The sequence below is a fragment of the Megalobrama amblycephala genome, linkage group LG9 (genome assembly GCF_018812025.1).
Source record: "Megalobrama amblycephala isolate DHTTF-2021 linkage group LG9, ASM1881202v1, whole genome shotgun sequence".
Taxonomy (NCBI): domain Eukaryota; kingdom Metazoa; phylum Chordata; class Actinopteri; order Cypriniformes; family Xenocyprididae; genus Megalobrama; species Megalobrama amblycephala.
In genome coordinates, this window is record NC_063052.1 from 31,962,142 (window position 1) to 32,033,173 (window position 71,032).

The following is a 71,032-nucleotide window of genomic DNA, read 5'->3' on the forward strand; positions in this document are numbered from 1 at the left end:
TGCAGGCTCACTCCTGCTCGAATCCAAGGTAAACCATCAACACTATCATCTCTTAAAGGTGGTACAGAGGATGTTTTGTTTTATACATTTTTGCAATATTACTTGAAACTGTCTTTACTAACTGATAAAAGACTATTTATTAGGTGCACTGAAAGTAATAATATTAATATACATCATCTGTGCACGAGGTAGGGCCTTAAAAACATCAGCCAATCGTTTACGCAATCATCGCGTAAACGATTGGCCCTCTGGCTTGTCAATCACTGCCATGACGTTCCTTGTGAGAGACGGTGCGGCTGCGCGCTCTAGTAACTTTCCACACTCCGCATGCAATGTTTTTGTCAGGAGACAGGAGTAACAACTGCAGATTATGAGTTCACCTGCGGTGAGTCCGACATAATGAATCCACTAAGTGTGTGCGCGGCTTAATGATTGTAAGGCCGATTATGAATGTAAATTGATACTTATGACTGATCGCGCTCAAACGCGTCCAGTCAGAGCCAGTTGCGTTCAGTCTGCGATTACAGTCGGTGTTCAAATTCCATGTGAAAGAATATAAATCTGCTTCAGGAGCAGGAAACAATCGCTGTATGTTGAGCATAGTCAGAATGTTTTAGCTAGTCGTTAAATGTGTGCCGGCTTAATAACACAGCGAATGCCCGTGGTAAACAAACACTCGTGCACGAGTTTTGGGAGGCGTTCACTTGAAAAAACTCAGTCGACGAAAACATCCCCTGTACCACCTTTAAGGCAGGAACACACCAAGCCAACGCCGATGAACTAGGCGATGAAAGCAGACAGCGGGGTTTGCTCATGTCAGCAGCGTCTGGGTCCAAAGTTGCCCTGACACACCAAACCGATGCTCGACAGTCGACGGCCAAGTAGCGCATCCGTTCTACGTCTGCGCAAGATGAAATACCTTTCCGTACCAGTAGGTGGCAGTAGATAAACAGCCAATCAGAATGATCAGATGGCCCGACGGACCGAATTGGCCCCAAAAAAAAAAGCCGAAGAGGACCAACTTCAGCAGACGGTGCGGAACACACTGAGAAAACTTAGTCGGCCGACGAACAAAAACTGCCCGGCGGCCAACCGTCAGCTTGGTGTGTGGTGTGTTGGTGTTTACATGTGTTATATTAAAGTAAACACATTATAATCGGCGAAAACGTATGCGCAGGTTATTTTACTTCCTGAACAAGTGTGCACTCGAGTCCATGTTGCTTTCATATTCACGCAAACTGCACCACAGTTCGAGTGCAACCGAACTCAGACCACCTCCTTCAAGTAGTCTCAGGTTTTGTACCCCGGGTTCGCACGACAGCTTTCACATTAGCGATTTTTCATCCAAACAGTGCCCTGTTTCGAACTAAACTGCCAGTGTGAAAGCCCTTAAATGTGACAGAGAGAATCGGCACTACCAGCATCATTGGATTTTAAACACGAGACTCCAAACCCACTAGATTTAAATAGTCAGTAACAGCCAGTATCATTTGTTTGCAAATGAATGGGATTTTTACTTCCAGAAGCTGACTGTTGCACTTTATAGTGGCAAAAGGGGTTGAGTATTGTATACTTTAAAAAAGCTGCTAACTGAAAATAGTCAGCTTAAGGCCTTTTTTGTGACACCGCAAAGCAAGTCTAAAGAAAGACAACTCAAAGAGTTAATTAGCTCCTCCTTCATCTCTCCTTTTCTCCTCCATCTGCTATCCTCCCCTCCCTTCATCCTGACAGCCTGTATTTGGAAATCCTCCTCTGTCCCAAGGCAGTGTTTTTATTTCCTTCCCAACTCATGGTCCATTTCTCCTCACCCCACCTCCTCGCTCTCATTCTCCTCGAGTTCCTCTACGAGTTCATGTGCTCCACTTGGATGGCAGAGGTGGAGACGGTGAGGCAGAGGTCTTTGTGGGCCGTCAGGTCGGCCACGCTGACCGGCTTGTACTGGATCTCTCCAGCCGACACGGTCTTGTACTGATGCAGGTCGAAAGGGCAGGGTATTCCCTCTGTAACAGAGTAACTGGTTGGCGGGGTGGGATTGGGCTGGTTTTGCGCTTGCGCCACTGTTCCTGCCCTGGCTGCAGCAGCCCCGCCGCCCCTGCCTCGCCCGCGACCCCTGCCGCTTCCTCCGCCCGAGGGCTGAGCCGGGTTCTGGCCCTGCTGGGCTTGCTGGGCAGCCACTGCGGCCGCTACCGTCAGAGGGTCTGGGTTGTGTTTTCGCATGTGTTTCATCAGGTACGTCTCCTAGAAAAGTAACAAAAATAGAAAAATGAGTCAACGTCATATCTAACATTTCTGACAAACTCCCATCTATAATTGTAGGAGATTAAAACTGAAGAATGACAAGATAGCTGATGAAGGATTCAGGTATTGTGGGTGTGATCTTACAGATGTGTATGCGCGGTTGCAGAGGCCACAGGAGTAGAGTTTCGCGTGTTTCACCGTATGTGTAGACAAGTGAACCTCCAAACTGGTCGCATCTGTGTAACCGCGGTTACAATTGTGACATTTGTATGGCTTGTCCTTGTTGTGCTGTCTTCGATGAGACTGGAAAAAAAGAAAGAAAGAAAAAACAGTCTGAATTAATAAACAACACTTACAAATGTGTATTCATGAGAAAATGATTTATGTCACTTTAGTGTCAGGTAGGGATGGGAATGACAAGGAGTGCAATGCAAATGTAATGCATTTACTGCCCTCTGTTGCCAAAGTAGGAGAATTTCTAACTACATTATGGTTCAAAAGTTTGGGGTCAGTAAGTTTGTTTTTCTTTGAAAGAAATGAATTTTTTTATTGAGCAAACAATGTATCAAAAGTGACAGTAAAGACTTTTATTATCAAAGTTTAATGTTACAAAAGATTTCTATTTCAGAGAAAAGCTATGAATTTTCTGTATCACAGTTTCCACAAAATATTTTCAGCATTGATAATAATCAGAAATCTTTGTTAAGCACCAAATCAGCATACTAGAATGACTTCATGTGACACTGAAGACTGGAGTAATGATGCTGAAAATTCAGCTTTGCCATCACACAAACAGAAAAATGCGTATTTACACATCAAATGACCAAACAGTTACTAATCTGAGTCTCAAGTGACAAAATAGAAATAAAAGTTGATTTATGTTTCAGTAAATGAGTCCCGTTTTTCGTGTTTTTTTGAAGCTTTGTTTGTGTTTATAGTGTGCAATATAACATGTGTTCATGTTTCGCGTGTAAAAAAACACAGTATTTTTCACATAATTTACTTATCTGTATACCGCTGTTTCCACTGTCATAAAAACGGGCTGATGACTTCCTTGTTCTATGAAGTCCCTCCTTCAGAAATACGTAACGAGTTCTGATTGTGCCAGCGGTTCCTGTGTTGTGATTCGACAGCAGCTTAGCGCTCCTTGCCCGGAAAGGTCACGCCTCTTACCATAACATGGAGATGCACGCGCTCAGTGTTATTGTAAACATGTCTTTAATTTTACCCTATCAATTTGAGCCGGAATCAGACCCGGTGATTGGACTGCGGGATGAAAATAACAGCGTTTCGACGACATGGCGACAAACACACTACAAACGCAACTCTTGTGTATTCCTGTGGGCGGAGGTTAGTCGAAAAACTGTTTTAGTGACGTCATTAAAGAAGGAAGTCGAGGGATGTAGTCCAAACTGGCCGTTCGATGTAGGCAACTTCTGTTAAATAAAATATCTCGCTTGGCATTGAACTTTGAGCTTTAAAATTTTACAGATTTTATTTATACTCTAACAACAACATTACACACTAACTAAAGTTTGAAACATGGGATCACGAAGAATGGGACCTTTAAGTATAGTGTTCAGTCAACAGTGGAACCAAAGCTCATGAAAAATCACGTTGTGCAGTATTATTACAAACAAACTTGGTTTACAACCACAAACAAGTTTCTTGAACCACAGGGATCAGGAAATGTGTGAAAGCATCTATAAATCAGCTGAAGAAGGTTACCTGGAGGTTTGATAGTTGGGTGAAAGCTTTCTCACAGCCGGGATGGACACACTTGTACGGCCGATCACCAGTGTGAATCCTTCAAAACAAAACAGAAGCATTTAATTAGAAGTCTAGGATATAATTTTCAAGATCACATGAAAACATTCGGCAGTGTATAAAATGCCACAGAAGTTTCCAGGAAGTCTACATAATCCTCACAACTACAGCATGACAGATGACAGACAACAGAGGAGGAAGGAAAGAGGAAAAATATGCAAGGAGCTGTATATGGTCCAGTACTGATTCTGTCTCTCCCTGTCTGTTACCTGTTATGCTGCTGTAAGTGACTGAGCTGCCTGAAGGTTTTCTGGCAGTAGGAGCAGGTGTAGGGTTTGGCCCCGCTGTGGATGCGGATGTGCTGGGACAGGTAGCTGGAGTTGGCAAACGATTTGGAGCAGTGAGGACACTTGTGCGGTTTGCCCTCTGTGTGGTTTCTAACAAGGGATGAAGGGAAGGGGATGAAAAGAGAGAAAAAAACAGAGAGAGATTCACCAATAAATCAATAAACGACCCTTATGTGGATCAAATCATGATTGTATCATAAAATATGCTGTAGGTTTCATGCTTTTAGAAATGTGACGGTGCTCTTTGTGGTGTCTGGGTTATGAAACGCAGCACACAAAAACACAAGGCACTTCATCTTATCCTCTCTCTCTCTCATTCTCTCTCTCACCAGCATCCTTTTCCCCTCCCTAACTATAGGCTTATATGAAACCATCCAAGAGCCTTTAAACCACAGCAGAATGAAGCAGATGAAACAGATTTGATGGAGATAAAGTGAGATGGACTTAAATTAAAGGAATAGTTTACTCAAAAATTTAAATTATCCCATGATTTACTCAACCTCAAGCCATCCTAGGTGTATATGACTTTCTTCTTTCAAACAAACACAATCAGAGTTATATTATAAAATATCCTGGCTCTTCCATGCGTTATAATGGTTGTGAATGAAGTCGAAAAAAGTACATCCATCCATCATAAAAGTAATCCATAGTGAGTTATTAAAGGCCTTCTGAAGGGTAGTGATGGGTTTTTGTAAGAAAAATGTCCATATTTAATCTTTATAAACTAAAACATCTAGCTTCTGGCAGACAGCCTACGCAAATCGACTTACGGCGAGAGAGTGAACTCTGACGCAATGCATGACGTATGCGGAAGTGCAGAGGATAGAGCAAAACAAAACACCGGTCACGAATTAGAAGTCTACAATGAGAATTAAAGAGAAATGTAAGAGGATATCGATATAAGAAGAAGAGGAGCTTGAGTTTGTTGCACAGCCCTATTTGTTTGAACTGCGAGAGGCGTCTAAACTTGCGCTACTGCTACATCCTACATCATTTGTTGCGTCAGATATTCACTCTTTTGCTGTAGATATTCAACTTGCGTAGGCCATTGTACCAGAAGCTAGTTTTTAAGTTTGTAAGTACAGAAACCCATTACTTCGCTTCAAAGGCCTTTATTAACCCAACCGTATGGATTACAGTTATGATGGATGGATGCACTTTTTTGGGCTTCAAAATCTCACGCCCCATTCACTACCATTATAAAGCATGAAAGAGCCAGGATATTTTTTAATATATATATGTGTTTGTCTAAAAGAAGATAGTCATATACACCTAGAATGGCTTGAGGATGACTAAATCATGGGATAATTTTTGTTTTTGGGTGAACTATCCCTATAAAGACTCATTCTTGTCCAAATTAATAGCATAAAAATGACATGGTAATGAGAGGAAAAGGACATGACACAAGCCAAATAATGTAGAGAAGAAACACACAAGCAAACAAAGACAAAATGACATGCTTTTAAGCCTTCAGGCCAGCTAGGCTTCCATTTAAGTAAATTTACACTCTACATGGTTCTCGTTAGTTTTTAAAAACAAAAAGGGCTAAAGTAAAAAATTATTAGGACTGCCCCCAATAGTTGACTAAATGTTAGTCAATGAGAAGAGGCTTGGTCGATTAAATTTTAATTAGTCATGAAAAAACTTCACAGGAATTGGCGGAGTCATGCAGTGAAAGATCATAAATACAGCTGGTCCATGCGGTAATATGTCGGGCAGAATATCTAAAGTGTGGGAATATTCGAGATGTTAAAGAATGACCACAAAAAGGTGATGTGCGACCTCAATCATGACTTATTTAAAACAAAATGTTAGCCACTCGCTTTAATGTTAACATTGACCTAGATAAATGTACACTTATATTAGGCTCATTTTCAAGTTTTCATGCAGAGTTTGGAAGATAAATTACTACGCTTGCTGCATGACGTTTAACTTAACTTCAACATCCTCGCCATCGGAGTGCATCTTCTCAAAAGTTGGCTTCATTATAATTCTCTGTTTCCATCCAAAATTGCGAATTTAACTTATGTGTAAAATTGGAATATCACATAAAACATTTTGTGAATAAAGCACCGTTTCCATCCCATATAATAAAATCGAGAATAAAATCGTCACTTTCTGGTAAATTGGCACAAAATATCTGTAATAAAATTGGAAGTTGCTGCAACTGGAAAAGCCACTGTTGCTCTTTTTTTCTTCATCATTAATGACTCTAGGTGCGTCCTAATTCGCGTACTTATGCACTATTCTATGATGTTTTTAAGTGTAAATAGTGCGAGTAGTGCGTTCACACTGAAAATTCCAAAAAGAAAAAGTACACTTTAAATACCCGGATGATGCACTAAATTAACGGAAAAAACGAAGTGTGGAATGTTGGACACTGTGGAGGGGAAGGGAGGATCTGACTCCGTTGTTAAATGACAAAATAACCTTATATAATTCACGCACTACATGGATGAGTGCATAGTGCACACGTACATAGTGTATAAGTGCATAGTGTATAGTGCGTCATTTGGGACGCAACTTCTGTCTCTCAAAGCGCATGGGCGAAAAGCAATTAACACTTCTGAGAAGTAATTATTCCAAATCATTCTGATAACAAATTTTGGCTCGGCATTTCAGAATGACCAAAACAAAATTTAAGATGCTGTGCAAGGAAACTGAACTGCTGGTTAGTCTAGTTATCTAATCACAGCCTTTGCTCAGGCAAACTCACTTGAGTTTAAAACATTTAAAAAAAAAAAAAAACTTTGTGAAAGTGCATAATGAAGAATACAATGTCAACATAAACGGAAACAGGACACTGACAAACCTAAAGGGTACCAAATGAAGAGAATGAACAAAAGAAAGTTAGTCATTGTGGTGTGAAATAAGACAAGCAGATCAGTGATGAGATTAGCATGAGTCAAAAAAGACCTTCTTCTGTCTTTAGGAATATACTGTTCTGTTTAAATTGAATGGCGTATCACTAGAAGTGTGTGCAAGCTCAAATGTCACAGCATCAGGGTAGGAAAGGGCAGGGAGGTATAAAGAGAAAGATAAACATGCTCATCCTAATCAAAAGCACAACTAAGCCAACTAAACAATGCCCTGTGGCAAGATGTGTCTCTATCCTTTTAGCAAGTTACACACATACGTACCGTGTATGCTGCTGTAGGTGGCTGAGCTGTCTGAAGGTTTTCTGGCAGTAGGAGCAGGTGTAGGGTTTGGCGCCGCTGTGGATGCGGATGTGCTGCGCCAGATAGCTGGAGTTGGCGAAGGATTTGGAGCAGTGAGGACACTTGTGCGGCTTCGCCTCCGTGTGGGACTTGGCATGAATCTGCATGTCTGATTTGCTGAAGAACGTCACCGCACACATCCGGCACCTACAGAGAGAAATCAGCAGGGCATTTGCATTAGAAATCTACACAAAAACATCATTTTATAAACACTAAAATAGTCTGTGATGGAAATGCTTTATTTAATGGCCTCAGAAGGGGTCAAAAGGGTATTTCAACATGGAATGTGCAGACTAAGAATGCTCAGATCAAAGACCATGTACATCTACATACATCAAATGATCAAAGAATCTAGACTTACCCAAAAAGTTCTTAACACAGTAGAACTAACAGTGATATGATTAGCTTAGATCATTACAAACCAATCACCAGATCAGCATAACCAATCACAGTGAAGAAGATCTGAGTGACATTGATTTTTAGGCTGTAATACTCTCAGTTAGTATTAATGATCCTGTGTTGGACAAACGTACACCTGAGAAGGACAGTGAGAGGGTACAGATGATATAGGCCTGGTGCTCATGGGTGGTTTGAGGTAGTGATAGTAGTGTCTTGACGGGACACCATCATCATACTTCAGGAGGGGAATTACCTTGAAGTATTGGATTGTATTGTATGTATTCAGGAAGGGAATTACCCTGAAATACTGTAGTGTTACATTGTATTATATTGGGGATGGGAATTACCCCAAGGTACTGTAGTATTATATTGCTACTGTAGTATTGTATTGACAACGGAGGCTGTCTGAATTGTCCGTGGTGAAGTCAGATTAGTTTTGTATTAAGTAGGATGCATTCGTATTGATAATTTCCATGACAACACTCTTTTTGCATTACATTTATCATCTTTATAGATGCTTTCTTACTGAAAATAATGCACATTTTTTGCAGAAAATGTCACGTAATTAAACTTATCAGATGAAAGTTCAAATAAAAGCACTAATAGACTGTTGCAGTGAACTGTAAAACAAAATTCTGAAAAAAAAAAAAAACTGAATTATTAACAGTATTTTACTGTAAAATTACATAAAATGTCCTGTTAGATTTATTAGTTTTTCACCGTATAAACTTCATGTCAAACAATTAACAGGTTTTACAGAAGCATTTTACACTCTTTTACTATTAAAATTACCATTTTTTTAATAGTCTGCTAAAGACACACTAAAATCAATCACGTCAGATAAAAGAGTATTAAATTAAAACCACAAAATAATTTGTTTTCAATTTGTTGGCTATATATTTCAATAATTCCCAGTTTTAATTAATATTAATAGGTACCTGTAGGACTTGTTTCCATCTTTGCTTTGATGATCATCCTCATCGTTGGAGAGGTCATACGGGTCACTTGTGTTGTGCTGTAAGAGAGCAGTGAGCAGCTTAAAGGTGCCCTAGATTCAAAATTTGAATTTACCTCGGCATAGTTGAATAACAAGAGTTCAGTACATGGAAAAGACATACATTGAGTTTCAAACTCCATTGCTTTCTCTTTCTTATGTAAATCTCATTTGTTTAAAAGACTTCCGGAAATCACGCGGATCTCAACATAACACCGACTGTTACGTAACAGTCGGGGTGTACGACCCAATATTTGCATATGCCAGCCCATGTTCCCAACATTATGAAAGGCATTAGACAAGGGCAGCCAGTAACGTCTGGATCTGCACACAGCCGAATCATCAGACTAGGTAAGAAAGAACAACAGCGAAAATGACAGATGGAGCAATAATAACTGACATGATTCATGATAACATGATATTTTATTGATATTTGTAAATTGTCTTTCTAAATGTTTCGTTAACATGTTGCTAATGTACTGTTAAATGTGGTTAAAGTTACCATCGTTTCTTACTGTATTCACGGAGACAAGAGCCGTCGTTATTTTCATTATTAAACACAGTCTGTATAATTCATAAACACAACTTCATTCTTTATAAATCTCTCTAACAGTGTAGCATTAGCCGTTAGCCACGGAGCACAGCCTCAAACTCATAGAGAATCAAATATAAACATCAAAATAAATACTTTAATCACATAATTCGAAGCATGCATACAGCATGCATGACGAACATCTTGTAAAGATCCATTTGAGGGTTATATTAGCTGTGTGAACTTTGTAAATGTGCTGTAATATAATCGAGAGCTCGTGTGGCAGGGAGCACGCGAATTAAAGGGGCGGCGCGCTGAAAAAATCAGTGCATAGTTAATGATGCCCCAAAATAGGCAGTTAAAAAAATTAATTTAAAAAAATCTATGGGGTATTTTGAGCTGAAACTTCACAGACACATTCAGGGGACACGTTAGACTTATATTACATCTTGTGAAAAAGCATTCTTGGGCACCTTTAAAGGTGCAGTATGTAATGTTGACAGCTAGTGGTTGAACTGGGTACTGCAGTCCAAATTCAAAATATTAGAGAGAGTTGTTTTTCCCCGCTCCTCTTCCGCTGACTTGATGCTCACGTGGGTTGCCAGATTGAGAACACGCAACAGGAACGAGCGTGGTTGACAATGCCAAGATCAAAGTTGATCAGATAATGTATCTGCGTTTTAATGTGCCTCAGTTCATAGAGCTATTTAGATGGATGCTGAGGCACAGACGTACCGGCACAGAACGCACATTTCAAAGTAGAATAACTGGCTGTAGCGTTGTTTTTTGGTGAAACAAATATGTGAACTTAGCATGTTTCCTAAATATCTGCAAACATATGGTATTTTTATGCTTTACATACAGCACCTTAAAGTGAATTTTTACTTATCAGTCAACACTGATAAGTAGGTACTTTTTTATATGAAGGTAAAATTATGACACATCAGCAACATCTCACCTGTCCCCCAGCGGCCAGGTGCGCAAGAATCAGCGCATCACTTCCTGTGGCGAGTGCATGGGCTGAAACAGGACCTGCCCTTTGCATCATGGACTTCTTCTTTCTCCCCCGCTTTGCGGGAACTGGCATGACTACAGCGGGTGGGATACTGCCATCCTCTTTCTTGTCTGTTCATGTCAGGAGGGCAAAAAACAAAAGAGTAATATAATACTGACTAAAATATAATGTGCATAATTTCTTCCTGCAACTGCATTCAGAAGATAAAGGCAATGAGGAGTTGTAAACTTGTCACAGAAGCTCTTTACTGAGCTTTTCAATGAAATGTCTGAAATTTCATGACCTACAAACTGACATTAAGGCGATTATTTAATAAGCCTTTCAGATAAATTTCATAAAACTGGCCTAAATGTGTGCTAAAACCTTATGCAATGTTGTAATGCCCCAATTATGCCTGTGTACAAAGATTTCTGACTTTTAAAGCTAAATGACTGTAATACATGACATAATTTTGCTAATCCATGTATTAAAACAACTAAAGGAACACAAGGGGTAACTAAACTGTCATTTCATTGCAATAACTGCTTTAGTAATGTGAGTGTCATTGACTGCAGGTTTCTGGTAGAGATGTACATGTGCTATTATACTTACAGTGGCTGTGGAGATAGAGGGAAGGGGGCCGGACAGCCTCTGACAGGAAAAAGCAAAACATACTCAACATATAGAGCTCGCTGTCCCTCCCTCTCTCCATCCATCATCCATCCCTTCTCACTACCTCCCACAGTCACTCTCACTTTCACTTCCTACTGCTTCTTTGGCTCTGAGAATGGCTGCGTAAGCAAGCATATGTGCGTGTGTCTGCTGTTTTAGACAGTGAAAGTGAAATTAAAAAAATATATAGGGCATCTGCAGGTATCAGCACTTCCAATTTAATACTGTTTAATATTTTTAAGACCTTTTCAAAAAAAAATGTAAAACCTGCACATCACTTCCATTGACTTCTATGCAAACACACAAAATCGCCCCGCCCAATAGAGATATACAAGATAAAAAAATTATGACTTTATTCAACAAATATATCAAATATAATGACTGACACACATTTGATTTTCTCCCTACTGTTTATGTTCACTTAAGACATAATCGACTGTGTTTATGTTAAAGGGTTAGTTCACCCAAAAATTAAAATTCTGTCATTAATTACTCACCCTCATGCCGTTCCACACCCGTAAGACCTTCGTTAATCTTCGGAACACAAATTAAGATATTTTAGTTGAAATCCGATGGCTCCGTGAGGCCTCCATAGGAAGCAATGTCACTTCCTCTCTCAAGATCCATAAAGGTACTAAATCAGTCATCACTAAATAAGTCATTATTTTGTTTTTTTGGCGCTCCAAAAATATTCTCGTCGCTTTATAATATTAATATTGAACCACTGTACTCACATGAACTGATTTAAATATGTTTTTAGTACCTTTATGGATCTTGAGAGAGAAAGTGACATTGCTTCCTATGGAGGCCTCACGGAGCCATCGGATGTCAACAAAAATATCTTAATTTGTGTTCCAAAGATTAACGAAGGTCTTATGGGTGTGGAACGGCATGAGGGCAAGTAATAAATGACAGAATTTTCATTTTTGGGTGAACTAAGCCTTTAATACTCATCAAGTCGGGCATTTTGACACACAAGTGTGTGTATTTGATCGGTAAAACGCAGGAGAACTGAATTGGGTGCTCAAGCGTTGACAGACGGCTTTCTGTGCGTGCATGTTTGTGTGCACAGAGGGCTGCCAGAGCGTGCGAGTAATGAATTCAGTTCTCAGGGTTGATTGCGCTGTTAATTATGACTTAGTAAAAATGACTTACAAACACGTTTTGCCTTTTATTTTCTCATTCACTTTTGTTTCTTTATCGCTTTAGTGCATCAATAACTTCAAGCAGTCCTGACGCAACGCATTGACGCGGTTTTAAGATTTCAGAAAGCAAATGAAAATAAAATTGCTTTTTAAAACCTTTGAAACTTGGATTTAAAATTTTTTAATGCTAATTAAAGGTGCTAAAGAGGATGTTTTGTTTTATACATTTTTGAAATATTACTTGAAACTGTCTTTACTAACTGATAAAAGACTATTTATTAGGTGCACTGAAAGGAATAATATTAATATACATCATCTGTGCACGAGGTAGGGCCTTAAAAACATCAGCCAATTGTTTACGCGATCATTGTGTAAACGATTGGCCCTCTGGCTTGTCAATCACTGCCATGACGTTCCTTGTGAGAGACGAGCGTGGCTGTGCGGTCCAGTAACTTTCCACACTCTACAGGCGCCGCATGCAATGTTTTTGTCCGGAGACAGGAGTAACAACTGCAGATTATGAGTTACCTGCGGTGAGTCCGACATAATGAATCCACTAACACGACACAGCGAATGCCGGTGGTAATTCAAGGGAGGCGTTCCCTTGAAATGAGCAGTGAAGTAGGGGGGTTGTTCTTACACATGCGCTCATTTAAAAAATTCAGTAACTGTCTTTGGTTTCTCAGTTGACGAAAAGATCCTATTTAGCACCTTTAAGGCCTTATTTTTACATTAACAAATGTAATAAATAGTAAGGATCCATGGACACCCTGTATGAGCATAATAAGTATTCTGTAATGTGTGGCCTATTATCTGTTGGTATATAAGAGGGAATGTTCAAAATCAAACACATGCTCTAAATATTACGAAATATTTAATATTAAGAAATGCCTACATAACTGTTACTATTTACTGCACAAAAAATGGGCCCTATGCATTTTGCATAATAACAGGAACATTGATCACAACAGATGATTTGAAGTCCATTAGTAATTATCCTTAAAATGCTGGAAAATCTGAAATTTTTATAAAGCTTCTTCTTTTCTTTCTTTCTTTCTTTCTTTCTTTCTTTCTTTCTTTCTTTCTTTTTTTTTTGCTATAGGGACATTATATTTTTATTCAAAATGATGCATTAATTTGATCAAAAATTACAGTAAATACATTTAATATTACAAAAGATTTCTATTTGACTGAAAATTTAGCTTTGACATCACAGGAATAAATTACATTTTAAAATGTATTCAAATTGAAAACAGTTATTTTAAAATGTAATAATATTTCACAATATTACAGTTTTTACTGTATTTTGATCAAATAAATAAGAGACTAATATGTAAATATACATGTGTATGTGTATAAATGTACAAAAAAAAACATTATGTTACAATGAATAAATGCACATTTAATGTTACTTATTGAAGTTCTATACATTATAACATTCTTATTTCTAATACTCTACTTTTGGTTTTACCACCCTGAATTTTTATTTAAAGGTGGATATGATGGAAGGGTGTGAACGGTCAGTTAAATTGTTTACCTGTGTTTGTTGGGTGCAGAGCGGACACAATCATGGTCGTTGTTGGCGGACCAGAAACAAAAGACTGAGAGGAAGCAGGAGGAGTGACCAATGTGCCCTGAGGAGTCGTGATCACTAACCCCGCTGAGAGACAGAAGGGAAATATTTAATAAACGATTTTGACCATAATTGAAGATCTCATTGACATTTGATTTCTGTAACTTTTAGTTAATATCTCTTCACTTCGAGATAACTTTGAACACCCACCTGCCGTCATGATGCCAGTAGATGGTACGGGCACCACTGTGATGTTCTGGGACGTGTGAGGTGGGTGCAGGTGTGCTCCCACGGTGGTCATTTGCGCCCCTGCTGTCCCGCCCCCTCCTCCTCCACCACCACCCTCTTGCTTCGGCACCCTCCCGATGGTTCCCGTGTCCATGGCGACCGAGCCTGGCACCGTCAGCACCGCTGTAGGGTAGTGCGCCGCAGACGAGTGCGGAAAAGAAGCGCCCTTGTCCGGCCCCAGCTGTTCCTTCATCTTGTTCAGAAACATGGCGTTCTCAATCTAAAATCGCAGGGGGGAATGAATGGGGAAAAAAAACAAGGAAAAAAGGGAAGAAGGAAAGAGAAAAGGAGGATGGATTGAGAGATAAACGCAGATGAAAGATGAAGGGGAAAAAGGAGAGAGCAGCGAGGGAAGGGTTACATTTTCTCAAAGCTTATGCTGGGCTTCCAGTGTGTAACTTTCACATGGATCAGTGCGAGGCTGGTGTTAGCCATCCCAGACTGGTATGCTTGTTTTGTTTTTTTGATTTACTAAATTGTGCTCAATAAGCATGGTGTGTCTGTTAAAGACACAACGGTGTACTGTACAAGAGAGTCCAATAATAAGGTGTCTACCTGTCCTTGCACTGTTGGTACGGGAGACCAAAAGTATGATGAGTTGAAATGGGAATCTTCCATTATTTCTGCAATTGAAAAGCAACATAACTTGTAAAACACCCACTCTGCCTTTGGCAACAGTTGTGAAATGACACCTCGCCCTTATGTTTCTCGTGTGGCCTGAAGATTTTTTTTCGCTCACTTGGATAAGGCGTATTCATTTTGGCACTCAAGTGCCTTGCATAACATTTATTTTCTTAATTTCTTTGAAACATTTGTTAAATGTCATGCATTTTAATTCTCTTGACTTTATTTATCTGTAGGCAAAGGACAAAGAAGCATCTTTCTGTTGGATGACACAGTGCTTGGCAAAGTGGCGTGTTGGGTTAGGAATCACGATGCATGCACAACCCAATGTGTAAAACATAACTGACATGGATAAAATAAAAATACATGCATGCCCTCTCAGCCTGCATATTACCCTCCAGCAGGAAAAACAGCTTAAATCAGGCAAACAGCCTAAGATGGTTTGCTGGTCTCAGTCTAGGCAAGCTGGTGTTCAGCTGGTTTAAAGTCGACATTAAATGGAATTTGTGCTAGTCTTTTCTTTTGTAACGTATATCCGAGTGAAACGGCTTCTCAAACAAGAAAAAATGTAGGACAGGACTTGATTTAATAAATGGGGAATTTATTGGATGTTTGTGGTTTGCTATTGCTTTGATGCCATATGAGTGACAGGTTGTCCCGTCCCCACACCAAAACACATATCATCAGAGAAGAGGGCTGTGTTTGAAATTGCACAATTAATTGAATTTCTAATCGTGATTACAATTACGGATGCCACATTTGCGTAATCATTCAAAGGCGCTAACGTTTTCAAAAGTACTGACTTCAATACCAAGTCGATACTGAAATTTTAAAAATGTGACGCTTTGAGCGCTGTTGAGCGGATTCGTAAACACCTCTGATTGGCCATTATGTTCACGTGCTCAACAGATATATCTGTGATTGACTACAATGATCAACACACGGGAGTGTTTGAAAGCATGCGGAAATGTTTAAATTTGAAAATGTTTTGTAAGCGGGAGCGTTTGAAAGCAGGCGTCTATCAGAGTTTTTCAGGAAGAGTGTTTTCAGCTGGTTTATTTTCTTATTAAAATATGGCATGCAGTTGGTTCAAACAATGGTATAAAGCTATTCAAAACATCATTCAATGTAAATAGTAATAATCGCAATTACAATTTCAAGGGAATAATCAACAATTATGATTTTTGTCATAATCGTGCAGCCCTACTCTCTTAAATAGATACTTCTGAATAAGTAATTACTTTGTGATGCTAAAAAAGTATGTTCTATATAGTATAAATGTGTGTTTCATGAATGTAATCTGGATGTACTATATTCACCATGTTGTCATTATCATATGACCTTTACTGCCATTCACAAATCCTCTCCTGTGGGCTCATGGGATAGTAAAGTGTCAATCATATGCACACTTCAGAATCTCGCCGGGAGTAGTAGGTCAACCGGATACTTTCTGCCTACTCTTTTATGAGTTCCGTGAATTCGGACATACTTCTTTTGTCACATACTGTTTTTCACCTACTATATAGTAGGGAAGTGATTTAAGATAACGAGGGCACGTGAATTAAAAAAAAAAAAAGATGTGCACAACCAAATCTTTAATAATAAACACTGCAATATTCCATTAAAAAAAATAATTTTTGAATTGATTTCATCGTTTAAAGTGTCGGCCAACTAGTCTACAAGCTAAACCAGGTAAAACCATTCACCTCCATCTTGTGGCATACATCCGAGTGTAACAGATTATCGAAAAAAAAATGTAGGGCGGGATATTTTGAGATGTGGGTGTTGCACTCAAAAGTGGAGGCAGATGAACATGAGCTTACAGGAGCGAAGTTTAAGCAAACTAAATGATTGGAAATGTCCTGCATATGTCACCACAGAAGCCTGTCGTTTTTACTAGAAGGTCCAGTTATTACATTTTTATTAAAAATTACAAGGTCAAAAAATTAAACACATGCACACAATAAAATCTATCACATCATGCATTTAGAAAATAGGGTGAATTTTCATTTCATACTGACTTTAAACCAGCCAACAGATTATAATGACCAAGCTGGGAGACCAGCAAACCAGCTTAAGAGATAGTTCACCCAAAAATTAAAATTTTCATCATTTACGCACCCTCAAGCTGTTCCAAACATGTACGAATGTCTTTCCTCCTCTGAACACAAAAGAAGATATTTGGAGGAATATGCGTAACGGAACAGTTGATGAGCACCATTGACTTCCATAGTATGGAAAAAAATTACTATGGAAGTCAATGGGGCCAATAAACTGTTTGGTTACCAACATTCTTCAAAATATCTTCTTTTGTGTTCAGCAGAAGAAATTCATACAGGTTTAAAACAACTTGAGGGTGAATAAATGATGACACAATTTTCATTTTTGTGTGAACTATCCCTTTAGGCTGGTTTAAACTTTTTTTTTCAGCAAGCTAAATTAGTTAAATTTTTTATAAAAGTTGTAAAACAAAGAGGCAAAAAAAGCACAACACTTAGTTTTTTTTAATAATTGATTTTCTTTACAAACACAATTTGCTGATGTCTGTTGCAACTGCACGGCAAATTGTTTAATTACACGAGAAATGCAGAAATTGCATTGAGAATCGCGCGCGCTATAAATAGGCATCAAAACAAAACCAGCGACCCTGCGCCAAATCTGTCTACAACTGCTGATCGTACGAAAACCCAGATCAAATGTGCAGACCTACAAGTCCGCTTTTGTGCATATCGGACCGTCTTTCATTTCATATGCATGCTAAAATAAGAACCAAGGGTGGCGAACAATGTCGCGTTTTATTCGTTTTTGTAAGGGTTGCATGCGTGTTTTGCTGCAATGACAGCTCATTTTGCATGTTTCTATCTAGTGGGACAAGGATAATGACATATGCATGAACGATCTAAAGGAAATCTAGCTGGAAATGCACAAAACCATCTATTAATGATATCAGGGCTTCCTCAACCAGCCTCCATTAAAATGTCAGCTTTTGTTATGCACGCAAAGAAAGAAGCACTATCCAAAAGCTATGCAACATGTAAACTTCCGCCTGCAAACAATAATGCCCCTATGCCTCCATCCCTCTCTCGGTTAGTCTCACTGAGAAAATAAAAAAGAAAAAAAAAACTCGAGGATAAAAAAAAACCAAGAGAGAAAAAAAACGTCGACGCCAATGCGAGAGAGACGCAGCTTCATGCAGACTTCCGGCTGGCGAGACAGGGGGAGAAGCGCCCGCGTGAGTTGCTCAAATTTGGAGAAATAATTCACAATTGACTCATAACTCTGTGTTAATTACCGGTGCTGGCGATTCCCTTTCAACCCCCAGGGCTCCTCCGGGCCGGGACAGTTCGGAAACTTCGTCCAAATCCGCCCGAACCCCTTGGATTCACCGATTTTTTTCCCTCAATTTTTTTTCTATTTTTTTCTCTCGCGAAGGGCTGTCCGACTCCGCTCGACTACACTTCCTGTGAATGAGGTCAAAATTACAACAAGCGTACCGCCAAACTCACTTCCGCCATGTGAGGTCATGTATTATCGCAAAAATATTAAAAATATGTATAAAAAAAAAAAAAAAATGTATTTGCATATCATGCATCTTAATAAGTATGATTATGTGAAGAAATGAGAACATGTGCCACCTTCTCCATGAATTTATGATTAATATATGTTAAATATGAAATATGAATGCTTGTACATGTATTGTGCATTAACATTGTACATATATATATATATATATATATATATATATATATATATATATATATATATATATATATATATATATATATATATATATATATATTTGTATTACAGCCTGTTCTCTTACGTAAGTACTTATTCTTTATTTAATATATTTATTTATTCATTCTTGTATGATAAGATGTTTACTTATATTTAATTGTCAACAAGTACTGCTATCTTTTTGCACATTTGACAAATAAACATTTAAAAATTAAACTGCAAAAACAAAGCTCTCAATGCATTTACAAAAATAATTTGTGCCCCTCAAAAGTCTAAAAACTGTTTATGGGTGGGACCGAAGCCGCCCACGTGGGCGCGGTTACTGAATGCTTTGTGTTGATTGGTTCTGATTCAACCAATGACGGATCAGCGGGAAAAGCGACTACACACACGCAATTTCAATTTGAAATCCAAACGGCTACGAGAGATTATTTAGCTGAGCTGTGTCTGCGATTGTAATTCTCAGTTCGCGATATAAAAGGTTTGTGGTTTTTATTTATGTTCCTCAACTGTAAGTATGGTAATTTATGCATTTTATGGTAATTTGAAAATAAAGTTTATTGTATAAATATGAGGGTTTTTTGGTAAACTCGCGCGAATGACGTCGGCTAGACTGCGATGTTTTTAGCCACTGATTGTTTTCGTTAATTCACATTAAACCTGTTTATAAGTCATTTGCAGTTAGTTGATTTTAATCTGCTTTTGATGGACAAATTGAACTTGCCGACTAACGTTAACTAACCTTTCTAATGTTTTGGGCTTTGTATTTATTTTGGGCTTGACTTCAAGAAGAACTGAAGATCCATGAACAAAGAGGTGAGGTTATAAACATTACTGAAGTGCATTGGGAGAAACGGGCTCAACAAGTTAAAATCAACTTGCATGCGTACGGAGCCCAAGTAAACTGTCATTGCTGTTAATTTAAAGATACAGTACATTCTTAAACTACAACTCCTTTGTTTTGGATTTAATATCTCCGAACTGCCTCTGCGGTCACGTGTAGCTTTGATGGTCTGTTCATGTGATTGTCTTGTTTTTTTGCAGAATACAACATCTCGTCTCCCTGTTATGTCTGGGAAACGGGCTCTCACTAACAGCACAGATGGGGAGCAGCAACAGCCTGCGCAGGTGTGTTTTTAGTTCATTCAGATCCTCACTCATTTTTGTACCTTTAGTGTTTGAAGTGTCGCAACACAAATTCTCAATATATTTAATGAAAACATCCTCATTTTTCTGCAGAAGAAGATGCGGAAGGTGGATGTCGAGCCGTCTCAGCGGTTCAGACCTGCAGCTAGTGTTGCGCCCCCGAGACGGCCTGTGGCAGTCAAAGCTCCTGGTAAGTTATATTAAAATTAAATATTTTAGTTTTAACTTTTTGGGGCCATTTGGCTATAATAGCAGATGGGGTCTTCATGTTGTCTATCTTCTTTCAGCCAAACCTCTTCGTCCAACTGGAGCAGCAACAGTCGCCGTTGCCCCCTCAAGAGGTATTGCAAAACATGTAGCTTTTTTGGGGCATGCTTTCATGATGTGTGTCATTCATGTGTCCTTCTAATCTTTAGTTAAAATGACTTACGACTTACCCTTTCTCTTGCAATGACATCTTTTCTGATGTTGTGTTTACTGGCGTAAGACAAAATCAAGTCCTGCCCTACATTTTTTTTTTCTTGTTCGAGAAGCTATTTTACTTGGATCTACAAAACAATGGGGAAGATGTCAACTTTAACTGGTCATAAACATGAAAACACACACACACACACACACACACACACAAAAACACCAGTTCATTAGCACAAAAATATGGGTCAAAATATTTGTCTGCATTTATTTTGATATATATATATATATATATCTTTGATATTATACTCGTAAATTATCAGAAGTTGGAATATGTCAACTTAACAACATTGTCTTTCCATCAAGGTGACCAGAGAAGACCAGTTGCAGCAGTTGCTAAAGGTAAAACAAAATATGCATGTATATGAGTTGAAACATTTTCCCAAGTTTCAATTTGTAAATATGTTGTAATTTACAAAACTTTAACATAATACAGTAGACTACTAATGGTTAATTTATCCACTCTCAGCACCTGCAGGATCAAGTATGTCACGAAGGCCAGGATGGGACCTGAAGGGTAAAGTCAGTGATATGGAGGCTAAAGTCCAGAACTACCAGAGCAAAGTCAAATCTGTAAATCAGGAAAATGAGTCTCTCAAAGAGTCCATAACCAAAGCCCAAAGGCGTAAAGTTGAAATTGAAGAGGAGAATAATAGTCTAAAAAAGCGTCTCGGGTAAGTGTGTTAAAAATAACTCCATACCAAACCAGAACCTGCTGGTCCTTCATTTATTTTCTGATAATATTCCTGATTCTGTTTTAGGGATTGTGAAGAGGAGCTGGTAAAGCTTGCTTCTGTGAAAGATGATCTGGCGCAAGCTTCTAAAGAGAGAGATGGACTTAAGAAAGACCTCAACAAGCTAACCGAGGAGCATAAGGTTTTGGAAGGACTCAGGGATCATTTGGAGTCTGAGCTCCGCAATGTACAGGTACACATATACCCCATTCACACCTAATATAAATATCTGTGTGAAGAAGGGATCTGATTCTATTAAACTGTAATGTCCTTTTTTTTTTTTCCTCAGACTCAGCTCGCCATTCAGACCTCTGCACTGGGCCGGTGTCAGGACAGTCTGAAGGAGAGCCAAGAGCTCGTCAGGAACCTTGAGGAAACAGTGGCCCATCAACGAGAAGAGCTTCACCTTGGAGAAATGGAGCGAAGGAAACTCCACAACACCATTCAAGAGCTCAAAGTAAGCTGTGATGAAGACCTATGTGGATATTTTTTTTAGTTTTTTGGAAAACAAAATATAACTGTATTGTTAATTTGTATGAATTTGTAATCGATCATAGCCATATGTGACTGAAATGCATTTTATTTTTTGCTTGGTTTCCATTTGACACATTTGCTGTCTCTAAACTTGTGTACTCTCTAAGTAGGTATTGCTTTTGAATAAGTAATTTACTATGTTGTCATTGTCATGTGACCTAACAGTGTCAGTTGTCACTTCACTGCCATGCACAAATCCTTTTCCATGGCCTCATAGGGTAGTAAAGTGTCCATCGTATGCGCACTTAAGAATCTCGCCAGAAGTAGTAGGTCTTTGGTTTTGCCTACTCCCATTTTGAATACTGTGAATTCAGAAAAAATGCTTGTCACATACTTTTTTTTTTTTTTTTACCATACCGTATAATAGGGAAGTATTTGATTTCGGATACAGCCATTGTGCTGGGTAGATTTGCACAAAGTCAGATGTTGTTGGTCCAAAATCCTGTATGCTTAAAAATACAGAATCCATGTTTATGTATTAATTGATAATTTTTTTTTTTTTTTTTTCTTCTTCTTCTTTTTTAGGGCAACATCCGAGTCTTTTGTAGGGTCCGCCCACTGCTGACTGGCAATCAGTCTGATATTCTGCACATCCAGCTGCCGGCCCACGACAACAAGGCTCTTACGCTTGCCAAAATGGAAGAGGTAAATGCTTCCCATCATGCTTCTGGTTTTATGGATGTTTCTTCTTGGTATAACCTTAAGCAGGGTTTAGCTCCAACCTTAATCAAACACTCCTGAACAAGATAATCAAGGTCTTCAGTAGGGCTGCACGACTTAATCGCATGAGATTGTCATGCGTGTCTCATCAGTAAAGCCGGTTCTGTGATTAGCGGTAAATGTCCATCACCTGCTTTCAAATGGAGTGGCACTTAATATACAGAGCCGTAGTTTGCGGACAAGCTACGCAACATCGCGTTCATAATCGCAGATGAATCGCCTTCGATTATGAACGCGATATTGCATAGCTTGTCCGCGAACTACGGCTCTGTATATTAAGTGCCACTCCATTTGAAAGCAGGTGATGGACATTTACCGCTAATCACAGAACCGGCTTTACTGATGAGACACGCATGACAATCGCATGCGATTAATCGTGCAGCCCTAGTCTTCAGGATTACTAGGAAGTTACAAGTAGGTGAGTTTGGTCAAGGATGGAGCAAAACTGCAGGAAAATGGACCTTAAGGATCAGAGTTGAGAATACCTGAATCAAAGTATGTGACAGAACCTCTCCAATTTCCACTTCTCTTCCCCAGTCTCACACAGGTCGCACGGCTGATACACAGAAGAGCTATAACTTCAGCTTCGACCGTGTGTTTGGGCCACGTGCCTCTCAGCGTGAGGTTTTCGAAGAGATTTCCCTTCTGGTGCAGTCTGCTCTGGATGGATACAATGTTTGCTGCTTTGCTTATGGTCAAACTGGCAGCGGGAAGACCTTTACTATGGAAGGGGGCGAGCTGGAGGATGTGTGGGGGGTCATCCCACGTGCTGTCCAGCAAATCTTTAAGTCTGCCAAAGCACTCCGAGAGCAAGGGTGGCAGGTGAGGGAAAGATGGAATTTCTTGTGTCGAAACTATCTGTTGTCCAAAAGAGTTTAAATATGTTGTGATTTCCAGGCCACTGAGTGTTATTTCTTTTGCCCTCATCATGGTTTGTTTATTAATGGACTGTTCTTATTTTTAGTACACCTTCACCGCCAGCTTTGTGGAGATCTACAATGAGACACTTCGAGATCTTCTCTACAAGGGAAAACCAAACAAGAGACCTGAGCATGAGATCAGGAAGATTTCCAACAATGAGATCACAGTTACCAACCTGACCTACCAAAAAGTCAACAATGAGGATGAGGTACTGCGGGTTTAAAGTGCATTGTTTATTATAAATGATTTATCAGTGCATATTTTTTCCTTCTTTCATTTGATATATGCTGTTTAACTTTGATATGCCACAAAAGAAAAGAGGTCACAATTTTCATTTGATGCTGACTGCAGTAAATCTTCTTCCAAAAGCTTTGTTAAAATTGAGTAATCCGAGTTGTAATTGATTTGTTTAATAAGCATGTATAAAACAATGTAATGTGCCTCTTTCTTTCCTCATGTCTCAGGTGCACAACTTGATCATGCTGGCAAACCAGAACCGGTCCACTGCCCGCACGTGCATGAACGATCAATCTTCACGTTCTCACTCTGTGTTCCAGCTAGACATTGAGGGGGAAAACTCTGATCGAGACACCAAGTGCAAGTGTAAGAATTACATACTGCCTGCATCTACAGTAACTTCATATATGAACTGCTCTTCTTAGAGGGGTGTAGTTGGTAAATTTAGAGTAGTTTTTATGAGTAATATTGAGTTTGTCCACACTTTCAAAGTCCGTTATGATATTTCACATTGATACCTGACTAAATATGTATTGATTGCTTTTCAGCCACACTGTGTCTCGTGGATTTGGCCGGCAGTGAGAGAGTGCAGAAGAGTCAGTCTCAAGGAGAGCGCTTCAAGGAAATGACTGCCATCAACTCTTCCCTCACCAACCTGGGAATTGTGATCGCTGCTTTGGCCAACAAGGTACATTTTTAGCTAACTATATGGAACCTCATGCTATATTATTGGAAAATGTAACACTGTGATTTTCTACTTATTAAATACATTTATTTTCAAATCCAAAACTGTTGTCATCTGAAATTTTGATACATTATATATTATTATGTAGATAAAATGACTTGCTGTACAATGATTTAACACACTCAATTTCTTAACTTTTCAGGACAGCTTTGTTCCCTACCGTAACTCAAAGCTCACGTACCTCCTCCAGAACTGCCTCGGAGGCAACAGCAAAACGTAAGCAGTATGCTCAAATACATGTTTTATAGCCTGTGATGTTATTTTCTTTGAGTTTTGCAGAATATAATTCTTTGATTATTGTTTTAAGGAACATGTGACTTATTTCTTTACCTCTGTACAGTTTGATGTTTGTGAATATATCACCTGAGGAAGAGAGCTTTGGCGAATCACTGAATTCTCTGCGCTTTGCCAGCAAGGTGAGTGATCTCATATGATCACGTCAATGTTTTTACTTTATGAGGATATAGAACAGAGCCTATAACTCATGTTTGCTGTGTTGCAGGTAAACGACTGTGTCATCGGAACAGCCTCAGCCAATCGGAAGTAGTTTAGTTGTCATTTCCGGACATCCACTGTGGTCATTTATAAATGTTTTTAACTTTTATCTGAACTTCACTTATTTCATGTTTATCCTCAACTCTCCTGTCTTTGGCATCTTTTTATATTTTTGTGATGCATTTTAATGTACAATCTTACTGGTTTTTATTAACATTTTACAACCAAAATCAAATGCATATTGTACTTCAACTTGTAAGAGGTCAATAAATTTTCCATTTTGATCAAATGGAAGTGCAGTGGTGAGCCTGATTATAAAGTTTGGACAATTCTGTTTTTGTAAATGTTTCTCTCTCTGTGAAAATACAAATGAGAGTTGTTTCTCTGACAAACTAATTACCAAAGTAAACATGGTTTGTCAAAATACTTGTTACTATAATAAAGCAGGTAATTTAGCCACTGTTTCATCATTAGAAATAAAATGTTCAATGTTTGAAAGAGATCTCATGATAACTTACCCTAAGTCAATTTTAATAAAACGGATATTAAGAACTGCTATAGATAATTGAGCACCAAGAATGATTTCAGAAGGATCACGTGACATTCAAGACTGAGTAATGGCTGCTGAGAATTCAGTTTTGCCATCACGTGAATAAATTACATTTTAAAATATGCAAATAGAAAAGTTGTTTTAAATTGTTATATATATATATATATACACACACACACACACACAAACAATTTAATGTAATATATATGGAGAAAAATTAGAAACGTTTATAGACTGGGAAAAAGAAACGGAAAAATAAAAACCCATCAGAATAAAATAACGAAGGAAATATTTGTGGCACTTCAAGTAAAATGTCCTTTTGGTTCAGGGATTTAGTCAATTTTCGCAGTTAAATAAGCTTAGAAAGTACAAGAATAACTCGTAAAAGTTATACCAACATGAGACAAATTCTAGATAAAATGTTTTAAAAAATATTATAGCTACTGTGATATGTCATAAACTGCAATAAAGGCATATATTGTTAAAATTTTGTGGTATATGGTTAGAAATTAAATAGTTTCTGGCGCTCTGAAACAGCACTTGTTGCCATGACAATAGAGAATGGGATCCAGTGTTTGGTTCCTTTTTTAGTCGGCCGAGTCTAGAGCAGCTGTCTGGGATTTCTTAAAGGTAAAACCAGACTCCAAACCAGATGTCAGTCCACCATTACGCTCGGCATTCCCGAACGGTGGGAAACATCGATTTATCATAATGAAAATCCACCTTTTGAGTGCCTGACGGAGATATTTAAATCGGTAAGATATCTTGCTCGATAAAAATAGACTGATATGTGAGACGATCCGCTTCCGTGTTTCTTAAGGCCATTCGGATTCGTTTCGCAGCGGCTGGCTAACGTAAATAAGACCAGTCCGCGATCCCCCTGATTCCGGACGCGAGCAGTTTTAAACGGATGTGCGAATTTATACGTGGCGAATTTAATTTTAATACACGCTGACAGCGAGCGAGCAAAACCACAGATTGTTTGTTCATCAAACACCAATGCAACTTTCATAGATGGCAAAATATCCACGTCATCCGAGGCATTATAACCGGATCTGAGGAAACTATATTCATCAAAATTGTCATTATTAGAGAACGGAAAGGCTTCTTGACACGCCAATAAAGTGAATAAACAAAGTGTTTTTGTATTGCCTGGTCAATGCCCCTTGTTCTTTGGACCTAAATTATCATTTGCTGGGTCCAAAGAGAATTAAAGCATATTTGATAAAAATTAATGCTGTATTTTGTCTGTGGAAAATCAAAACCTCAATTTTTCAGCAGCTATTCTTTTATATAGGCTATAATTATGATCTTGCTTTAATAATTATATCCTATATAGTCATATAAATTATGTATAACATATTAATTATTAGCTTACTAGTGTGGAAGAGATTAATTTTCATTGTAAATTTCAATTTTATGTGAATGAACTCTCACTCAAAACCTGGTGTGAGTCCAGAATGTTTGAGGTAATCAATTAATAATGTAATCTGATTTTGACGTCCTGGTATTGTCACTCTGGTTTACAACTAAACTGAGTGTGAATGTAAATATTATGTACTTTAAAACAGGACTGACAAACATATTCTGCTTCTTTGTGACTTTGCATTGAAATAAATGACTATGCGATGGCTATTTTGTGATGCTCATCCTCTTGCAGGAATGCAGTCGTCCACAGTGGACCAAGGCTATGGTGACTCCATGGGTTCGGCCACTGGTTCAGTGGTGCAGGTGTGCTTCCCCAGCGTGCAGACATCAGTGCTGGACAGCCTGAATCGGCAGCGTGAAGAAGGTCATCTCTGCGACCTCTCCATCCATGTTCAGGGCCAGGTGTTCAAGGCCCACCGATGTGTGCTGGCTGCATCGTCACCTTACTTCCATGACCAGGTATGTCTTTACCTAAATGCTGTAAAAGAGTCATGTCCTGTTAGTTGACATTTTTTAAGTTAATTAAAATTTTAAATGACCCCACCCTCATGTTGCTAGGTCTTACAAGATTTTTTTCAGCTACTGAAACAACAGAAAAGGGCTTTTCATACTTCAATTAGTTAACCCTGGGTCATTCTAAACCTGGGAATCCTGGGTTATCTTGCTTCACGTTTCACACTTTCACATAATTTACCCGGGGTTAACAATTAATCCTGGTATTTATAAGATGACGTTTCACATTTCACTAAATCCTGGGTTAACATTCTTATTTGCGGTGTCAGTGTCATTGATTGGATAAGCGCAGCATGCGACCTGTTCACCAAGCTCTAGCATTGTGCATCCTGTATTGCCAACTGTACTATCGAGTTTATACTAAATGGACATTTCAGACTATAAAGGTAAGAACGAAACACTCTTCTTCACTCAAATTCTTGCATTTTCTATTATTTGACATTTTCCCTTTCAAACGCTAAATTTACTGTTTATACACAATTCACAGTGTTTCTGTGACTGCCTAAAGCATGTGTTATCCGTTGCTAAGCATCTGATCTAGTCGTAACATTTTAACATTGCATCGTTTCACACTGTACAAGTTTGGCACCACAATGCGGGGTTAACACTCCTGCTGCTCCAGAGCAGGGTTAAACCCAGGGTTAAAAGCGGTGTTTAGAACGACAATAACCTGGGGTTAAGTGCAGTGTGAAAAGCCCTAAAGAAGCAGCCAGATTGAATTATATGGACTCCTTATAGCATTGGATTAATAAATTGTCTCATTTGAGTACATAGACATAGAGAGTACATTTGTCCAAGTGTTTTTTTGGAAAGACAGCTAAATTTACCTTTTTTTGAGAATCACCCTTCAATCTGATAGTTTCCTTTGATGGATATAACAAATGATGACAAAATAAACAAGTTAAACAAGATAAATGATGTATGCTTAATTTCATAAGTATGTGATTAATTGTGATTCGACAAAAGGGTGTGTGATTAATTGCGATAAAAAATGTTAACTATTGATATATATATATACACACACACATTCATAAAAAAAGTTTAAAAAAATTAAATGTGTATTTTAACATTCTCATTGTCTCAAAAGAAAATGAAAAGAGTCAATGAAAAGTTTTATATATTTATAATAAAAATACAATGTAAAATGTGTATTTTTATAAATATTTAATATATAATATATATTTATTAAATATAAAAGGTACCAGAAAGTAGTACATTAAATTCATTGTGTCTTTATTACAAGTGTGTTATCAACAACATTTTACCATATTTTTTGGATTATTTCAAAAATGCATTCAAAACTATTCAACCATTGCACTAATTCTTCAACAGACATTAAACAAGATCAAAAACTTGCCAGACAAATATGATTACAGCAGCAGTTTCCAAGGCGGGATTGCCTGTAATGTTTTTTAAGGCACAAAATAACCAATTTCACAATATCAGATTAATCTCTGCAGTCTTTATTAGCTTTACAAAGTTCTTAATTTCTTGTTTGCAAGGTGCTGCTGAAGAACATGTCCACTGTCTCCATCCCGGCCGTCATGGACCCCCTGGCCTTTGAGAGTGTCCTCAGTTGTGCGTACACTGGCCAGCTGCGAATGCTCCGCGAAGACATTGTTAACTACCTCACCGTTGGCAGTGTGCTTCAAATGTGGCACATTGTGGACAAATGCACTGAGCTTCTCAGAGAGGGCAGGGGAGGTTCCAGTGGAGCTCAGGGATCTGGAGACAAGGAGAATGCAGGACACAGCGGCGGCAGCAACAAGGTCACCCAAGCGGACGGAGGAGACGCACCTTCTACTCCTCAACCTCCCAGTCGACCTTCCTTCAGCGAGAGCCAATCCCCGAGCAGCACCAATTACTTCAGTCCTAGAGACGCAAACTTTGGCGGGGCCATGGTGACAACCGGAGCAGTAGGAGAGGGTGCCGTACACTCCACCCCGACCTATTGCATGCCCTCAGGTGGAGAGGAAGGTTTCATGATTGAAGAAGATGAAGACGACGACGATGAGCTCTTGTTTCCCAGAAAAAGTGATCGGGGAGGCAAGCGCAAGGGCTCGACCTCCGTCTCCGATCAAGAGGTTGGGGTGAGTGACAGCTTTGGCGTTTCATCGTATCAAGACGGAGATTCTTCACCCAACCAGAAGCGGCCGTCGTACAGTCAGCCGAGCATTATGCCCAGAAAACAGTGGGTGGTGGTGAAGACGGAGCACTCGAGAGACGACGACCTGATTGTAGTGTCAGGAGGAGAGGAAGGAGGTGACGATGAAGAGGAAAGAGAGATGGAGATGGTCAGAGAGAGGGACAGGACATTTAACATATCAAATGTTAGGACCCTCTCTGGACTCAGAGAAAATGCTGAAATGGAGGCACAGGTGAGTCAGTAGTTTTCCTAAAATTGCACATGCAACTAGGGCTGACCAATATATTTGATACATTCTGTATGAATTTGCCTTCAATGTAAAATTCAGAATATTGTTACATTCTCCAGTAACTTAGCATTAGGTTCCATATAGTTAGCTTTCATTTGTTTTAGTTGAGTTTAAAGTAACTTCAACAGGTGAGAGCATTAAAGGATTAGTCCACTTTCATATAAATTTTCCTGATAATTTATTTACCCCCATGTCATCCAAGATGTCCATGTCCTTCTTTCTTCAGTCGAAAAGAAATTAAGGTTTTTGATGAAAACATTCCAGGATTATTCTCCTTATAATGGACTTCAATGGCCTTCAGACAGTTGAAGAAGGTCAAAATTACAGTTTCAGTGCAGCTTCAAAGGGCTTTAAACGATACCAGACGAGGAATAAGGGTCTGATCTAGCGAAACGATCGGCCACTTTCTAAAAAAAATACAAATGTATATGCTTTATAAACACAAATGATTGCCTTGCTAGTGGTTCTGCCATTCCGCCTTCCATATTCTTCAAAAAGCTTACGCTGTATGTCCTACGCCTTCCCTATTCTACTTACGGAACGAACGCGGCGCCAGTTCCGTTTTTTCCGTAAGTAGAATAGTGTTTATAAAGCATATACAGTTGGGTTTTTTTTCGAAAATGACCAATCGTTTCGCTAGATAAGACCCTCATTCCTCGTCTGGTATCGTTTAAAGCCCTTTGAAGCTGTACTGAAACTAATTTTGACCTTCAACCGTTTGGAGTCCACTATAAAGAGAATAATCCTGGAATGCTTTCATCAAAAACCTTAATTTCTTTTCGACTGAAGAAAGAAGGACATGGATATCTTGGATGACATGGGGTGAGTAAATTATCAGGAAATTTTTATTTGAAAGTGAACTAATCTTTTAAGATGGTGAGAGGTGCTATACTAAATAGCATAACCCGTACTAAATTGCTACATCCAAGCAACACAGGTGTGCAGAAAAATGAAGTGAAAGTGACATGTGAAAGCCAAGTATGGTAACCCATTAGAATTTATCCTCTGCATTTAACCCATCCAAGTTAGTGCACACACATTAAGAGCAGTGGGCAGCCATTTTTTGCTGTGGTGCCTGGGGAGCGTTTGGGGGTTAGGTGCCTTGCTCAAGGGCACCTCAGTCATTTCCTGCTGGTATTGAGAATCAAACCCGCAACCTTCGGGTTAGTCTGACTGTCTAACCATTAGAGCTGAGCAGCCAAGACTGCCTGAAATATGTTTGGTTTAGTCCAAATTATGGTTTTCCTGACCCTCATTTAAATACCAAAACATATAGAATATTGTCAAAAATTTGAAAGATTGAGATTGACTTTTTTGGTGACATATTACCCAACTACATGCAACAAGACCAATACACTCATATAGTGATCCCAAAAAGTATTTGGAGAATTTCACGAGTTCACACACATATAATCAAATAGAGTAAGGGTTACACGTATTTGCGTATTATTGAGTTTTTTGACTCTATTTGAAAGGATCTTATTGTATCTTGGAATAGAAAAGTGCGCAAGATTCTATTCTTTTTGAAGATTTTTAGATTGTAGTATACCCATAGATACAATTAGATTAGAATAGGAGATGCAAAGATAGTGGACAGCTTTTTAGGTAGATTAGGTCAGAGGTCTTCAACCCTGCTCCTGGGGACTCACTGTACTGCAGAGTAGATCCAACCCTAATCAAAGACACCTGAACCAGCTAATCAAGCTCTTCAGGATCGCTTGAAAATCACAGGCAGGTGTGCTGAAGCAGGTTGGGAATAAATTTTGCAGGACAGTGGGTCCCCAGGAGCAGGGTTGAAGACCTCTGGATTAGTTCAACAACTTAACTTTCTCCATTACTCAAATGTGTATTTTCCTGTAGTTTGACTATTGCCAGTCCTCGGAAGACTACCTCAAGTTTGAGAGGGGTTTGATTGACCAGACATCCTCTCAACACCCTCCTGAGAATCCTGGTCAATGCCCCAACAGGGCCGTATCCGCCCTGCTCGGCTCGGTTCAGTCAACGGCGGCCAGAGCTCAGCTCTTCCCTCTGGATATGCAAGGAAACCAGATTCTTCTGTACAATCAAGCCGCCCTGGAGTCAACATCTCCAATAGGGCTTGCAGGAAGTGTGTCCGGGGTGTCTCTAAAAGGGAGCCTCGAACATGGAGCGGTCCACTTACCCAGCCAAGGTGCACTGGGTAGCGGCATGGAAGGATTAGACGGCGGCATGGCTGGCAATTCAGGCAAGGTCTTCATGTGTCATTGCGGGAAGACATTCACACACAAGAGCATGCGGGACCGCCACATCAACATGCACCTGGACTTGCGGCCCTTCCACTGCCCCGTCTGCGCCAAGAAGTTCAAGATGAAGCATCACCTCACAGAGCATATGAAGACCCACACCGGTCTGAAACCCTACGACTGCCACGGCTGCGGGAAGAAGTTCATGTGGCGTGACAGCTTCATGAGGCATCGCTCACATTGTGAGAGACGCAGCAAGGGTGACGGAAGAGCGGGATCCGAAAGATCCGTCATCTCTCCGCCACATCATCTGAAGCTCTCATCGGCCAGCGAGTCCAATCAAGGTAGCACTGGCACCAGGAGCGGGATTCCCGTTTTGTCTCCGCAACATTCCATTAGCAGCAATGGCGTCTCGTGTCTCAGCATGGGAGCACCAGGGTCTCTTCTAGGAATCAGTTCTCAAAGTGGGCCGCACAGCCTTGGATCTGGTGTTCTTGGCATTGGTGGTAATCGTAGTGGGGGTGTAGAGGAAGTCTGTGAGGGTAACGTTGACGAAAGCAGCGTCACATAGGCTGTTTCCTCCCAAGACCACCGTCTCGCAAAACCTGAACATTTGTCTTTGGTTTCAAAGGGACCACGTGCAGAATTGTCTGATTCTTTACCTCATGTCGGTGAGTGCGCCATACAAGATGTCCCATGTGTGCAACAACCAAGTGCCCATTGCTAGCTCACATATGTATGTACTTAAAGACCAGGCTGCTATGGTGACTGTCAAAACCGTACTCCGGCCAGGAATATGGGTCAGTCGCCGTAACGTTCAAGCTGCCTCACTAGCACAGAACATTTGTTCACGGTTGCTCTGAAGTGCCATTCTGTTATGTTGTACGATATTATGTTGTACAGAGTTGTACATTACTGTAACTCATTTGGTCCGTCTTGATGTGAAGTTATATTGTACTCACTCAACTATATACAGTATATTCACTTTCAAAGGTTGGTAACACTTTATTTTACAGTGTCATTGTTACATATGTTACATGTAGTTACTATAGTAATAACTATAAATTATGCATAATTACATGCAACTAACCCTAAACCAAATCAAATCCTAACCCTATAGTAAGTACATGTAGTTACTTAATATTACTCGGTACTTAAAGGGTTAGTTCACCCACAAATGACATTTCTGTCATTAATTACTCAACCTCATGTCGTTCCAAAGAGGTTTCTGACCCCCCTATAGACAGAAACGTCATAAACACTTTCCAGGCCCAGAAAGGTAGTAAAGACTTCATTAAGTCACATGGACTATTTTAATGATGTCTTTACTACTTTTATGGGCCTTGAAAATGGTTATGACGTTGCTGTCTATAAAGGGGTAAGAAATTTCTCGGATTTCATCAAAAATATCTTAATTTGTGTTCCGAAGATGAATGAAGGTCTTACAGGTGTAGAACGTCATGAGGGTGAGTAATTAATGACAGAAATTTCATTTTTGCTGAACTAACCCTTTAAATATATAATTACAGTGTAACAACGACACCTTAAAATGAAGTATAACCCAAAGGTTTAATGTTTTGATTTCTAAAATAAGAGATAAGAATATAGCTTCCTCTGCACTTTGGTATCTTACGGCCCCTTCATACCAAGGATAACTATAACTATAAAGGCTTGCTCTCACACCAAAGATGATAACTATAACAATAACTATTACTATGAAGTTTTAATAATTGCTCTAAGAGAATAGCAAAGTTCACACCACAATTATAATGATAACGCCATGAGAAATAATATAATTGGAATCGCTTTCCGAATACATTTTTACAGCTGAGGAATGATAAAAACATTGACAGCCAATTGGAATCTAACCAGTTTTAAAGAGTGTTAGCATTTCACAAGTTCACACTTACATAATTTACATAACATGTACTTGGAGTGCTGTCCGAGAGGAGGGCTCTGAGCTCCGAATTTAGCCCAAACCTAGAGTACTCCCCCCATATCCCTGGATAGGATAGTTACCAGTCGAGAGTGAATCGTCGGGTTGGTGGGGCAGAAAACTATCGAGGAACATAGGCGAGTAGGCTATATATATATATATATATGCCTCCTCTTGCTCTGATTGGATAGGTAATTTGAACATGTTCCTCGCAAACTTTATTAATAAAACACTAAAGTGGCAGATGATAAAACTGCACCACACTTATAATTAACAGAACACTATGTCATTATCATTATAGTTAGTGTTTTTTCAAAGTGTTTATAATCATTATAATTTTTTTAAAACGTCCACACCACAACTATAATGACGACACAGAGCAACAATACCTTTGGAATCACTTTCAGAACAAATTTGTTTCCAGTTGAAGAATGATAAAAACGTTGACAGCCAATCAGAATCCACCTGACTTTGAAGAGTTGTGCAATTGAAGCAGATGACAACTGCAATGTATGCTTATAATAAATAAAACATTAACGTGTGTCGGTGTGGATGCTAATATAGTTATGGTTCTTGGTGTGACTGGGCCTTTACCGCTTGTAAGGCAGGGATGTGCAGAGTTTTTTAGGTAGTTGGATCACTAAATGAATCAACTCACAGGGCAGTTTGGCTTTACTGTATGTCCTTTTACCCATAAATCCATGAGAAACATTGTCATCCCCATATTCAGATTATTGGTCAACACGACATAAGCACCTAGCATCCAACTACTGAACTCCTGCGGTATTTTTGATGTAGCCTATAGTGTGCCAGTAGTGATAGTTTACATGTTTGCCTTCCATGAAGGCTGAGACCTGATTTGCATTGCAACAGATGAAAAGCTTGAATGAAGTATGCAAATGACGTGACAAATTAGCATGAATGTCTGCAACTGCCAAGACCGTTTAAGACCTATGAAGGTGATTCATTGGATCCTGATTGGGATCCATTTAGACTGTTTGGATACGGAAATGCAGTGATCAGTAGTTGCCTTGTACCACAGATGAATATTTTGACCACGAAAACCATATACCTCAAATGTTTGTGTAACTATTCAATATATTACAATAAATAAACCCGGATCTGGAGATTGTGAGCTAGAAGGAATCACATATCTGTTGCTTATCCACACATTCGTATTACTTTATATCAAACCTGTGTGCATTTCAGATTAGTCCAAGTGAGAACAATGAAGTAGAGAACAAATGAATTATAATTTTAAAATAACCAGTAGGTAAAAGCATGATTCAGTGCTCACCTGATGAGTAATCTGGTTAGACATCTGTATTTTGTACTGAGAAATTAAAAATATTTGTTCCGTCTACATTTGTTGTGGTGAATCTGAACTAAATATGCTGTGGACGGTAGCAAACTACAGTTCCCTGATGTGGACAGTTAATGGTTTCACAAGATTCAAGATTTTAAATTAAAGAAATAAAGTACCTTGTGCACAAATTATGACTCATTCGTTCATTTCTTATTACTGTTGGTGATTTCAAATTGAGGTGTCAGTTTTACATCGTCTTTTCTCATGCCAGTTAAATCCTCAATTAGTTAAGCAGCATAATTAAAATCCATATTTAATATGACGATATTGATCAATTTAATAAATCAATCATCAGCAGTTTACAGAAATCGTTTCAATACCAAACGTCAAGTGTAGAAAGACACTTAACTCTTGTGCTTTGTCACCTGAGGCCAGTTAAAGGGATAGTTCACCCAAAAAGAAAATTTCTCTCAATATTTACTCAAGTCATTATTGTTATTTTTCTGTATTCCACAGAAGAAGAAAAAAAAAACATAAAAGGTGAGTTATTAATGTCTGAATTTTTATTTTTTGGGTAAACTATTCATTTAAGACATAATCTGAAAACAAACATTCCAATTCTTGTGAGTTGCAGCATCAAGTATCTCATTACTTCATGTGGAAAATTATTTCCACGGCTGCTTAAAAAATCCACAGTGCACTGTACAAAGTAATAAACATGTAAGTCAAACACTACACAAAATGAGAGCATTTATTGACTCAAGGAGGGAAAGCTCACTTCCCCGTATGACTCTTGGCACAAATGAGGATTGCATCCCAACCCTCAAACTAAAATCATAAATACAATACAAGATAAATCCTCGTAGTAAGAATATTTAGAGGCAAGAACAATTTACAATGTACCAAAATACCCCTAAAAAGCCTGAATGAACAACGGCTCGCTATTTTCCCTCATATAAAAAGTAAACAGTGGCATTGCGGATAAGTGGCTGTGGTTCAAATGCTGATTGAACCAGTCCAACGTAAAATAAACATTTTTTGTTCTATGTTCACATTAGCAGGCACTATTGGAACAGGAAGCTGTCTGAGGTGTCAGCTCAGTACCCTGTGACGGCAGAGCTCATTCTGAATCTGAGAGAACGATCACTTCCTCTGGGTCGCACTGAGTCGCCACGTTCACCTGTCAACACATGAACCACTGGAGTTAGTTTTTTGTTTAATGGGCTTGTAATGCTGTATATAATGCTGTGTTTCTGCAAACTAAAAGCATTTTTTAAAAAAAATGAATGAAATTTTGTTTGGTTTAAAGGCACATTATGTAAGTTGCCACAAGATATCACTTATTCAAAACAATAACAAAGGTGTAGCTTGAAGATGCCATGAATGAGCACGGAATCATGGGAGTTGTCGTCTTCACCTCTACAGCTGACAGGACTCAGGCAGAAATCATGTTCAAGGATGAGCTAATGTATTCAAGTTTTATTGACTGTTTTATTACTAGCTGTCTTTCCATCCACCTATTTTTATGTGCATTTTGGAATATTGTATAAAAAAACGCCAAAATGCGCATCAATTCTAAAAATGTGCATAAAAATGTACGCAGTTAACTGAGCTTAAATTTTTTATACGATACGAAAACATGCATAAATTACGATGGAAACACATTTACCTAATAAATTCCTTGATGCACATGAAAAAAAAGGCGTGACTGCGCGACGGGACGGCATAACTGGACTATCCAGTGGACCGCTGTTTTAGTCATTCTGAAATGCCTGAGCAAAACCTGTCCTTTCATTCCTTTATGCACTTTCTGACCGATGTTGCTTGGGCACTTTCTCATTGAGAATGGTCAACAAATTTCTATCTAAAGTAACCAGATTAACACTGCTAGGCAACATTGCTCGAAAAGTTGCCCTGTGTATCATTACCTTGAGGCATGGTACAAAAATGGTACTCAGGTTTATTCAAGAAAACGAGATTCAAAACAATAAGACTATAGAGACAATAAGACTGTTTAGCTACAGTACAGTCCAAAAGTTTGGAACTACTAAGATTTTTAATGTTTTTAAAAGAAGTTTCGTCTGCCACCAAGGCTACATTTATTTAATTATAAATACAGTAAAAAACAGTAATATTGTGAAATATTATTACAATTTAAAATAACTGTGTACTATTTAAATATATTTGACAAAGCAATTTATTCCTGTGATGCAAAGCTGAATTTTCAGCATCATTACTCCAGTCTTCAGTGTCACATGATCCTTCAGAAATCATTCTAATATGCTGATTTGCTGCTCAATAAACATTTATGATTATTTTCAATGTTGAAAACAGTTGTGTACTTTTTTTTTTTCAGGATTCCTTGATGAATAGAAAGTTCAAAAGAACAGCATTTATCTGAAATACAAAGCTTCTGTAGCATTATACACTACCGTTCAAAAGTTTGGGGTCAGTAAGAATTTTTATTTTTATTTTTTTGAAAAGAAATTAAAGAAATGAATACTTTTATTCAGCAAGGATGCATTAAATCAATCAAAAGTGGCAGTAAAGACATTTATAATGTTACAAAAGATTAGATTTCAGATAAACACTGTTCTTTTGAACTTTCTATTCATCAAATAATCCTGAAAAAAAATATTGTACACAAATATTTTGTACAATTGTACACATTAAATGTTTCTTGAGCAGCAGATCAGCATATTAGAATGATTTCTGAAGGATCATGTGACACTGAAGACTGGAGTAACGATGCTGAAAATTCAGCTTTGCATCACAGGAATAAATTACTTTGTGAAATATATTCAAATAGAAAACAGTTATTTTAAATTGTAATAATATTTCACAATATTACTGTTTTTACTGTATTTTTAATTAAATAAATGTAGCCTTGGTGAGCAGACGAAACTTCTTTTAAAAACATTAAAAATCTTAGTGGTTCCAAACTTTTGGACTGTACTGTATATAACAATGATTAGTTTTCTGTTGATAAAAGCCTTTGGTATTTCCATGGCTTTTACGGAAATAGGACCGGAAATCGACGATAACGCGGATACGACTTCATTGACAGGCAACGCAATGACACGGGCCATCACACTGCTTATCATTGCTTATTTCTCTGGATTTAAACATTGTTGGAAACATTTGGGATAATGTAAGTACACAATTGAATAGGGCTGGGTATTGACAATTTTCACGATTTGATTCAATTACTATTCACATGCTTTCCATTCGATTACGATTCAATTCGATTCGATATCGATTATTTTGGATGTAGTATTTCAGTTCAAGTACATGGCAAATTTTCTAGAGGAACAAAATCTCTCAACTAATGCTGTAAACTACACATGTAAGTCAGTTGGTACTACTATAATAATATTGAAGGTTAAATTAACTTATTTATATACAAACACTTAAATTACACTCAATGATGTTTTTATTATAAATAAAGTTTAGAATTACATAATCATATTTCTACTTTTTTTTAAATATAAACATTTAAATCGCGGCTGTCATAACTGATTTATTCAAACATGCATTAAATATTGAACATTAAAAAAACTATAATGTAATACAGTGCATAGCTATATTTATCAGAATGTTGCTTTCTAGAGTACACTTTTCTAGCTGACTAATGAGTTTATGGTTTATGGTTTTTCTGGAGGTAAATGTGACGTTACGTGACATTGTTTACAAGCTGTTTTATTGACGTCTTTCCGTGGTTGAAACACTGATTGAGCGATTACACGAGACATGATACGGATTTCGGTATGTTGTACTGTATATTTTAACATACCTTCAGATGTTTAGTCGTGTTTATTTCATGCTGTAACTGGTATTAAAGTGGAGGAGAGGATGTTCACGTGCTTCTCTTTAACTGAGGCGCTAAAGCGTCTGTCACGTCACATTAAACAGAGCCAAAACGCTGTTTTTAATGTTTAATGTTGTTTAATGTGTCACGTCACATTAAACAGCGGCAAAACAGTATTTATTTTTTGAATCTCATAATAAGATTTTGAAATCTAAGACTTTGCTTCATATCAAAAATAACAAAGCACAAAGATTATTGCAATTCATGGGATGGGAGGCGCTACATATTCTGTTTATTCATCAACTGAAAACAGACTAGACTAATTGATTCTTGGGATTTAAGTATCGACATTGGTTTGTAAAAATGAGAATCGATTAAAATCGAGAAATCGATATTTTTTTTACCCAGCCCTACAACTGAACAAAATATATATAAAACTGTGCTAGTGGTTTTTGGATATTTTAATGCAAAAACCTTACATATTGTGCCTTTAAGTTGAAATACTAAAATGGCATTTAAAGAACTAATAAAACCAACAAAAACATAAATTACTACTAAAACCTAAACTAAAATTAAAATGAAAAATATAAAAACTAATTTAACCTTGATAAATAATATAATACATATATATTAATCATACTAAAATAACACCGCAGTGACTTCTCAAACGTCTGAGAAAGTTGCAATGCAATAAACCTTTAATTCTTGACAGGAATAAAAACGAGGCTAAGACAGAATTAGTGCGTTCAATGCATTATACTGTAGTTTAACAACATACTTTTAACAACATCAGCTGACAAAACGACTTTCACTAGCTAAAAGCTCCATAAGACCATTTTAAAAGTTGAGTTATTAAAATTAAGTGTTTTTTTATACAGTGTGTGCCATTGTAAAGACTAAGTCTATCCCACACAGCTTCGTTTTCATCTGCGTTAAATTCAATATGACTAAGGTTTATAGTCAAGCTGTTAAAATCAGCCTTTTTGCTGCTGGAATAGTGTAATAACATGAAAATGCAATTCAGCAGATTCAAATGGATTCACTGAAGTTTTTCAATGCAAGCTAAAACCAAACAGTCACCTTATTTCTCTTCGGCGGTGGTGTGGCTCTCGAGTTCCTGACCATGTTCTTTGTTGGAGTCCTTGTCCTCTTCTTGGTTGAGTCATCCTGCTCAGAGCAGCAGATCACACCCATATCCAGAGGAATATCACTGAGGAAAACATGAGAAAAACAGCACTGCATAAAAAAGTAATAGTTCACAGAAAACCGCCATGTTGTTGCAAACCTTTATGGCTTTCTTTCTTCCGAGAAACAAAAAAGGAGAAAAATCTTGACCTCCACAGGTGAGCAGTCATAGCTGCTCTTGTCATGTTCTCGAGAGACATAGCAATCCCCAAATCATGAACAAATTCTTTTAGAATAAGTTCTTTTCAGTCAAATCAGATGATCTGCTTTACAAAAATAGTCTGAATGATATGGTTCTGAAGCTCAACTCACAGTCAGTTTCTCACAGAAAACTATCGAATGGTTTCAACTTCTTGTGTGGACCTTAATGACATTTATTGTGCTTTTGATTTTTTTTAATTGTATGGAAAAAAAAGGCCAACACAGTCTTTTATTTTTTTAATGGTGAAAAAGATATTTTCATTTCCAGGCCTAAACATCAAAATTTTCTTTAAGCTTAATAATTAAAAAGTTAGTAACTTAAATAGTGATTTAAATTGGCCATTTTATGCCCTTTTTCAAAGTCTTGAAATTGTTTTTGGGGTCTACTAGAATAGGTTTTCATGCTTGACTGTTCAAAAATGCATTATTATAAGTTATTAAACAAATTCTCATGGAAAGTTTCTTTCTTTCCTTCAGTTTTACCTGTCCTGTGAGCAATTCCCATTGTAGGAGGCAGTTTGTTTTTCAGTCGAGGTGCGTTTCCTTTTCCTGTATTTGCCCGTCTCGTCGATTAGTAAAGGGCTTGTTTGAGGTATTGGACTGCAGTTGGCTGATCTCATGTGGGTTGGCGACGAGGACTGATTGGTGGAGACAGTCTCAGTGCAGATACTGGTGCTTTTAGAAACAGGTTTAATGTGATTAGTGGAAATAGTTTCTGCCTTGACGGTAGGCAGAGAGTCCATTGTCTCTGACTGACTGATGTCCTCTGTGGACAGGGGGCTTTGTTTAGCAGGTCTGCCGTTTGTGCGCGTTTCCACAGACCCTGCCTCATGTGTGCTGCTGACTGGAGACTGCTGGTACTCGTCGCCCGGATCTTCTTCTGTATCCGGTATGGATGATTTGATTGACAGAGGAGAGTTCTCATTGATTGGCTGTTCATTGTCACTGTTGTTCAACTGCTCCTCTTCGATGTCCTCTTCGTCATCCTCTGAAACACGTCAGAGAAGGAGAAATTGGTTATCTCACCATGAAGTGGAAACATTAAATACAATAGATGAAGGAGATGAAGATTTGTTCACTTCATACCTGGACCAACTTGTTCTTGACTGGCTTGGATCTCCTCTTCAATATCAGGATCAGAGGAATCGTCCGTTTCTTCATCTTCCTCCTCCTCTTCTTCCTCTTTTTCTTCTGGTTCCTCTTTTTCTTCCTGTTCCTCTTTTTCTTTGCTGTCAGCCTGCGGTCCATTAAGTGCCTACAAATATGAAAGAAGAAAAATATTCACTTGCAAGCGCTCAGTTGCTCATGGCCCATGCGAAAGCTCCAGTCATTTATGTAGTATGTAGTACTTGTTATACTTGTTTCTGTTTTCAACTGCCCTACTGTGCTGTAACATGGTGTGGTATAGCTGTGCTGGGCAATGCTGGTAAAATGACGCTACCCTCTGGTTCAATGATCCACTCCAAGCTATGATCTCTAATAATAATCTGCTTTGTAGGACTTACATTATTTGGATAATTAGTCAAAAAATAAATCTGTTCGATACGATTCTGTTGAATAGAACTGAATAAAGAATAATATATTGATATTTAATATTAATATATTTTCTGTCCAATTTTAGTGTGTTACTTTTAATAACAATGTGGTTATTTTATGTTACTGGCTTGTATTTTTTTATATTCAGCATCATTAAAATTGATGAATTTCATTAAAAGATACAATTATACAAACCAGCTAATTTAAAATAATAAATAAATATTTTTTAAAAAGCACTTTTGGTTTTGCTTTTCGGCCAAGTGCATCCAGAATTTTCGGTTTCAGTTTTGGCTCAGAATTTTCATTTCAGTGCATCCCTAATTTATATTTTAAAAAGTCATTATATATATATATATATATATATATATATATATATATATATATATATATATATATATATATATATATATATATATAGAATCAATAACAGCCATATCTGCATCAAGAAACAAGTTAATTAAACAATATTAAACAATCATTTTAAATATTTAAATATTTAATTACATTTATTAATTAAAATAGAATATTTTAACTTTCAAAAATTATATTAATTTTATATTGTTCACAAAATAAACAAATATTGATGTTTTTACTAATACTGTTATATTGGTAAGTATAAATACAAATAATTAAATATTTAGTAAAAACCCATGGTAAACAATGTTTTTTGTTGTTGTTGTTTTTAAAAACATAAAAAAATATTTTATTTTACCTGTATTTTACTTATTGCTTTAAACATTTTCATTGTACTTGGCAATTTAGGCCAAGTTTGGTTAAAAAAAAGAAGAAAAAAGAAAAAGAAAAAAAGATTCTTCTGATGAAATAAATAACTTGGAGCAAAAAAGGTAAATAGATTAATATTAATTGTAATAATAAAATATTAATAATGAAATATTACTAACAATTATTTAAATATTATATTATATTTATTTTTTTAAATTATTATTTAATTTAATAATTAAAATAGAAGTGAATTAATTTTAAATGAATCTTTTTCATTTTTAGAAGTTATTTAATATCTTATTTATAAAATTAAACAATATCTTTGCATGAAGAATCTCATTTTATTATTAATTTCTATATTTTTAAATATTTAAATAATTTAAATAATTACAATGCATTACATTTCATTTAAGTATAAACTGAGTTTGATTTTATAACTGAAGTCTTGTGGTGTTTCTAATTTTACTGAAGAAAAACCAAATACATGAATCTGATGCAAACCGATGAAACTTGATCCCTAAAGTGAAAACAGTAATACTCTAGTTCTCTGTATATTTTAGAATAAAACAAACAATAAGAATGTAACTTTCTTTTACCTCTTTTTTCTGTCTCTCTCGCTCTTGTTTTTTCCTCATTTCCTCAACCTCCATGTCTTCCTGTTTAACGGCGTATTTGTTGATCACCTCCTCTAGGCTGCTGATGGCCATGTCTCTATTAGAGCGTAGTTTGCGATGCAGTGTTGGGTCCGTGAGTGCAGGATCTAATGCTGTAAAAACACAGGCAGAGTCACCTGATCTCGCATTATTAACTTACAATCATTAAATATTACTGGGGTCCATCCATTATTACATCAATCCAGAAATGTACATAAAACACTGATGAGTTTGAAGCATCATACAATCAGACTAACACAATATGACTTCCTTATCTTCTCTAGCTAAACTGGATAGTAATTAAATTAATTACTAGGTTTGTATGAATCCGTAAGGTGGGAGCCAAAGTTGTAGACCATGTCAAGATGTCTTCTCTCCTGTAGTTTGTTGCCCGTCTCTCGGAAGGCTTCTTGAGCGATCTGTGTTATCTGTTTGCGGGCGAGCAGAAGACCGTAGCGTTCGTTGGCGCGCTGCACCACCTTCAGGATATCTGTGTAGTCTGGAGGATTGTGAAAAGCTTCCTCACTGTTAATGTAGCGTTCAATCTACAAACCAAAGAGAAAAGAAGATAGAAATACAAATGAAATGTACATGAAAAATATACATAAATATTCATTCTTTTGTGAATATTTGCCACTCTGGAATTAATTCCATTAACAATTTTGTGTCTTTCATCTAGCCATATAAAACCATACTTTCGAGATTTAAAAAAAAAAAAAAATCTACATTCTGAATAAATTTAGGAAAATTTTACAATAAAAAGATACGTTTATAAATGTAATGTACTAATTACATTTTAATAAACACATTTTTGTCACTTTCTTTGGCATTTTTGCCTCAAGCCCATAAGTTTAAGATCCATTTCTGATCAATGAAAAACCCACACTGCGTGAGAGAGCCACTCTGCGCTGTGCAAATGCGTGTCCTATGTGTATTTCAAGTTTTCATGTGTGGTTTCGAGAACTTGCAGCAGAGATGAACTGTATGTCATCTGAAGTCACTGTTCTCCATTTATATTAGTATGCATCTTCAATAAGGTTAAACTGAATTTGATCTTTTAATATCACTGTTTTAGTACATTGAGGGACTTTTAAGTGTTTTTCATGTTAAGTGTTTTAGAACGTCCTGCTGTTTTTAGTAGTTATCCATATACAGCAGGTGCTGTATATGACTCTCAAGCACCCAAAACTTGCATTTTGTTCACATGTTTTTGATATTTTTCTTTTGAGATGGAAAATTGACAGGTCTGTAACTGTAATTCAGTTCTATGCATGTTTTGCCCTCCAGGTCTCCGTGGCAGTCATGTGACAGAAAGCTATGAATACGGGCTTGAATCCCATCACACGTTCACAAACAGTATTCGAGGTGCTACAGTAAGTTGTTTTTCAAACGGGACATTTTGAGACCTGTAAGTAAATACAGTTGTCAATCCCAAAAACTGACAGTGTGAACGTAGCCTTAGTGCTTAATCCTATTCTAAGGAATCTAAGTGATCCGTCCCATGTACTATACTCCAGCTACGAACTATTACCCTCTGGGAGAAGGATACAGGAATCCACGATGCAAACTGAACCAATTTAAAAATTTGTTTGAGCCAGTGTCTATCAAGTTGCAGTGACACTTATCTTTATGTGCTAGTGTATTGGATGTATATTTATTGTATGTATTGTGTGTATATATTTTTTAGGTGTACCAGGTGATGTTGGAATGTTTTGAGTCTACTCCAAATTTCCCTACTAGGGACAATAAAGTATATATTTCATTTCATTTCATTCATTCTGTACACACAGTTCAGTAATTTACAGGAGTGACAACAGAATTCTACAATTGAATTAACTCCCGAAAAATGCAGATTGTGACAACAGCAGTGTGTACAGAACTAGAGTTGTCAAAAGTACAGATTTCGGTACCAAGTCGGTACTGGAATTTAAAAAATGTGACGCTTTGAGCACTGTTGAGCGGATTCGCAAACACCTCTGATTGGCCACACGCTCATCAGATATGTCTGTAATTGGCTACAATGATCAATGCACAGGAGTGTTTGAAAGCACGTGGAAGAGTTTGAGTTTGAAAGCAGGCGTTTATCAGCAGACTGGTCTGGTGTGTATCTGTGTAAGCGCTCGGTGAAGAGCGTCATTGATGTCTATTTACAACGTTTTTGAAGCGCTGATCACTGAAGCCAATCACAGTCATATATGATGAGCGTGTGAACACAATGGCCAATCAGGTGTTTACGAATCAGCTCAAAAGTGCTCAAAGTGAGTGAGTCATGTTCCGTATACAAACGGAACGGTAATTTAGGGGACTCCCTTCGACTTCACAAGCAAAAGAAGAACCTTTTTGTTGATCTCTGGGTAGCGTGTTCCACTGTAGGCAATCTTCTGTTCAATCACTCGACCCGTTAGTGTGTTGCAGCCTTTCAGCTCGCACAGTTTTTCATAGATCTTCATCATCTTAATCACAAAAAGAGCATTAAAGATAAAGATCAGAACAAGACTATATAAAACCCAATAAAATCTCATTATTTCAATTTACTTTGACTGCATTAAAACATATCATGAGGAATCAAATTGTCCTTGATGTTTTGATATAACAGTTTGATTTACTATGAAAACATAATTTAAAGGGATAGTTCACCCAAAAATGAAAATTTGATGTTTATCTGCTTACCCCCAGCGCATCCAAGATTTTGTGAAAGACTTTGTTTCTTCAGTAGAACACAAATGATGGTTTTTAACTGCAACCGCTGCCGTCTGTCAGTCTTATAATGCGTGTGGATGGGAACTTCTACTATAAAAGTAAATAAAACTTGCATGGACAAGTCCAAATTAAACCCTGCGGCTCGTGACGACACATTGATGTCCTAAGACATGAAACGATCGGTTTGTGTGATAAACCAAACAGTATTTATATCATTTTTTTACCTCTAATACACCACTATGTCCAACTGTGTTCAGCACTCGCTTGGTGATGTCTGATCGTGCTCTGACAGCGGCAGTGATGTCTAGCACTCATTGAAGTATAAGTGCGAGACATCACTGCCGCTGTCAGAGCGCGATCAGACCTTACTAAACGAGTGCTGAACGCAAACTGATCGATTCCTGTCTTAGGACATCAATGTGTCGTCACGAGCCGCAGGGTTTAATTTGGACTTGTCCATGCAAGTTTTATTTACTGTTATAGCAGAAGTCCCCATCCACACGCATTATAAGACTGACAGACGGCAGCGGTTGCAGTTAAAAACCATCATTTGTGTTCTACTGAAGAAACAAAGTCTTTCACAAAATCTTGGATGCGCTGGGGGTAAGCAGATAAACATCAAATTTTCATTTTTGGGTGAACTATCCCTTTAATTTCTAAAACTCAAATCCAGCCCAATAAGACCATTTATCAAAAAACTATCTACAACAACAACAACTTATTCTGAACTTCAACAAAGGATTTATGAGCTAAATCAGTGAGACGAAGAATTATTAAACAAGAACAAACAGACTCACCTTGCGTTTGAGCTTGTGCTCCTGAATATAACTGGAGTCCTCCTTCTCCAGATCTTCCACACTCAACTCCCTCTCCTGAAGCCGTCGGATCTCCTCGTTATACACCTTCAACAGGTTTTCTAGGTAAGCCAACTAAAATAAAACATGAGACACACAAATTACAATGTACATTTTGAATATATTCTCAGACAAAATCCCTCAACTAATTTCAATGTTCACAAGAATAGAAAACAACAGTGGGGTTTCCAGAAGTAAACCCCGTTCATTTTTGTATTATGTGCTATTTTTAGCAATAACAAACTTTTCAACAGACATTTTTAAGTAGAGAAATACGATACTGTATCCTACTTATGTATTTGCATATATTGGAATATTTTTTTTTATATGGTACTGTCATTTTTGATTTAGTTACACGCTTCATTAGATGAATAGTACATTCCCTCATAAAATAAAGTGCATCTTGTACATTTGTTCTTTACACTTTTCAAATACTTTTTTTGCTTCAAATCTCAGTTTGAAAGATTGGTTTGAATTTCCATTTTCCTACTTCGAAAAGTGTGTCAAAAGTCACAAATTTAGACTTCGTAAATTCATGCATTAAAACACATTTATATCCAGAGGTTGTTGATTTCAAATAGGAATATCACACACGCCACTTTAACTGGAATGCAAACTCTTTACAGAAGTTTTTTTAATGGAGAAAATTCAAATTCCCTATGAAGAAAATTAATGGAAAAATAATTCCAGAACCAAGGCATGCTAAAAAAAAACAACAGTGACAGTATAAAATCCAAGACCACCTTCACAGCATTTAAAACAAAGACTATAGAATAACACTAGACGTGTCACTCGTGTTGTTTTGAATGGGAGAAAGTGAATAAGTGAAATAAGTCCCGTCTTCTAAATAAGAGCCAAACGCCGACTGGTAAAGTCATCGCGTCACTTCAGCGGCCGTTAGAAGCACCGGTTTCTATAGAAACAGTCAGACGAGCGCCTCCGAAGAGACGCGCATTTAGGTCTGCGCATGCGCAGTAGCTTGGTCCAGCCTGAAAAATACAGTTTTTTGTCTTGATTCGAGCGTTTAGAAACTAAATCTATGAGACGGTTGTTGTTAGATTTCATTGGTGATTTCAAATATGAAATTTAATCGTAAGGTTGGCGAACAGTTTTGGAGAATTTGATGTTTCCCCATTCAAAGAGATTGCATGATGCCCAGGATGCCCGAGAGGCGTTTCAAAGATGGCCGCCGAGTGAAATGACTTGTCTTAAAGGGACTTTGATTTAAAATGAGTGTATCTGTGAGTTACAATGGATTGCTACAGTACCTGTCTCCTTGAAGCCCTTTTCGTTTTCTTTGATTCCTCCTCATTTTCTTGCTTTTCCTCTTCTCCTTTAACCTGTTCCCCCTCCTTTACATCTGTCCCATTGCTCTTCTCCTCAGGTTTTGCCTGAGAAGGGAGAGACTGTATGGAGCTCCGTTTCCGAGCCGTGTGCTGTTTAAGAACGGTGCAGAGTTCATTAATGTAGACAAAGGTTTTTCCTGTGTTGGCCTGGGCCCGCGTGAGGCAGCGACCCAGAGTGTTTCTGAACTCCACCGATGACAGGAAGGTCGGCAGGGCCTTAGAGTATCTGGTCTGCAGGTAGGTCACGACCTCCGGGTGATCTTGTGAGTGTTTTGAGCAATGTTCCACAAACTGGACCATGGGATGAAGGGGTGGCAAGTGGATGGATTCAAAGTGTGACAAGAAAGGAGGAAAAATACAAAGTAATTTTAATAGGATAACAGGATGAATCCCCTCAGAATGTTATGTACAAGTTTTGCAATATGTAGTAAAGCAACATGCTAATTTTCTGCATGAAATATGTAATAACTCTTGGTAAATATTCATAACAAACATACCTCCGCAAACAGTTTTTCATTCTCCACTTGCAGGACATGAACATCCTTCTTTGCAGAGGCAAATGGAGACTGTGTGATGTGTGTTGGACGTGGTAGCTGATTCTTCAGAGATGTTTTTGACTGGCAGGTTGTAGCATATGAACAGGATGCAGATGTGGAAGCTTCTTCATCGTCATCATCAAGGATCACAATGCTGTCCATCACTGCTCCGGCCATCCGGAAGGGAGGAGAAAGAATTTGCTGAGGAGTAACGAATGTGGAGGTGTCAGGCCTGCATTTCAACTACACCAATACCTGGAAACACACCAGTTACGCTTTAGGATTTCACTCTTTGTGCAAGTGTCTCCGTAAACAGACCAGTTAGATTTACTCTTGGTGATTTAGGCTCTCTGTAACTTTACCATACATATCCGAAAGTGATTTTTCAATATTTCAAAATCTATTTCACTGTATTTTATATTTACTTGTTTAGCTTTTTGTACATACTTGAGCACTGAGCATTGAACTGGCCAAGAGCGTCAAAGTCCAAACTGAGATCCCAAACCCTGTATGCACCTGCAGAACAACATATTCATCAGTCAGTGCAATATTTCTGTATGTGCGAGGCAATTAAATGTAATATTATGGTAAAATAATTTCAATATTCTCAAAGACATGGTTAAAATTCGTTACAATTGTTCTGGATGGATAGGATGTATTTATGCAAAACATGATTTCTATTCAACTGACACAGTCAATCAGCTTGATTTACCTTACATACATTTCATAATAACCTTACATACAAAATCATATTAAACACTAAAATTATTAGTCACCACTGTAATAAAAAAGAAACGAAACTACATACGATAATGATAAGGGTAGTAACTATGGTATTTTGGCGGTAACCATGTCTACAATGATACAATTTTGTTGATGAATTTAAAGGGTTTAATTCCTTAGTAACCATATTAACTGCTTGACTGAGCCAATGAGATCTGGACACTGTAATAATTTAATATTATGTGGACATAAATATAATAATTTAGGTTATATTGCCTGCTGATTTAGAAGACTATAGCTCTGTAATTCGGCCATGCAGTGCAGCTCACTTCCGTTTATTTGTTAAAAGCCTTAAAAACATCGATCATAAAGAGTAATTTCACAACATGTCAAGTTCCTCACACTCTTTAGAAACGCGTCATAAAAATCCCTTTCATAAAACAAGTTATTGATCGATCAATAAAAGGACAATTAGAAACAACTTACGCGCTCAGATCCTGAAACTCAGCGGTGGATGTATATACAGCTCAACATGAAGCGCGCTGATTCGCTGACGGCCAGTAATCTGATCGCTCATTGGTTGAGCGCGTCGTGTTTCTTCTGCGATTTGTTTTCAACGCTGTTCATTTCAGATGCTTATCAGCGCCGCTCAGGGAGCAGGAGATCCTAACAGAAACTGAATGTATACTGTTTCAATTTATAGTAATATGGTGTGACGTCAAACAAAATTGTACTGACCAGATGTTTAGTCAGATGTGCATCTTGTGTTTTGTTTCTCCAAAATTAAAACTGATACTGATCAGGTGCACAATAGCTGTGAAGGATGCAGCCTCTGAATTGGGGTATACAGTATGTTCATCTGTTTATATCACACTGAGTTTATTTCACAAATTAAACTAAATGTTTATCTGCAGCCTGATATAATTTTAATGACCCATGAGTCAAAGGCAAGAAAACAGGCAGGTAAGATCCATATTATTTTTCAAACACCAGCCTTTTTGAACCATGTAAAGTTGATATCTCACTTTAGTGAGCAGATAATGGTGTCATAAATTCTGCCCAATGATTATGGATTAAAATCCTCAGTCTTCATACTCAAATAACTTAACGATTAAAGAAAAATATAAACAACAGCTTTCCGTTTTGCTTTTTATTTAACATTTTTCTATTTCCCCAACCAGTTATCATATTTGTTTTTTCTTTTATTTATTTTAGCAAATTTATTGTTATATATATTTATTTATTCATGCACAAATATCTAGATTTATTTATTTATTATATATTTTTACATTTATTTTTTTTTATTTTTGCAAAATTTGTTCTTTATACTTATGATATACCTAATGTCTAATGACTAATGATCACTTTTATCAATCCAATCTAAGGAAACCTCATAGTGATTGATGATGTTCCACTTGCCCTAAAAATCTATTGGCTGGCATTTACAACCTTCACACCGGAAAATATTTCAGGCTCAATCCTGAAGAAGATGATTTCAAAGTCCAAACATGCGGACTGTAGCTCTTCTGCTCCTCGGAGTTCGTCTCGCCTGTGCAGGTGAGTACATGTGAGTACTATAAATAAGTAAACTGTATGATTTGATATTTTAAGACTATTCACTAAAACCACGTATAGTAGCTGCAAAGTCCACTCAGACTTTCTTCTACAGTGGAAAGAAAGTAAGTTCTTTTTGCTTTGGATCTCATTACTTTCATAGTATGGACAAAACATTTTTAAAATATTTATAATAATTCTAGATTTATTTGTATAAATTATAAATGTATTTTTATAAAATCTAAATATATTTGAAGATTTTTAAATGTATTTATTTATTGATTTTTTTGTCCACAGAAACACACTCTCTGAAATACTTCTTTACTGCTGTGTCTGGAGACATTGACTTCCCAGAGTTCACTATTGTTGGTCTGGTCGATGAAGGGCAGTTCATTTACTTTGACAGCAACACAATGAAAGTTGTGCCGAAGACAGAGTGGATGAGACAGAAAGAAGGAGCAGATTACTGGGACACACAAACACAGCTTGCAGCTGGAACTCATCAGGCATTCAGAAACAACATCCAAGTCGCAAAAAAACGGTTCAACCACTCAACAGGTGTCTTCATCATGAAAACACACTCATAAATACACACAACATACAGTCCCAGAATACAATAGTACTTCTACTTCTTCACATGCACTTGCAAACTTTAATCAGAATAGCCTGCCACTCACATGAGATCGACCAATAGCAAACCACAACCATCCAATCATTCAGTCAATTCCCCTATGAACAGATTCAAGACCCGTCCTACATTTTTTTCTTGTTTGAGAAGCCGTTTCGCTCAGATATATGTCACAATAGGGAATAAAAGACTATCGCAACTTCAGTTTCGTTCCGACTATACACAGTAAAATCACCAGAGTTAAATCAACACTGCTCAGAGTACATATGGTCCCTCTCTAAATATTGTTAAAGTAACACTGAAGCAGAGTTAAAGTTAATGAGATAATTAAGCAATTAATAAGGCTGTGACTGAAGTCAGTTGTAGTTCTTGTGTTTCTCTTTTCTTCAGTGATTCTGCTTGTTAACAGCAGGTGTTCATCACTAATGCTCAATCATCACTTAATTAATTGTTTAATTATCTCATTAACTTTAACTCTGCTTCAGTGTTATTTTAACACTATTTAGAGAGGGACCAAATGTACTCTGGAGATTTTGCTGTGTATATTAAGTACAGGTGCTGGTCATATAATTAGAATATCGTGAAAAAGTTCATTTTTTTTATTGTAAATTATTTTAAAAAATGAAACTTTCATATATTCTAGATTCCCTACATGTAAAGTAAAACTTTTCAAAAGTTTTTTTTTTTTTTTTAAATTTGTTGATTAGAGTGTACAGCTCATGAAAGTCCAAAATCCAGTATCTCAAAATATTAGAATATTTACATTTGAGTTTCATTAAATGACCATCCCTACAGTATAAATTCCGGGTATCTCTTGTTTTTTGAAACCACACTAATGGGGAAGACTGCTGACTTGGCAATGGTCCAGGAGACAATCATTGACACCCTCCACAAAGAGAGTAAGTCACAGATGGTCATTACTGAATGTGGTGGCTGTTTACAGAGTGATGTATCAAAGCATATTAAATGCAAAGTTGACTGGAAGGAAGAAATTGGGTAGGCAAAGGTGCACAAGCAACAGGGATGACCACAAGCTTGAGAATACTGTCAAGTAAAGCCGATTCAAACACTTGGGAGAGCTTCACAATGAGTCAAATGAAGCCGGAGTCAGCGCATCAAGAGTCACCACACTCAGACATCTTCAGGAAAAGGACTACCAAGCCACTTCTGAAACAGAAACAACGTCAGAAGCAGCTTACCTGGACTAAGGAGAAAAAGAACTGGAACAGTGGTCGAAAGTCCTCTTTTCAGATAAAAGTAAATTTTGCATTTCATGTTGAAATCATGGTCCCAGAGTCTGAAGGAAGACTGGAGAGGCACAGAATCCAAGCTGCTTGAAGTCTAGTGTGAAGTTTCTGAAGTTAGTAATGATTTGGGAGGCCGTGACATCTGCTGGTGTTGGTCCATTGTGTTTTATCAAGTGCAAAGTCAATGCAGCCATCTTCCAGGATATTTTGGAGCACTTTATGCTTCCATCTGCTGACAAGCTTTATGGAGATGCTGATTTCCTTTTCCAGCAGGACTTTAGCACCTGCCCACAGTGCAAAAACCACTTCCAAGTGGTTTGCTGACCATGATAATACTGTGCTTTATTGGCCAGCCAACATGCCTGACCCCTGAATCTATGGGATATTTTCAAGAGAAAGATAGAAACAGTCGATCCAACAATATACAGATGATCTGAAGGCTCAATAGTGCCTCAGCAATGCCACAGGCTGATCATTTCCATGCCACACTTCACTGATGCTGTAATTTGTGCTAGGAGCAAGTCATTTGCTGTAATATGTGCTGCCGACCAAGTATTGAGTGCACAAATTAACATACTTTAAAGAACTTGAACTTTTCTGTTTAGCAGATTCATTTTTTGATTGATCTTAGGAAATATTCTAATATTTTGAGATACTGGATTTTGGACTTTCATGAGCTGTACGCTCTAATCATCAAAATTTAAAAAAAAAAAAAAAAAAACGTTTGAAATGTTTTACTTTGCATGTAGGGAATCTAGAATATATGAAAGTTTCATTTTTAAAAATAATTTACATTAAAAAAAATGAACTTTTTGATGATATTCTAATTATATGACCAGCACCTGACACAAAATCTCACTAAAATCTGACATTAATGGTATCATAATAGTTGCTTCTTACCCTCAAACACACACAAAAAAGTATATTTCAAGTTATGCCCAAGTGCAGTCAGTGCAGTGTAGAGCAATGGTAGAGTATAGAGTTATACTATGGATACAAACTATGCATACAGAAAATATTTATGATTACATTTGAATTATGAATGAAAGCCGATCAAAGAAGTTGCTTTTCTAAAATAAGTTAGAACATCAGGATTAATAAGAAGTATAAACTGGCATCTCTTCATTCAACATACACAACTTGTAACTGAGCTTGTGGTTCACACACTCCTCTACAGAGACTCGGTAAAAATGTGTTCTTGTATATTTGTTTTTGTCTGCCACTTTATAGATTAGCAAATACACTGAGGAATAATTCTATATTGGCTGCTATAAAACTACTGAATCTGTTCTGCTGAAAGGAGTGATGGCTCATATTATTTTTTTTACTCTGTCAACGAAGCCTCTCTTTTTCTAATTTCTGGTCAATTGAGACAGAAAAGCTAAAGGCATTAAGCATTTGATTTTATTCTGACAGTATGAATTGATTTGTCATATAATATACATTCATTGTCTCTTTTCCTCAGGTGTGCACACATTCCAGGAAATGTACGGTTGTGAATGGGATGATCAGACTGGAAAAACAGATGCGTTCCGCCAGGAAGGTTATGATGGAGAGGACTTTCTGTCTCTGGATTTGAAGGAGATTAGATGGATTTCCCCAGTACCGCAAGGATTCAGCACTCAGAACAAGTGGAATAATAACAGAGCTTATCTTGAGGGCAGAAAACATTACTTCAGCACTGTGTGTATTGAGTGGCTGAAGAAGTATGTGGAGTATGGAAAGAGCAGCCTGCAGAAAACAGGTACATCGGTTCTCAGTGAGCATGTGCATGTTTTCATAAACAGCCATTTCACCCTGTAGCTTAAGACTGGTTGCCCACTGAAGCTAAGCAGGGTGCCTGGTTGATCAGTACCTGGATGGAAGACCCCCTGGGAAAACCAGGTTTCCAAATTTTTCCCTTATCAATCATGACCTCCTAATAAACTCCTAATAAAATATATGCCTCATTCATTCATAAAGACAATCTGCATTTATATTTCAGTCTAGCAGGACTAGAGTTCGTTTGGATCAAGATCTCCTCAGCAGAGCAATCACACTAGGGTTTGTTTTAATTGAACGAACCTGCCATGTGTGAACACACCTAAAATAAAAAGTGCTGCAACATTTTATGTTCGAAAACTGAAATCTTGGGCAGATACTGTATGTAGATGTGGAGTGGTGTGCTGTAGTGGTTAAAACTCAGAGCTGGTAACTGCATTCCAACTTTCTTAATCCCAAACTATTGTTTTGGATTAAATGTACCAGCTAAAAGTCTACTATAGTATATTTATATGTCTTAGATATTCGTTGAAGACCAAGCATGCCTGATTCCTGGATCATTTTCAGCAGCTGGAGGTTAGGCATCACTTGTTTTTAAGCTCTCTCTCTCTCAGTCTCTCCTCAGGTGTCTCTGTTGCAGAAGGATTCCTCTTCTCCAGTGATGTGTCATGCTACAGGATTTTATCCCAGTGGAGTAACAATTACCTGGATGAAAAATGGACAAGATCATCATGAGGATGTGGATTTTGGGGAACTTCTTCCCAATGAGGACGGAACCTTCCAGAAGACGAGCACCCTCAGGGTTACACCTGATGAGTGGAAGAAGAACCAGTTCAGCTGTGTGGTGGAACATCAGGGAGAAACCATTAGAATCATCCTGACAGAGAAAGAGATCAGGACCAACTGGGGTAAGAGAAGTTAGAAATGTGAACTATGAATACAAATCTTTCCTGAGATCAACTTGGAGACTAAAAAAAAAGAAAATAAAGATTTTTCATTGAAAACAATCCATAGGTGTTTATTGAAAAATGTAGAATTAAAAAGGTTAAAAATATGTGTGTGGTCACAAGATCGTTACCATTCTCAGTAAGACCGTATAGCCTGAGTTTGTAAGGGGAAAAACTATTTTAGGTAGGATACTGTAATTTCTTATAAGTTCCTCTCTTTAACAAACCTGCTTGAGCTGCAGAGAGGGAACAATCACAAAATAAACAAATAAAGAATAATTATCACATGGCTGTTACAAAAGAACAGTGAAATAGTGGAAATCATCATTTGTTTTGCTCATGTAAACTGTATGTTTAAACCTGTATTATTCTTATGGTTGCACATTGTTAACAATGTACTGCTGATATCTCAATCACAGACACTGATTTTCAGGCTCTTTTAGTAATCTGATGTTTTCCTCTGATCAAACAGGAGATTCTGTTCCCATCGGCATCATTGTTGGTGCTGTTGCTGCTGTCGTCCTGTTGATTGTCATTGGTGGATATATGATGTATCAGAAGAAAAAAGGTAAGGACAGACATAGGACAGGATGTTCACTGATCATTAAAAAAGTATTAAAATTCTTTGTATTCAAAATTTAATGCACAATTTAAGTCTTTAATTTCTTAAAATAGCTTAGAAAAAGTGTTAAATGTTGGTTATATACTATACTTTTAATCTTTGTTGTATTGCAAAACTGGCCTTAAAGTATTTTTTACAATTTGCTATATGCTATAAAGCGATATGTTTTTTTGTAATAGAATTTAGGCTGTTAATGACTTTGCCTTTCAGTGGATCTTTTTTTCTTTGTTTGTTTTCTGTTTTGGTGAAATTACTCATCTCTGGTTGTTTTTCAGGCTTCAGACCTGTCAGCGGTGAGTTTCTCATTTCTACATGATGTACAAATATCAAGATGGACTGTAATGTGTTAATAGTAGTATGTTAAAATGCATAAATCCGTAATGCAATATGTTGGTAATGTTAAATCATATGAAAATAGACGTTTTGTCCTTTTCTCTCTAATGTAGAACTACAAAATAATAGACATATAAACATAAAAATGGCTGCTGTGCTGATCTAAATAGCCGTCTGTTGTTGATGTTGTTGTAACACTGTTTTCTGTTGTAGCCTCTGACAGTGTTACAGTTCCAAATGGATAAAGATGTAAGTGTTTTCATTCATCAGTCCAATTGTCTCCGTCATGTGAAATGAATGAAGTGCCATATGTTTTTTCTGCCATTTTAGGAGACCAGATGTGTGGGAGAGATGAAGTTGAAAAAATTATACTTATCCTGCTGTCCTTCCAGCTTAAACTGTATATAAACACACACACACACACACACACACACACACACACACAGACAGAGAGAGGAGCAGATATTTCTGGGATGGGAACAGAAAGTGTGAATAAACAACTTTAGTTTTTAGGTGTAATGTAGAACCGTGAGATCTCTTCTGATTCTACATTAATTACATATATTTTTTTTTTTTAAATAAAGTTTTTGTTCGCTCAGATTTCTGTTCATCTTTTTGTTTTTTGGTTCTTTCATTCATACATTTGTTCATTTTATGATGTACAAAGCTGGAAATTGTATGTGACCCTGGACCACAAAACCAGTGAAAAGTTGCACGGGTATATTTGTACCAATAGCAAACAATACATTGTATGTGTCCAATCCTAACAAACCATACAGGAAGGCTTATTTATTCAAAATTATTATTTATTATTATTTTTAAAATTATTATATCAATTTCAAAAAATTGACCCTTATGACTGGTTTTGTGGTCCTGGGTAATATATTTTAAATATATATACAATCAAACCAAAAATTAATCAGACGTTTTTTGATATATTTTTACTAGTGGGTGCAGTTCATTTATGTATAAGTGAGGATAGCAAAAAAAAAAAAAAAAAAAAGTAAAATGTGACATATTATATCAAAAAATCTTCATACGTCATACATCTTCATACAGTGGACTACAAGTAAAATTGATAAAAATTTGGGACCAAAAATTATTCAGACACTTTGACCTGACCATGTTTTGTGTTCTCTGACGTAATTAAGATTCCTTTTTTTCTGACACTTAACTCTGAGATCTTGTCATATTTTATTACCATTTTTTTTAAACTATAGTGAATAAACTGTATTAATGAATGAAATGTTCAAAGTGTCTAAATAATTTTTGGTCTGACTGTATATAATGATTGATCATATATACATTGTGTGTGTGTGTGTGTGTGTATATATATATATATATATATATATATATATATATGTGTGTGTGTGTGTGTGTGTAATATACACATACATACAAGGATGTGAAAAGGATGTGAAAGGATTTATGTACAGTACAGTCCAAAAGTTTGGAACCACTAAGATTTTTAATGTTTTTAAAAGAAGTTTCGTCTGCTCACCAAGGCTACATTTATTTAATTAAAAATACAGTAAAAAACAGTAATATTGTGAAATATTATTACAATTTAAAATAACTGTGTACTATTTAAATATTTGACAAAGTAATTTATTCCTGTGATGCAAAGCTGAATTTTCAGCATCATTACTCCAGTCTTCAGTGTCACATGATCCTTCAGAAATCATTCTAATATGCTGAATATGCTAATATGCTGATTTGCATTTATGATTATTTTCAATGTTGAAAACAGTTGTGTACTTTTTTTTTCAGGATTCCTTGATGAATAGAAAGTTCAAAAGAACAGCATTTATCTGAAATACAAAGCTTCTGTAGCATTATACACTACCGTTCAAAAGTTTGGGGTCAGTAAGAATTTTTATTTTTTTAAAAAGAAATTAAAGAAATGAATACTTTTATTCAGCAAGGATGCATTAAATCAATCAAAAGTGGCAGTAAAGACATTTATAATGTTACAAAAGATTAGATTTCAGATAAACACTGTTCTTTTGAACTTTCTATTCATCAAATAATCCTGAAAAAAATATTGTACACAAATATTTTGTACAATTGTACACATTAAATGTTTCTTGAGCAGCAGATCAGCATATTAGAATGATTTCTGAAGGATCATGTGACACTGAAGACTGGAGTAATGATGCTGAAAATTCAGCTTTGCATCACAGGAATAAATTACTTTGTGAAATATATTCAAATAGAAAACAGTTATTTTAAATTGTAATAATATTTCACAATATTACTGTTTTTTACTGTATTTTTAATTAAATAAATGTAGCCTTGGTGAGCAGACGAAACTTCTTTTAAAAACATTAAAAATCTTAGTGGTTCCAAACTTTTGGACTGTACTGTACATGGTGAATATAGTCATGTTCATTTATATATATTAAATGACATTGAAATATATTGATTGGTTTGGCAAATTAAACTACAAGATGTGTATGTATTGTATTCTAGAAATAAATATTATGTTTTGACCTTCCAAAAGCCTTTATATATTACAGCATTGTAGATTAAAAACAATGTACAGTAATTAATGTATCTGTATATGAGGTTATTGATTAGGACTTGCAATTGCCAGATTATATTAATAAAAGCACTATTTCTATTAGTAGATCATATAGACTTTCATATATAATAGACTTTGCTCTCTCAAAATATTTCAATGAAATGCCAATATTTTGCAGTATAATTTTTTTCTTTTGTACTCTGTTCTCTGTTCAAGCCCTGTGACATTTCCTCCATTATAAATAATTGTTCGATCTTTCTGACATCATACAGTCAGAATTATTGGAACCCTTGGTAAATATGATCAAAGATGACTATAAAAATAAATCTGCATTGTTTATCCTTTTGATCTTTAATTCATAAAATTAGCAAAAATCTAACTTTTCATTGAAGGAAATGAATTGAAAGTGGGGGGAAAAATCACATTATGAAATGTTTTTCTCCAAAACACGTTGGCCACAATTATTGGCACCCTTTTATTCAATACTTTTTGCAACCTCCTTTTGCCAAGAAAACAGCTCTCACTCTTCTTCTATAATGCCTGATGAGTTTGGAGAACACCTGACAAGAGATCAGAGACCTTCAGATTCCCAGCTCCATGTTGGTGCTTCTTCTCTTCAGTTTTCTATAGGGTTCAGGTCAGGGGACTGGGATGGTCATGGCAGAAGCTTCATCACATTTTTGTTTTGGATCATTGTCCTGATGGAAGATCCATCCACAGCCCATTATAGGATTTCTGGCAGAAGCGGTCAGGTTTTGATTTTTTATCTGTTGGTATTTGATATAATCCAATGATAATAAGATGTCCAGGACATCCAGCAGAAAAATAGGCCCACAACATTAAAGATCCAGCAGTATATTTAACCGTGGGCATGGGGTACTTTTTATCCATGTGTGCACCAAACCCATCTGGTGGGTTTGCTGTCAAAAAGCTCTATTTTTTAGTTTCATCTTACCATAGAACCAGGTCCTGTTCTAGTCTATTGTACAAAATTTGACTTTTGAAAAATTAGAGCCCATAAGATCTTTTTTTTTTCTTTTAGTTAGTAATAAAGAATTCAATGCAGATATTACAAAGAATGCAGCAATAGTGTCTTTATTTTGAGAACTGTTTTTATATTTTCTTTGTTAATCCTTGTCAGATGCAGTAATAAAACAGTGAGTTTGGCATGAATGTGAGATCAGATGTTTGACACAATCACAATCATGAGTGATGCAGTTTCGTCTGAGGGCCCGAAGACCACGGGCATCCAATAAAGGTCTTCGGACTTGTCCCTTACGCACAGAGATTTCTCTAGTTTCTCTAAATATTTTGATGATGTTATGCACCATAGATGATGATTTACAAAGCCTTTGCAATCTGACGTTGAGAAACATTGTTTTCCACAATCTTTATACACACTCTTTCAGATTGCAGAGCCTCTGCCCATCTTTACTTCTGAGAGACTCTGCCTCTCTAAGACATCTCTTTTATAGCTAATCATGTTACAGACCTGATATCAGTTAACTTAATTATTTGCTAGATGCTCTCCCAGCTGAATCTTTTCAAAATGTCTTGCTTTTTCAGCCATTTGTTGCCTCCCGTGCCAAATTTTTTGAAACCTGTAGCAGGCATCAAATTTGAAATGAACTCATTTAGTGGATAAAAGTGTAAAATTTCTCAGTTTAAACATTTTTATGTTATCTATGTTCTATTGTGAATAAAATATTGGATCATGTGATTTGAAAGTCTTTTAGTTTGCAAAAAACGTCCCAACTTTTTCAAATTTGGAAATTTCGGAAAATTCAAATTTATACCAACTCCCATAAACCCCTTCCCCCAACCCCCACCCCATATCATTTTGTGCATTTTGATTCAGATAGATATTGTTCAGTCTTTGTGGGTCCAGTAGAAGTAAATAGGGAAAAAATAACCAATTAACAACTAAAAAAAAGGAAAAAAGAAAGAAAGAAACATCTGGTAGGAATTGACTTCAGTATTTTTGTCCACTAGATGGCAATACAAGGCCACGAATCAACCCTTCACTGCAGCCAATAATGATGATAATAATAATAATAATAATAATAATAATAATTTTCTGTGAAAAATGCAAAATTATTGCAGTGAATTGTGTGAATTTTGAACAAGCTGTATGCAAGTCTAATTTGAAAAGATTACTGAAATTCGAATCTCTCTGTATCTTTGACATTGACTTCCCAAAGTTCACTGAGGTTGGTCTGGTAGATGAAGGGCAGTTTATGTACTTTGACAGCAACATAATAAAAGCCAAAGACAGAGTGGATCAGACAGAATGAGGGAGAAGATTACTGGAACAGACAGACTCTGCGCCTGATTGGCGACCAGTCCTTCAAAAACGTATTCCAGATCATAAAGGAACGGTTTAACATTGAAAGGGTAAGTTGGAAACAATGACAACCGGAATATTCACCTAACATAACACTACAGGATAATTTGAGCGGCCAAAGACTTTCCAAGAATCACAGCTGGAGAATTCTTTGGGCCAGAAAGCCTAAAAAAATCAAACAGCCCCTATACATTACCACATGTTGTTTGGAAGTGTTTCAAGAAAATACTCCTTGCTCATCCAAAAACAAACTCCAGCATATTCAGTTTTCAGACACTACTGGAACTCACCAGATTGTGTTCATTGTTTTGACCTAAGCTGTATAGCTGTGTTTTGCAGTGTTCATTGCCAAACTACAAAATTATTTTTTGATTTAAATTTATAAATTTCTAAAAAAAAAAAAAAAAAGCTATCATTTTATATGATTTTTTTGTTGTCATTTATTGATAAAATATGTTTGTCATATATATTTTTTTCATTAAATAAGATAACATTTTAAGCTGTCATATGGTCATGTTACAATGTGCCCCACCTGAGCATGTTGTCACATTTCACTTCCCTTCTTTTGGGGTAAATAAGAATAAAGTGTACCCTGTATAACAAAGCCACAGTTGTGCCTTGCTCTCCCCTACTCCATGCCTACGGTTAAATATACTGCTGGATCTTTAATGTTTGTGAACATCTTTGTTCAGAAGATGGCATCATGGATTCTAGCAAATATCAACAGATAAAAAAAATCGAAAACTTTACATCCTTTGCTAGAAATCTTATAATGAGTTGTGGTTGAATCTTCCATCAGGACAATGATCCAAGCATCAAAATCAGCAAAAGATGTGTCACTATGCACAAAATGAAGCTTCTACTATGGCCATCCCAGTTCCCTGATCCGAACCCTAAATGATAGCACAGGTGGAGAGCATTCAGTTAATCAACTCAACCACTGACTGTCAAGAGGTATAAATTCAGCAGACTTACCTCTGTTCATCTGAGAGTTTATCAGCATCCCTCCTCCACCCCATCTCCTCACTTCTAGTTCTATCTACTTTTACCACAGCCAGTACTCTGGGTCTGGGCCAAATTTCTGTAGCACCAACACGGATCTGGGAATCTGAAGGATCTGGAGAGATTCTGCATGAAGGAATGGACTCTGTTCTCCAAACTCATCAGGCATTATATGAGAAGACTCAGTGCTGTTATCTTGACAAAAAGGAGGTTGCAAAAAGTATTTAACAAAAGGGTGCCAATAATTGTGGCCGACATGCTTTGGAGAAAAATATTTATTTTATAACATGTTTCCCCCCACTTTCAATTCTTTTAATTCCATAAAAGGTTATATTCTTGTGAATTTTTTTTTATAAAAGATCAAAAGGATAAACAATGCAGATTTATTTTCCCAGTCATCTTTCATCATATTTACCAAGGGTGCCAATAATTCTGACCATGACTATATATAGACCTCCTATATCAAACAGAAGAATAAAGAACCCACTGGCACATGCACTGTAACCCATATACATGTGCTATTTGAACATAACCACAGCACACCACTACCTGTTTGTTTCTCTCCTAACCCACAAACCATCACACCTCAGACCACATGTGCTGCAAGATTCAGATTAGACTACAATTTGAGATTTGAGTACTATTAACAATAAAAATCTATGTATAGAAATGTATTTTACAAGGTTAACTGTTGTTAATATAATAGTTTATAGCCTTAGTGATCTTCTGTAGGGTTTTTGATAGAAAAGCTATCTCATGCCATCTTGTTGAGAAACTGTGCATTTGTGTTCACAAGATGGCGCCAATGTCTGTGTATTAGAAATCAGATGAACTAGCATATTTGGCGCCTTAAATTTGTGTGATTAATTTTGATTGGGTGCGTGAAGTTGCCATGTGAGTGAGGAAGGATCAGGTTTGAAATACCAGAAAACAATTGTAAAGTGTTAATAGGCTGTATGAAAATACTTTAAAAAAAAAAATTATAATATGTTCTGACAACACTATTAAGTTATATAAAAATGAATATAAAAGAAAAGTGAACCAAAAAGATGTAATATATCCTATCTGACAAAAACACTGTTTGTCATTCAGGATAGGATTTAATTTAGTCTCTTTGGGGAGCTCTTTATCAGCCAACCCCACAAAAAACTGTTACTGAAGGGACTTCCCAGACTACAAGAGTTTATGGTGATTGCTGCTGTTTGCCACATTTCTGTTGATGTAACCATAAAGCAACACACACCTCCAGTTTCCCCTCTGGGAACTTTGGGGGATTATCAGTCCATTAACTGAACGAAACTGGCACAATACCCTGTGTAGTCTCATAAACATTTACAATTTGTATAATTGTTTTGGGGTAGGCCCGTCGGTATGTCAAGGTGAATCACATTGAGGGTAGTGCAGAAATATTTAATATTTAAAATTATTATTTACATTTAGCATATCTTATGTGCTAAGCTGCCCAAAAGTTGTTATTTGCTTGTTTTGAATTTAGGTTACAATATGTTAGTTCTCTATTATGTTGGTACAGTCAGGACTGTTGTTAATATCACAGATATTTTTGGAAATTACCCTCTTTTTTGTGATGACTCATTGAAGCAGGTTCTTTTAGACCTGTACAAAACTCTTTTCAACAGGCATGCTAATAAAACAAAAAAACAAAACAAAAGAAGAACACACGGGAAAACTCTTAAAGGAACACTCCACTTTTTTTGGTGTGAATTGTTATGACCACGGGAAATGAAGTAGCCTATACCCGCTCCATTGTAATGGACTGGAGCTCACGTTTCACATCGGGAGAAATGGGAACACGGCGGCACCGCGATCCGACCGCAAAGGGCACTTTCACTTTCACGATCAAAGTGCACGCCACTGATAAACCTGCATTGTAAATGCAGTATTACAGTATACACATACCAATTAAACGCGCAGGCAATATCACTTTCGTTTCGCTTTCATACATTTCTTTTATATAGATGCCATAAATGCTTTTAACTTTCTAGATGTAATTACCGAAATCAAAATCACGAAAACTTCAGTCAAGCCAGCTTGCGCATCAACCTGAGAGATCAGCCTCCAAATTTCTCGGTTTCTGAATGGACGGTTTGGCTTGATTGACAAACGCTGATATTCGGGCATGATTTATATACCATCGACCTGTCCTAAAACGTTAGCACGCTTTGATCGATGGTTTGGAGATCGCGTGTTTCTCCGTTCGAGAGCGCATTTCCTGTTCACATCCGCGACAAAACAGTTGATTATTTTCGAACGAAAGCTCACAGAAACGTGAAAATGGTCTCATTTGAAAGAAAATATCCTAAGCTAAAAGATGATATAGTGTGACTGATTGAAGCAGCCCTTATCAAAAGTGCGGGGGTCGATTTCTGTCTTTTCAAAACTGCAGGGGTCCTGACCCCCCTGTCCCCCGTGCCAACAGCGCCTGGTCATTTATAAGCGCAATGCTAACGGTCTAATCAGATTCAATGAACTATGCTAAGCTATGCTAAAAGTGGTACCGCCAGACCCGGAGATCGGCTGAATGGATTCAAAAACGGTAAAACTCAACTGTTTACCTCTAGGGGAGTTGGAAAATGAGCCTATTTTCAAAAAAGTGGAGTGTTCCTTTAAGTGCTCTGTTGGGACTCAAGGAGACAAAAAATGATGCTTTAAAATAGATGCTTTGTTTGTGGCCAAACTAAAAAAACAAACAAACAAAAAAAAGCCTGTCAACCATTTTATATCTCATCACACTTCTTTTCCATTTTGTGCCCTAAAATTTCAGTCAGTTACCACTGAAATTTACAATAAAAAAAACAACAACAATAAAAAATTACAATAAACACAAATTTACAACAATAGTTTATTGAAAGCCAAATAGTGGAACAGAAAAGATTAATAGCTTGAAGTTTCATAACCCCTTAAAGGTGGTACAGGGGATGTTTTTGTCGACTGAGTTTTTGAAATGAGCGCATGCGGAAGAACAATCCCCCTCCTTCACAGCTCATTTCAAGTGAACGCCTCCCAAAACTCGTGCACGAGTGTTTGTTTACCACCGGCATTCGCTGTGTTATTAAGCCCGGGCACACATTTTACGACTAGCTAAAACATTCTGACTATGCTCAACATACAGCGATAGTTTCCTGCTCCTGAAGCAGATTTATATACTTTCACATGGAATTTGAACACCGACTGTAATCGCAGACTAAACGCAACTGGCTCTGACTGGACGCGTTTGAGCGCGATCAGTCATAAGTATCAATTTACATTCATAATCGGCCTTACAATCGTTAAGCCGCGCACACACTTAGTGGATTCATTATGTCGGACTCACCTGCAGGTGACTCATAATCTGCAGTTGTTACTCCTGTCTCCTGACAAAAACATTGCATGCGGCGCCTGTAGAGTGTGGAAAGTTACTAGAGCGCGCAGCCGCGCGTCTCTCACAAGGTACGTCTGGCAGTGATTGACAAGCCAAGGCCAATCCGCGCACGTCATGGCAGTGATTGACAAGCCAGAGGGCCAATCGCCATGATCGCGTAAACGATTGGTGATGTTTTTAAGGCCCTACCTCGTGCACAGATGATGTATATTAATATTATTACTTTCAGTGCACCTAATAAATAGTCTTTTATCAGTTAGTAAAGACAGTTTCAAGTAATATTGCAAAAATGTATAAAACAAAACATCCTCTTTACCACCTTTAAGCCCGAATACTGTTGACTTCGTCGTCAGTTAGGAACTTGGGTGTGCTCTTTGATACCAGTCTTTCATTTGAAAGCCACACTTAAGCATCTGTAAAACCACATTCTTCCATCTTAAAAATATATCTAAACTGCGACATATGCTCTCAATGAAACATGAGGAACAGTTAGTTCATGCGTTCATGACCTAAAGGCTATTACTGTATCGCACTGGGTGGTAGCCCTGCACGCCTAGCAAACAAACTCCAGCTGGTCTAAAACGCAGGAGCTAGAATTCTTTCTAGAACCAGGAAGTATGACCATAAAAGCCCAGTTCTGTCAACACTGCATTGGCTCCCTATTAACCATTGTATAGATTTTAAAATCTTGCTTATTACTTACAAAGCACTAAATGGTTTAGCTCCGCAGTACTTGAGGTAGCTCTTAACACATTATAGTCCTTCACATGTATTGCGATCTTAGAATTCAGGCCAGTTGATAATACCTAGAATATCAAAATTAAATGCATGCAGTAGATCCTTTTCCTATTTGGCAACTAAACTTTGGAAAAACACACCTCTTTAACCTGGCATACACATAACACATTATCAATTTATATTTTCACATCCGTTAAAGGATTGATAGGCTGTTTAAACAAGGTCAGCCGGAACAGGGAACACTTCCTATAACAACAGATGTACTCGTTACATTATGAGAAGAATGGCATCTATGCTAATATTAGTCTCTCTGTTTATCCAGAGGTTTACTGTAGTCAGCCGGATCAGGGCCGTTTCCAGATCAGAAGGAAGACCTGTGCCTAAACACAACCACAAGACATCCCTGAAATGTCAGATAGATTGTGTCAACTAGATCATCCCCTGTGAAGACCTCATCGACACAACAGCCAGTGGCACAGATCCTCAACAAACTTTTTTTTTCTCTATATTTGTCATCTGTTGGAGTTTGGGTTCCTTGCTGCTGCGCTGTCGCCTCTGGATTGTTTAGTTGGGGACAATTGATATTCAACAATCTGCCTGCATTGACACCATTTTATGTGAACTGAACTGAGCTGTATGACATCACAGATTTTCTGCAGAGCTACTGCATAGATAAATTAACTAAATGAATAACTAACTTAAGATGACTTACCCAACTTACTTAAGATGAACAATGGCAGTATGGCACCATTTTCTTCTAGAGCTGCTGTGCAGCCAAAATTATTTTCCTGTTAGGTCTATTACTGTAAAGCTGCTTTGACACTATTGTAAAAAGTACTATAAAGGTGACTTTTGGACTTGACAAGCTTAAAGTGATATTTCATAAATTACAGTAGGGTATGTCCACATCTGTATTTCTCAAAGATGTAAAAAATACAAGTGGGAATGAAACACATTTGATCAATCAATTTGGAATATGTCGGTTAAAGCCTTATAAGACAGATCTCTGTTAATCTTTTTAGTTCATTTTTTAACATTTGTTCATTTTAAGATGTATAAAGCTGGAAATTAAATATATTTGTACTGTAATTTAATATAATTTTAAGCTTGTTTTGTTTTTCCAACAGAAGGTATTTTAATGCAGTACTTTGACTATTCTGTTTAATATTAATTATGATGTCTATATAATGCTGCGTTCCCGTCACCTCGTATTTACCGGAATCTTGAGATATCAACACGTGACGTTATATTCGGAGATGTTCACGTCCTTTTGGTCCTTTGACTGGGAATTATGCGTTTCCATGGCACCACTATCAACGCCTAAATGAATATGAATCTACAGTGGTCAGGTGGTACAGCGGCCACGTGGTAGCCTACATGTGGGAGCATTCAGAAATCTCCCAGTTTACAAGCTGTAATTACGAGCCCTCCGAGGACGTGAACGCTTTTTACAAGCTAGAATCTCGTAACTACAGGAATTACGAGGCCGCGTGAACGCACCTTAAGTCACATTGAATTGATAAAGTCAAACATTCTTCAAGCTCAACCACAATTTTACGATATTGTCACCTTAGCTACTTGTAGTAGGCCTATAGCCTGTTGCATCCTTATTTTGTTTTCGCTTTCGAAAACAACACAGTCTTTGAAACTCATGTTAGAGACTGGTGACGTTAAATCTCTCCAGAAAATCTATTGGCTGCCGGTTAGATAGACACAAGAGGTGTGTTCGACATCGGCTGCGGCTGGATGCAACCGATCGGCGAGAGTAGCCGTGTGCAGGCGGGGAGGAGCTGAAAACGGAGACGTGAAGTCGGACACGCTGTGGTTCACGTAGTTTGCTGCATTTACGTCAGTCATGGCTGATCGTGTGGCGTTTGCTGTAAACTTATGCTTAATACTGTAAAAGTTTGTATGAAAGTCCAAAATAAACCTATACACAAAACCTTTATAAACAAATGAATCAAATAATAATAATGTAAAAAAAAAAAAAAGATAAAAACGACATGAAATATGAATTGTAGGCTACTGTTTTGAAAGTGCGTGTATGAGCATGAGTGGAACTGAAGAGGCTTAAGGCCTTTGCACACTGAGTCCGAAATTTTCGCATGCATTTTTTCGTATTCGCAATCCTAAAAATTCGTCATGCACAGAGACCTTGCACACTGAGTCCGATGCGTATTAATGAATGCGTTGCGAAAAAATCGCAAAACAATACAAAATGAAGTCTTCAACCAGTGAGCACGATTAGTTGTCTCCTCTCTTCTTAAAAAGAGAAAAGGAAAGAGGAAATATTGGGTCCATTCAATCCGAGATTGCAAGAAAGGAGATTTCACCTCATCACGGAGCTGCCCCGAGCGTTTCAAAGTTTACTTCAGGATGTCAGTGGCTCTGTTTGATGCTTTACTACTGGCACAATCTGTCTTTATATTCGGTCTCTTTGTATTCCTCACGTTGTTTGTCATTCAGTGCTGTAGAAGACGTGGATTAATTTGTCAGATGGCATTCTGGATTTTTGCGTTCGCGTACGGTGGCTCTGAATTGTCAAAACGTCTCTCAAAATGCGTGCCACGGATGCGAAAAACGCAGAAAATCGAACCTGATCCGAATATTTTTTTGACGGACGAAAGTTTCGGAGGCAGTGTGCAAACGCGATTGACATAACGTGAGGTCGAATTTATTTTTTAACGTGCGAAAGTTTCGCATGCGAATTTCGGACTCAGTGTGTAACAGGCCCGGCTCCACGGGGGGGCCAGGGTGGGCCTGGCCCACCCAATCAGAGGCTTGGCCCACCCTGGCCCCACACCACATAACAGCCAATCACAAAATTAGTGTGATATTCAATTCAGCTCCAGACCAAGCTGCAACCTCCCCCTTAGTAGTGCTGCTAAAATATATATTTTTTCTAAACATGTCTCTAAAATATGTTAAACCGTTCAATACCGCTTCTCTACAGTATCCATATGACAGCGAGTTCACGCACATCGCAGCCTCCTGTCACTCACTCAGCGCAGCGGCAGGCCTCGAGACTCTCGTTCGGTCCGGTTGAAGCGTTTTTGTTATGATATCAACTGATACGACAACTTTAGCATTCGTTCATTCAGTGTTTCCCATTAATGACCCTGTGCGCCGCCACCGTTTCATAATGAACCGAACATTTAAAACATAAATGGTCTCTAACATTGTATTTTGCCAATGAACTAAAATCGAAACCGTAATGGCTTTGTGCCTTAATAAAGCACCAAAATATATACAGTGATTAAGTATATATTTAGTCTGTTTGTGCTGCGTGTTTTAAAGAGAAGTGCGCACTTTGCTCACACGATCAGCTGGCGATTTGGTGATCAAAATTAAAGCTCAAGGATTAGAAATTGGCTACAAACTAGTATTTTAATTTTCCTATACGTTGTGTAAAGTAGCCTAACCAATATATATATATATATATATATATATATATATATATATATATATATATATATATATATTAGATTGCATTTGTTACAATAGCCTATATGGATATTACTGTCATATGTATAATTATATAGGCCTAAAACATTATTATATTATTATTTTATTGTTATAATTGTTTGGCATCCTAAAACACCTAAAACGATGTAGACTTTATATCACAACTAAAAATATGTTTGAACCCTCTTTAATGTCCAGGTACAAGTCAATGTTGTTTCTTTGGTCAATTTGCACACTGTACATGGGTTGAAGCTCTTAATTTTGAGCTTCCAAAGTGCACCAGATTGATGCATTTAACCTTAAAATGTACAAAATTTTCTTACGGGGGTGCATGCCCCCGGACCCCCCTAGAGGAGGTATTGGACAAAAGTTCTAATTTCGTACAGTATAAACAGCTCGTGCAAAAAAATTAAAATAATAAATGTTGCAAATATTATTTGTGTTATCTCACATTATATTTTGTAATGTGATTTTTCAAAATAGTATAATAGTTTATAACAATAACAATAACAAACAACCCTAACAATTTCCTTATCTATATCAATAGACATGTGAGATTAAAGCATTAAAGCCCCCACCAATCCGACCGGCCCACCTGGAATATCATTTGGCCCACCTTTCATCTCATATCTGGAGCCGGGCCTGGTGTGTAATGACCTTTACACTTACAGCATCTGTTTTTACAAGAATAAAGTTCAATATAAGCATATATTATTTAAATACCAATGTTGTGGGGTCTACGTTTCTTATCAGTTTTATTTTGATAAACATGACACAATAACATCGTGACTTCATGAAAAGAGCTTTAACTGTTATAAAAGTACAGATTTGTAAGCATTCGTGGAACTGAAGGCGTGAAAATAAACACGAAACACACGTGATCGTTGTCATGCGGTGAATCCGGCCAATCGTGAAACAGCTGTGTCGTCATCACAGCTCGTGCAGCTCCTCTTGAGAAACTGCGCTGGCTGCCTCAGGCGGCTGATCTCGAATCGCTCTCGTGGTACTTTGAAGCCATACGTCACAGTCACATGGTGTCGGCGCTGTCTCAAGTCGGACAAAATTTCTTACCGGCATGCACTGCTTCAAGTCAGCCGCCGATCGGCCTTTGCGGCGCTGCATGAGCTCGAACACACCTTATATATGTTCGCGCGGGGATTTTTGACCAGTTACAGACACTACATGCACTGAAGCGTCTAAAACAAGACTAATTAATTCCTGCAGAACGTTTTTCATTATTCGAAAGTAAACATGAAGTCCTTAGCTCTTCTGATGATCGGGATAACTCTCGTGTTTGCTGG

At 37.4% G+C, this 71,032-nt stretch overlaps 5 protein-coding genes across 11 annotated transcripts; 3 read left to right on the forward strand and 2 right to left on the reverse strand.

The window, feature by feature from the left end:
- Window positions 1–1,493: 1,493 nt before the first annotated feature.
- znf384a (zinc finger protein 384 a) lies at window positions 1,494–18,249 on the reverse strand. Of its 4 annotated transcripts, XM_048202859.1 has the most exons (12): window positions 18,084–18,249; window positions 14,723–14,790; window positions 14,090–14,387; window positions 13,844–13,966; window positions 11,102–11,140; window positions 10,454–10,620; window positions 8,908–8,984; window positions 7,493–7,717; window positions 4,275–4,442; window positions 3,967–4,045; window positions 2,383–2,541; window positions 1,494–2,238 (listed from the first exon to the last, which is right to left on the reverse strand). In XM_048202859.1, exons 2-12 carry the CDS (start codon window positions 14,783–14,785, stop codon window positions 1,843–1,845), a joined length of 1,794 nt encoding a protein of 597 aa, XP_048058816.1. In that variant the 5' UTR covers window positions 14,786–14,790; window positions 18,084–18,249; the 3' UTR covers window positions 1,494–1,842. The 4 variants fall into 4 exon arrangements, with proteins under 4 accessions (XP_048058816.1, XP_048058818.1, XP_048058817.1 ...); XM_048202861.1 differs by lacking the exon at window positions 14,723–14,790; XM_048202860.1 differs by lacking the exon at window positions 11,102–11,140.
- A 630-nt stretch (window positions 18,250–18,879) lies between these two features.
- Window positions 18,880–24,821, forward strand: kifc1 (kinesin family member C1). 2 transcript variants are annotated; one of them, XM_048202857.1, is made up of 17 exons: window positions 18,880–19,010; window positions 19,322–19,345; window positions 19,574–19,657; window positions 19,769–19,865; window positions 19,963–20,016; window positions 20,453–20,488; window positions 20,616–20,820; window positions 20,908–21,073; window positions 21,170–21,337; window positions 21,940–22,059; window positions 22,672–22,956; window positions 23,099–23,263; window positions 23,520–23,658; window positions 23,841–23,980; window positions 24,180–24,253; window positions 24,378–24,453; window positions 24,540–24,821. In XM_048202857.1, exons 2-17 carry the CDS (start codon window positions 19,334–19,336, stop codon window positions 24,582–24,584), a joined length of 1,866 nt encoding a protein of 621 aa, XP_048058814.1. In that variant the 5' UTR covers window positions 18,880–19,010; window positions 19,322–19,333; the 3' UTR covers window positions 24,585–24,821. The 2 variants fall into 2 exon arrangements, with proteins under 2 accessions (XP_048058814.1, XP_048058815.1); XM_048202858.1 differs by having other exon boundaries at window positions 18,886–19,010; window positions 19,319–19,345.
- Window positions 24,822–25,656: 835 nt separating this feature from the next.
- On the forward strand, window positions 25,657–32,772 carry zbtb22b (zinc finger and BTB domain containing 22b). Its single transcript, XM_048202866.1, has 4 exons — window positions 25,657–25,837; window positions 26,743–26,969; window positions 28,526–29,401; window positions 31,319–32,772. The coding sequence occupies exons 2-4, from the start codon at window positions 26,745–26,747 to the stop codon at window positions 32,249–32,251; spliced, it is 2,034 nt and encodes a 677-aa protein (XP_048058823.1). The 5' UTR covers window positions 25,657–25,837; window positions 26,743–26,744; the 3' UTR covers window positions 32,252–32,772.
- A 2,691-nt stretch (window positions 32,773–35,463) lies between these two features.
- daxx (death-domain associated protein) lies at window positions 35,464–49,828 on the reverse strand. Of its 3 annotated transcripts, none has more exons than XM_048202864.1 (12): window positions 49,674–49,828; window positions 48,912–48,980; window positions 48,426–48,665; window positions 47,851–48,219; window positions 46,526–46,657; window positions 45,365–45,481; window positions 43,342–43,573; window positions 42,972–43,165; window positions 41,203–41,371; window positions 40,600–41,104; window positions 39,811–39,940; window positions 35,464–36,102 (listed from the first exon to the last, which is right to left on the reverse strand). In XM_048202864.1, exons 2-12 carry the CDS (start codon window positions 48,924–48,926, stop codon window positions 36,043–36,045), a joined length of 2,163 nt encoding a protein of 720 aa, XP_048058821.1. In that variant the 5' UTR covers window positions 48,927–48,980; window positions 49,674–49,828; the 3' UTR covers window positions 35,464–36,042. The 3 variants fall into 3 exon arrangements, with proteins under 3 accessions (XP_048058821.1, XP_048058822.1, XP_048058820.1); XM_048202865.1 differs by having other exon boundaries at window positions 48,426–48,719; window positions 49,674–49,824; XM_048202863.1 differs by lacking the exon at window positions 49,674–49,828 and adding an exon at window positions 49,464–49,588.
- Window positions 49,829–50,610: 782 nt separating this feature from the next.
- Window positions 50,611–56,852, forward strand: LOC125275685 (major histocompatibility complex class I-related gene protein-like). Its single transcript, XM_048202869.1, has 8 exons — window positions 50,611–50,744; window positions 51,039–51,299; window positions 54,082–54,360; window positions 54,992–55,285; window positions 55,797–55,892; window positions 56,222–56,239; window positions 56,493–56,528; window positions 56,610–56,852. Exons 1-7 carry the CDS (start codon window positions 50,696–50,698, stop codon window positions 56,522–56,524), a joined length of 1,029 nt encoding a protein of 342 aa, XP_048058826.1. The 5' UTR covers window positions 50,611–50,695; the 3' UTR covers window positions 56,525–56,528; window positions 56,610–56,852.
- The last annotated feature ends 14,180 nt before the right edge of the window (window positions 56,853–71,032 follow it).

Bases quoted from the DNA above. Each gene is read 5' to 3' on its own strand.
- zbtb22b (XM_048202866.1), top strand. From the start codon at position 26,745: ATGCAGTCGTCCACAGTGGACCAAGGCTATGGTGACTCCATGGGTTCG. The intron at 26,970-28,525 runs GTATGTCTTTAC...CTTGTTTGCAAG, and splicing joins CACCTTACTTCCATGACCAG to GTGCTGCTGAAGAACATGTC. The intron at 29,402-31,318 runs GTGAGTCAGTAG...ATTTTCCTGTAG, and splicing joins ATGCTGAAATGGAGGCACAG to TTTGACTATTGCCAGTCCTC.
- LOC125275685 (XM_048202869.1), top strand. From the start codon at position 50,696: ATGCGGACTGTAGCTCTTCTGCTCCTCGGAGTTCGTCTCGCCTGTGCA. The intron at 50,745-51,038 runs GTGAGTACATGT...TTTTGTCCACAG, and splicing joins AGTTCGTCTCGCCTGTGCAG to AAACACACTCTCTGAAATAC. The intron at 51,300-54,081 runs GTGTCTTCATCA...TCTTTTCCTCAG, and splicing joins ACGGTTCAACCACTCAACAG to GTGTGCACACATTCCAGGAA.
- kifc1 (XM_048202857.1), top strand. The intron at 23,659-23,840 runs GTAAGAATTACA...ATTGCTTTTCAG, and splicing joins TCGAGACACCAAGTGCAAGT to CCACACTGTGTCTCGTGGAT. The intron at 24,454-24,539 runs GTGAGTGATCTC...GCTGTGTTGCAG, and splicing joins CTCTGCGCTTTGCCAGCAAG to GTAAACGACTGTGTCATCGG.
- znf384a (XM_048202859.1), bottom strand. From the start codon at position 14,785: ATGGAAGATTCCCATTTCAACTCATCATACTTTTGGTCTCCCGTACCA. The intron at 4,046-4,274 runs GTAACAGACAGG...TTTGTTTTGAAG, and splicing joins CACTTACAGCAGCATAACAG to GATTCACACTGGTGATCGGC. The intron at 2,542-3,966 runs GTAACCTTCTTC...CTTTTTTTCCAG, and splicing joins CCCAACTATCAAACCTCCAG to TCTCATCGAAGACAGCACAA.
- daxx (XM_048202863.1), bottom strand. From the start codon at position 49,502: ATGGCCGAATTACAGAGCTATAGTCTTCTAAATCAGCAG. The intron at 45,482-46,525 runs GTGAGTCTGTTT...TTTGTGATTAAG, and splicing joins AGCACAAGCTCAAACGCAAG to ATGATGAAGATCTATGAAAA. The intron at 43,574-45,364 runs GTTCTTCTTTTG...TTTGGTTTGTAG, and splicing joins ACCCAGAGATCAACAAAAAG to ATTGAACGCTACATTAACAG.